Source organism: Anomaloglossus baeobatrachus, chromosome 3 (assembly GCF_048569485.1).
Source record: "Anomaloglossus baeobatrachus isolate aAnoBae1 chromosome 3, aAnoBae1.hap1, whole genome shotgun sequence".
NCBI lineage: Eukaryota > Metazoa > Chordata > Amphibia > Anura > Aromobatidae > Anomaloglossus > Anomaloglossus baeobatrachus.
The window spans coordinates 661,543,054-661,615,142 of NC_134355.1; the positions used below are offsets into that span (position 1 = coordinate 661,543,054).

The window sequence follows — 72,089 nt, forward strand, 5'->3', positions numbered from 1 at the left end:
ACTGGGAGCCTCTACTTGACGATATCTTCCAGTACTTGACTTAATGTAGGCGTTTGAGAAAGCATTACTGTATGTGACACTCAAATAGAATAAAAATAATAATGTTCAAACTATGGACATTAATAACCAGAAGAAACAAATTGGCCAGATATTTAGATTTTCCTAAATGTCTCAGCAGTGGAGTCTTGTAGCCACCGAGGGCAGATGGACAATGCATCATCATGAAGTGCTGTAAACAAGGAGTGATGATGAAAGAAAGATACCAGTCACGTGGCCACAAGAAGGGTCCACCTTCAACTACTTTTCTTTTCCTCAAAGATCCTCTACCCACTTTGATCCAACCTTCTTAGTCATTATGACGAAGAACAGCACATATTTTATGGCTCATGGGAGTGTTGGTGAATCCAAACACAGGCGTAATGTCTACCTCCGTGTTAGGAGGAGCCTGAATTGTAAAGGTTTGAAGCAGTCTTGTAAAGAAAAGAAACAGCTCAGTTTTAGCCAGGATCTCGCCGGTGCACCGTCTTTTACCTAGGAAAAAAATAATTAAAAGAAAATGTCAGACATGACAATTCTGGCCTTCTATTTGTATTCGAGTGAAGATGCCCAACCCTATCCCAGTTTTCCATTATCTTCCAATTTTGTAACACTTTCTGTATCAACATTAAGATTTTAAAGATCTTTGCTTCTATAGAAACATGTCATAATTACGAGATGAACCCACAGGTACACAGCTAGTTACAGTAATACGGTAGTTATGTGGTTCCCATTGAACTACAAGTAGAGATCTATAAACTGAGAGGACGTGATGTAAAAAGTAGGATAAACAATTACAAAATAAGCCTTCATAGTGTGTCCTGACATGACTGTAATTATTCCCCTATTCTCTGTCTTGGTCAGACCCCACCTGGAATACTGTGTACAGTTCTGGGCCCCTCAATTCAAGAAAGATCGATATATTGGAGCAAGTCCAGAGAAGAGCAACCAAGATGGTAGAATGTCTGCAAACCATGTCATATGAAGACCGGCTAAAGGAACTGGGAATGTTTAGTTTGCAAAAAAAGGCTGAGAGGAGACTTAATAGTAGTCTACAGATATCTGAAAGGTAGTCACAGTGCAGAGGGAACCCCCCTATTCTCATTAGCACAAGGAAGTGCAAGAAGCAATGGGATGAAACTAAAAGGAAGGAGATTCAGTTTAGACATTAGGAAAAACTTTCTGGCAGTGAGGGCAGTCAGAGAGTGGAACAGGCGACCACGGGAGGTAGTGAGGGCAGTCAGAGAGTGGAACAGGTGGGAGGCAGTGAGGGCAGTCAGAGAGTGGAACAGGCTACCATGGGAGGTAGTGAGGAATCTTCAAGTGGAAACTTGATAATCATATAGCTGGGATGATTTAAGAAAACCTGAACTTACAGGGGGTTGGAACTTATGGCCCTTGAGGTCCCTTCCAACTCTATCATTCTATGATTCTATGGTTTGTTTTTTTTCATTCCTGCAGTTTTTTTTCATTCTCAGGTGGCTCCACAGAAAACACCCAGAAATAAAGATGAATGCAAGCTGCAGGAAGAAGAAATTATGAAAATGCGCTGAGTCTTGGTAGGGGTCTATACAGGGTCTATACAGTTTAAGTTTGAAAGACACATAGTCTGTGGTCTGATGGGGTTTGTGGTTGTTTAAAGAATTTGGTCTCGGGTCTATACGAGTTTAGGTGGTCTGGTCTTGGGTTTTTCTGGTGAGTCTACAGTCATTATTTAAAAGGTGCCATCTAGGATCTGTATTAGTTTACTTCGTCGGGGTTTGTGTATATTTAGAATTAGTTTAGGGGGACTGGTGAAAGAGTCTCTATTAGTTTGGATGGTCTGGTCTAGGGTCTGTATTAGTTTAGAAAAACTGGTATAAAAGCATTTATTAGTTTGGTGGTCTGGTCTAGGCCCTGAATTAGTTTAGGAGGACTGGTGTAAGAGTTTATATTAGTTTGGATGGTCTGTCTAGGGTCTGTATGAGTTAAGTTACTATGATCTGAATTCTTGATTACACTAAAGGGTCCCTCCAAATACTGCAAATTAACATCCATCAGCCTCCGCTTGAATAAAGAGGAGATGTGTACGCTCAGTCTTCCCTCCATGTATTGTCTGTTGTTGAAATGATGAAAGCAGAGTACTCTACAGTTTCCTTCAGCAACTCGATGGACAAATAAAGGAAGGAAGTTTGAGCATGCGCACCTCCACTGGATTAAGGATGAGGGTCTTGTTCTCAAGTTCCATTCTTGGCATTGCTGGGGGTCTCACTGGTTGTAAACTTAGCAATCTGTATGTTAACCCCTATCCACAGGGGATAATTAAATAATTTGGGAATATGCTCTAAGGGTCTGGTCTGTGTTTAGAAGGTTTGGTCTTGGGTCATTAATTATAGTTACTGTGTATTAGGTAGTCTTAATTAGCTAAGGGGGTGCGGTCTAGGGTATATATTCGGCTTAATGTGTGATTAAGGTGTTCACTGCTTTTAATATAAATTAATTTGATAGGGTGCTTGTGCAATATATAAACTATTATCTTAATAGTTAAGAATTCTTCAGAATTTTGCATGCACGACTTTGCTACAGTACATCTGTACCATTTATTATATGTCATCCAGTACAGTGACCCAACCAATGGCCCCAACCACTGAATATGGAAACATGTTCCCTCCTCATTCAAGTTAAACAACCAAGTAACCTGGAATCAGATCTGTAATATCGGCCCACGCACTACAGTACCTGCAGAAAATGGCAAAAATGCTTCATTTTTCACAAAGTGTCCTTGGGAATTGAGAAAATGTTCTGGATAAAACTCATCAGGTTTCTCAAAGTATTTTTTATCCCTCAGTACGGAACCCAATAATGGAATGACATGGGTGCCCTGAAAATACAGAGAAATGAGGAGGATAAGTGGTAGGAGAGAAAATATGTTGCAGTCAGAGCCGTTGACTCCGCTGGGTGCGTCCATACACCCGGTGAGTAGAGAGGAGTAAATATATTCAAATAGAATTTAATTCTACTTGAATAATACAATAATCCACATTTGATAATTTGCAGATAGTTTAAAATTCACTTCCGCTCTGATCCAGCAAAATAAAAGCCATTGTCTGCCATTTTTCTGGACAGGGCTATCAAAAGATTAAAAAGTTAAAAAAAATCATTCTATGCACCTTACCACTCACCTTTTGGTACCAGTAATACATTTTTTCTCTGCAATCCTTGTAATATGACGGATGCTGTATAAATATATTTACTATTAAACAATTATACATCATTTACCATTGCCAGGAGTCACAATTTTTTTAACTGATATTTTTTCTTTTCTTTTACTAATGCCTTACATTCTATAATATTGATTCTATATTCTTTATGTATTATCTGATGAAGGTCCAGGCTTTGGAACCGAACCATTATCTGATTTTCTGGATTGCCAATAATTAATTTCTGTACTTAATTTCTTTTTGAGTGCCAAGTGCTTGGATTTAATTGTTTTAGTATTAACATATATCATTCATTTTAACTAATTTTAATTAAACCTTCCTTAAAGTGGGGAGAAACAAAAGGATTGGTTTAAAAAAATGAAGTGCAAATACATTATAATTACAAAAACTTACTTAAACGAGGGTCTTCGATGCTCATGTGAGAATGCAAAGGGTTTATATGTGGGAAAATCGTAAAAATAAGAGTTTCACATCTTTGTGCACCTGCGTTTTTGTTTTTTTTACCAAAAATGCAGTTTTTGCACTTAAAAATATGCAGTGGTAAATATGAACTAAATACTCTCTCTTTTTAAAGTCTTGTTTATTAAGCTATAACAGATTATAATAACAAAAACAACTCATATGTAGACATGCGGCCCCCCCAATTTTGATACCCAGCCAAGATAAAGCCAGCTGGGGGCTAGTATTCTCAGCCCGCAGCTGCGTGGATCCGGACTTTTACAGTCCGGATCCGCTCAGCTCTACTCATATGGTGTCATGTGATAAGTAGGACAAAAAACATACTGTAGGTGAGATGCAAACTTGAGCATACAATACACAGGTGGCAGTCACTTCGAGAATATAAATGAGTGATGTCAGGAAAGCAGCATAATGTATACCCTTGATTGGCATAGCTAGACAGTGAAGCAAAAATCAAATACATGTATGCTGGAAGATAGTGTCGCGGGCGGGGAGGGCGCTGCGCTCACCACGCTCGGGTCTGGCGCTGCTGCTGCTGCTCGGTAGCTCGAGCGGTGGGCCGGATCCGGGGACTCGAGCAGCGCTCCGTCCTCACCCGTGAGTGAAGGGGGAGAAGTTTGGTTTGGGGATTTGGTCCGTGACGCCACCCACGGGTTGTTGTGAGGTTGGGCACCACCGCTGCTGTTGACGGGGATCCCGGGAGCGTTGTTAGGGAGCAGCTAAGATGTTTTCCCCCCCTCCGTGGGTAGGGGGTTGGTGGTCCCGGGGCCCGGTTGAGGTGACGGGAAAGCAGGGCTGGGCAAGGTGCAGGGGGCGCTGGAACTGCGCAGCGCGGTGCCAGACGGTACGGTAGTACTCACTCGGCCACAAACGGATGCAAGTCTCTGGTAAAACAAACGGCTGGATGGACGGGTCCCGCAGCCGGCTGCTGTGGTTTCTCCCGGACGGTTGGTGGTGGCTGCCTTTCCTTGCACCTTTTGTGTGTGTTCGGTCTCGATGGCTTCCCACTGGTAACCCGCTCCCCAGCGTGTATATGGGCTGGAGGAGACCTTTTGCCCGCAGGCTCTGGCACTGGGAACTCTAGCTGTGGCGGTAGCTGTATTTCCCTTGTGCTGTTTGGACGGTTGCCTTCAATTGGGTCTTGGCTGTTTGGAAACCCCTGGGGTTCCGGTCACTAACGGATTTGACCTATTTAACGGTGACTCCAAGCCTGGTCGGGGTCCGCAGGCCCTGCCGGTTTGTGCTGGCTTCACTTCGCTCCCCGGTTTGGTACCGGCGGACCACCGCCCGTCCCCGGTCCTACGGTTCCGCGTCGATCTGCTTCTCCTGCAGACGGCCACCACCGTCTGCCAACCTTGCTCTTGGTGCCCGGGCCACGTACCTGGACATGGTCAGTTTGCTCCTCTACTACCACTGCACTCCTCTCCTGACTCCTACTCAGATCTCAACTCTCACTGCACTCTAACTCTGGCTGAGCTTAACTAACTTCCTTTCCTGCCTCCAGGACTGTGAACTCCTCAGTTGGTGGGGCCAACCGCCTGGCTCCACCCAACCTGGTGTGGACATCAGCCCCTGGAGGGAGGCAACAAGGATTTGTGTCTGACTGATGTGCCTATCTCGGGGTGGGGGGTGTTGTGTTGTAGCACCTGTGACGACCTGGCTAGTCCAGGGCGCCACATTCCCCCTTGGTAAAAATGCAGACCGTCCGCGGGCTGCCCGTCCATTACCAAACTGAAAAAGTAGAAAAACATATGGAAAACATTCAACAAAGTATTGTTACGGATCTTCCCTTAACGGGAGGCACGGTACTTTAACTTTATAAACGGTAGACATTTTTATTAATAAAAACGGTCGGCTTTCGCTCTCCCACCCAAACAACCTGGCCCTGATGCTGCCCCTAAGAAGTGGGCAGCACCCCTTGACCCCAGTCCAGATCCAGGCTGCCCAAGTGGGAACGGGTACGGTGTTTCGCACCCTACGTTCACTTCAGGGGACCCCACGTCCATGGGGGACCCCTGACCCCCTGAGGATCGCCACCGGTTACGGTAGTGGCGGGCCTGGGCCATCTCTTTCCTCCAGGCCCATCCTCCAAATCAGCCTCTCCGGAGGCGGCAACGGAAACATGCCAACATATTTACATTTCCACTAGTTTGTGGGTGCCCTGCTAGTTCTCAGGCGTGTCCATAAGTAGTTTCTTATGCACGGTAACAAAGAGTCCCTACGGGGACAACTTGCCGGCAACGACCGGGTCAATCACAATCAACAATCAGGTGACATCTTCGGTTGATTACTTTCCATTTAACAGGTTAACGGTACTGGTGGTCCCAACGGGGACAACGGTGCAACGGAGGGACCGCTGCCTTACTTTAGATCCACAACGCAGACCGGAGGAGGGGGCTGGGCCAGTTCTTGGGCCTCCTGGCCTCCTCTCAACTTGGCATCCAGGGCAAACCAGCCCCTCTCTCCACAGTGCCGCGTGTACTTGACTAAGTCACCTGGGAGCAGGTTGCGGCCCGGGTGGCCTTCTGGCAGATGAGCATTAACGTCCCGTCAGGCCACAAACACCTCGGCCTCCAGGCCCGGCTCAAAAATAAATCCATATTCCCGACTGATATCAAACCTTCTTACTTGCCCCTCATGGATCGGGCCCCGTACCCGGAAGGTGGCTCTGCGGAGGCTCTTTTTTTTTCCTGTATGGTGTGGGCTATCAGCTCAGCCCTCCGTTTTTCCCTCTCCGCAATTTCTCGGCCCAGCGGGGTCGGTTCCCTGTCCCAGTAAGGGGATGCTGCTTGCCCCTGCGTGCGGGTCGGGCCCCACGGGCCTTCCACTATACTGCCCACAACTGGCGCCCTCTGTGGAAGGTCCCGCGGTGACATGGCCTGGGGCGCTGCCTTGCAGCAACGACCCGGCGCAGCCTCAGTCGAGGCGTGGGGATGGGTACAGGGGTCCTCTCCCGCTTGACCTCCGCCTCCTCCTGCACGGGGACGGATCTCCGGAGCCGGAATGGGACTGGGCACGGTCACTTCTGGTGCCACCAGTAAGTCTTCGCAGACGGATGATGCCTTCGGGCACTTCCAGGGAAGCGGCTCGGGGCGTCTGCGGGCTTCGGCTGCAGGTTGGTCCGCTTGGGCGGACGGGCAGGGTTCCGCTACCGATAGAGCGGGTAGCGAGCCTAGTGGCGGGGCGGCAGCAGCCAACACGGGTAGCGGGGGAGGCAGCAGGGCGAGCGGGCGCAGACCAGGTCCCTCAGCCGCAGTGACCGATCCCGTAGGAACACTGGAGTGGGTCGCTTACCCGCTCTTCCAATTCTTCCTCCACCTCGCGTCTCCGTATGGCCGCCACCACGTCCGCCATGTCGGCCTCCCACTCCTCCAGGAGGAGCTGCATTTGGACCTGCAGGCGGCTGCTCAGCTGAACAGTCCGGATCTCCACCCACGCCGCGGTACCAGGCGCGGGCGCGGGGACTTCGATGTTACCGCTGCCAGTATGCACTGTCCATCCAGTATCTCCCAGGAACCAAATATGGCTGCAGGGTCCTGGCGTCCTTGCTTTTATAGCCGTGGTTTACATGCGGCCGGACGCCATCCGTCCCCCCTTGGTCTTTTTTCAGCACCTCCCTTTCAGGGGCGGAGTTTCAGATTTGGCGCCTCCACAGCTTGAGAAGACGCTCGAGCGGGAAAATCTTCGTGCCCAAGATGGCGGCTTCTGAAGTTTTTTGGCCAGATACCGCTGGCGGGACACAAGGCGCACCTCTACCAGCTGGTAGAATGGTAAGATCCTGTTCGTGACGCCAAGTTGTCGCAAGTGGGGAGGGCGCTGCGCTCACCACGCTCGGGTCCGGCGCTGCTGCTGCTGCTCGGTGGCTCGAGCGGTGGGCCGGATCCGGGGACTCGAGCAGCGCTCCTCGCCCGTGAGTGAAAGGGGAGAAGTTTGGTTTGGGGATTTGGTCCGTGATGCCACCCATGGGTTGTGGTGAGGTTGGGCACCACCGCTGCTGTTGACGGGGATCCCGGGAGCGTTGTTAGAGAGCAAGCTGAGATGTTTTCCCCCCTCCGTGGGTAGGGGGTTGGTGGTCCCGGGGTCCGGTTGAGGTGAAGGGGAAGAAGGGCTGGGCAAGGTGCAGGGGGCACTGGAACTGCGCAACGGGGTGCCGGACGGCACGGTAGTAATCACTCAGCCACAAACGGATGCAAGTCTCTGGTAAAACAAACGGCTGGATGGACGGGTCCCGCAGCCGGCTGCTGTGGTTTCTCCCAGACGGTTGGTGGTGGCTGCCTTTCCCTGCACCATTTTTGTGTGTTCGGTCCCGATGGCTTCCCACCAGTAACCCGCTCCCCAGCGTGTATATATGGGTTGGAGGAGCCCTTTTGCCCGCAGGCTCTGGCCCTGGGAACTCTAGCTGTGACGGTAGCTGTATTTCCCTTGTGCTGTATGGACGGTTGCCTTCAATCGGGTCTTGGCTGTTTGGAAACCCCCTGGGGTTCCGGTCACTAACGGATTTGACCTATTTAACGGCAACTCCAAGCCTGGTCGGGGTCCGCAGGCCCTGCCGGTTTGTGCTGGCTTTACTTCGTTCCCCGGTTCGGTACCAGCGGGCCACCGCCCGTCCCCGGTGCTACGGTTCTGCGTCCATCTGCCTCTCCTGCAGACGGCCACCACCATCTGTCAACCTTGCTCTTGGTGCCCGGGCCACGTACCCGGACACGGTCAGTTTGCTCCTCTACTACCACTTCACTCCTCTCCTGACTCCTACTCAGATCTCAACTCTCACTGCACTCTAGCTCTGCCCGAGCTTAACTAACTTCCTTTCCCGCCTCCAGGACTGTGAACTCAGTGGGTGGGGCCAACTGCCTGGCTCCACCCCACCTGGTGTGGACATAAGCCCCTAGAGGGAGGCAACAAGGATTTGTGTCTGACTGATGTGCCTATCTCGGGGTGGGGGGTGTTGTGTTGTAGTACCTGTGACGACCTGGCTAGTCCAGGGTGCCACAATAGCAGAGGAAATATTGATTCAGTTATGAGGTGGCAATTTAAGGGACAGAGAAGACAAAGGAAAGTGTAGGGGAGAGTAGGGAGGGAGTGGGATGGGGAGAGAGAATTTGGCTCAGTCAGCGTAAAAGAAAAGAAAATTGTTAAGGTAATTCTATAGGGATACAACTGGCTCTAGATATGTCACAGAGTCTACCAGTCAAAGGGGGTTAGCATCGACTGCAGAGATTTCAGCCAAGTATTCTGTGGATTTTATGTAAGCCACCAAGGGTCCCAGATCTTCTAGAAGGATCCAAGGTTATGGTGTGCAAAAGAGGCTAGGTCCTCAGTATGATACAAAAGGTTGATTTTACTTAGCAATTGTTTCTTAGGGTACTTTCACACTTGCGTTATTTTCCTTCCGTTACAATCCGCCCTTTTGGGAAACAGCGGAATCCGTTAACGGATTCCGCTGTTTCCCATAGACTTGTATGGTTGACGGATTGTACCAAAAGGAGCTGCGTTGCTTCCGCTGGGCGACGCTCCGTTGCTTCCGCCCAGCGGGAGGAACGCAGCATGTAACGTTATTTTGAGCAGCGGAATCCTCTGGATTTCACTGCGCATGCTCTTTTTTTTTTTTTTTTTTTTTTTTTTTTTTAAATCAAACTTTATTTTGGCTCGCGGTGGCCGAACGTTCAGCTGAGCGCCCGGCCGTCGGCAAGCGACAGCGCTCAGCTGAATGACCGGCCACCAGCATGCCCGGCCGCCGGCAAGTCACAGCGCTCAGCTGAGCGCCCGCCCGCCGGCATGCCCGGGCGCCGGCAAGTGACAGCGATCAGCTGATCACCCGGCGGCCGGCTGTAGGGAGCGATCAGCTGATCACCCGGCGGCCGGGAGCGATCAGCTGATCACCCGGCAGCCGGCTGCAGGGAGCGATCAGCTGATCACCCGGCGGCCGGCTGCAGGGAGCGATCAGCTGATCACCCGGCGGCCGGCTGCAGGGAGCGATCAGCTGATCACCCGGCGGCCGGGAGCGATCAGCTGATCACCCGGCAGCCGGCTGCAGGGAGCGATCAGCTGATCACCCGGCGGCCGGCTGCAGGGAGCGATCAGCTGATCACCCGGCGGCCGGCTGCAGGGAGCGATCAGCTGATCACCCGGCGGCCGGCTGCAGGGAGCGATCAGCTGATCACCCGGCGGCCGGCTGCAGGGAGCGATCAGCTGATCACCCGGCGGCCGGGAGCGATCAGCTGATCACCCGGCGGCCGGGAGCGATCAGCTGATCACCCGGCAGCCGGCTGCAGGGAGCGATCAGCTGATCACCCGGCAGCCGGGAGCGATCAGCTGATCACCCGGCGGGCGGGAGCGATCAGCTGATCACCCGGCGGCCGGCTACTGGGAGCAATCAGCTGATCACCCAGCGGCCGGCTGCAGGGAACGATCAGCTGATCGTTCACTATAGTCTGCCGCTGGTAAAACCGGGAAAAAAAAAAAAAAAAAATCAAAACGAATTGCGTTGTTTTGCAGCATCCGTTGCATCCGTTGTGTCACTATATGCAACACATCCGTTGCATCCGTTACACAACGCAATGCAACGGATACCGTTCAACGCAAGTGTGAAAGTAGCCTTAGACGGCATAAAAGGGGTGAGCCAATGAGTAGGGATCAGACGTTTAACAGCCAGCTTAGACAGACATTTATTCATTGACGAAATAGAGAAGTTGAGTAAGGCCACTTCTGGGGTAAGTTGAACTTTAGAGCGTGAAAGGCTTGAAATGAGTTTTGAAACATTGCACCAAATAAAGTGGAATGCACTAAATACTCATCATGGAAACTTTGCCTGATCTAGTTTACAAGTTGCATACTATTAATTTAAAAATACCCTGACAATGGAGAATATTTTTCAAAGAAAGAACATTGCAGATTTGGTAATTTTTGCAAGCACTTCACAATTTTACCTCTGGACGCAGTGGCAGGGTATGGAGGCCTAAGCTTCCCGGTAACATTCCTAGGGGATGAGGTAAAAAAAAAGCTGTGGTGCCCTCCACTTGACTATGGAGAATGGCAGATTTTGATAAGATTTATGAAGAGGAAAAAGAAGATAAGGAGCGAGTGCTACTGAAATACCCCTCCCGGATCCTGTGGTTGTGCGCGAATGTGGGCACAACACAATGTCTGGGTTTAGCAACAAGTCTGAGGCAAAATTCCCATCATCTGTAACTGGAAAAGTAGCACTGGAGGAATTGAAATCTAGTATTAACTGAATCAATCGTTGCCTTAAAAAAATCCTTCCAAGAAATGTTAAATGGCTGCTATGTGGGCATCTGTTTTGCTGCTGCACACTGGTATGTAGTATGAGGCCAGTAATATGTCTCAAAACAACATGAAGATCAATTGAAAAATTATTGGACTGGGAAAATAATAGATTATATCTCAAGCTATGCTTGCACTGCAGACTGAGTAAAAGGAAATGTGAAACCAATAAAATGTTGGAATATGTCATCGTCATAGCATTTTTGCCAAAGACACCAATTTTACACCCAGATTAGCAGATTCTTTTTTTTCCCTCATTTTTTTTCTTTCCCTTATTTAGTGCTTGTCCTCGTTCGACAAGGATTTCTTCGCCTTAACTTGTAGTTATGATGGTGCCTTGCTTGTTTGTTTTTTTTGTTTTTTTTCCCCAATGGTGACATAGCAAAGGTTCCACTGAATCTTGTGGTTTGTTCCTCATTACTGATGGGTGACGACTAAAATGCTTGGGTGCTCGGTTCTCAAGCCAAGCAGGTCAGATGGTCTGAAAGGGCTTAACTCGAGTAATGAGCATAATGGAAGTCAATGATTAGGCTCTCAGCCCACATACAGCCATATACATAGCATTTCCCGGGAAGGGAGGGAAGTTTTTTACATTTTTTTTGCACACTAAATACAAAAACGTTAACTGTAAGTGGTTCTCATTGGGGTGCCTGCACACATCATACAGTGAACTGAGCCTGTGCTTTGTGTTCATTGTTTCATGGATGACACATTTGAGCACCCATGAGACTAGGCCAAGTAAAAGAGCACCCTGAAGCTCAATCCAGTATTGGGCATGCTTGGACAATTGAAGAAAAGCTGAACTATTCCTATTCCTTCCTCATTGAGCATGGTTGCCCAAGTTTATGCCTCTTTAGCAAAAACACTACTTCACTCAGTTTTTCATTTCAGTGCGTTAGAGCTTCACCTAAAAAGAAAAAGCCTCAGTGACCATCATCTCACATAATATATAGACTTCATTACTTGAAGATATTTTATAGTTTTTGTATTATTTGTTTAAATGTAGGTTTCAGAGTGTTAATGTTGGTGGTTTTTTTTCCCGATACCCTTAAGACACTTTTCAACTCCTACTTCCCATGTTACACTTTTGGGAATCTATATTTCACCGAAATGTCTGCTCATGATGATTCTGTCTGCTTACTCAGATGAGGATACCCTGAAAAAAAATTGTAGCTGATCCGTTCTTGACTGATCTACGATGTGGAAAATGTGAGTGAGCCATATTGCTGGACCTCAGGAGCACCACGCGGTTCTGATAGTGTCGCACTCTTATCTAAGAGGAGTTGTCCAGGGGTTTTAAATCTAGATGGCATTAGATGTGATAAAATAACAAAACCTTCATTTACATGGTAAATCCACCAATTCAAGTTCAGTTGTCCTGCCGACCTTTAACCGTCCTGCAGTGCTGATGATATCCTTGCCACATGTAACCACTGTAGACTCTCACTAGTTTCTGCAGTATGGGGTACCATGGTTGGCCCGTAACCAATCAAATCAGTGATTGTCAGTTGCGGTCACTTGCAGGAAATTGGAACATTTTCACTGCAGGACATGCATGAGCGTTTTCTTAGGCAGAACAAGATATTTTGTTGTTTTATCACGTCTCCTATAATAATCTAGACATTTTTATTAAATTCTTGGACAAATCCTTAAATTTTAGGAAACTTTTCCACTTACTGTTTTGATTGCCTGTACAAAGAATCTTGAAATGGACTCTGTTAGCAGACATTCAATGTTTAGGCCACACGTGTTAAGGTGCACATTGCACCTTTGATTTGGGTGAGAAGTTAAGTACTGGTTTTCTAAGTATCACAATCTTCCTCTTCCTACATGGACAGCTCAGGACAGGAGCCAACAGCGAGAGGCTGAAGACATATGGGTTGGAAAGTGTACGAAGTTAATCAGTCAAACCGGGCGTTTGGTGAGTGCCTGTGCTTGGTTTGAGCACTTATTTTCTGTGGACAGATTCTCTTTAATTACCTTTCATTATCATCCTGCATCACCCAGTAGTTGGCTGTGTCTCACATACATTGTTTTTTTAATTACATGTTATCCTTTTGGTTTACAATGTTTTGGAAGCACCAAGAAAATCCAGGAAAATAGTATACTGTATTACACGTCCCCCCCCCCAAAACTTGGGGTAAAAGGGAGGTGCGTCTTACAATGCGGGCAGTGGTGGTGGAGCGGGGTCATAGGAGGCAGGGTCGGCGATACGGAGGGTGTAACTGCAGTGTCATGGCGGCAGCGGGCGCCTGATCTGATTGCGGGATCTATTGAATCGCCCGCGGATGACATGATTAACTTCAAGCAAATGGCTGCGCAGGCGGCTCATGCGCATACTGACGTGTTTGACTTCAAGAAAATTGCCATGGTAATTTTCTTAAAGTCCGTCTCGTCAACCGCGCGTGATTTAATGGAGCCAGCAGTCAGATGAAGTGCCCACCACTGCAGCGACACCCCGTCCTGTGACCCTCCGGCGTCACTCCACTGCAGTGACACCCCCGCAGCATGCCAGCAGATCAATAGCGCCTGCCACCGCAACACCTCTGAGGCCGCAGTATCACTGACCCTCCATCCACTGACCATCCTGAGATGCAACACCACCCCGTCCTCTGAGCCCACAGAATCGCTGACCCTGCCTCCTGTGACCTTCGTGAGCCACTCCACCACCGCCACCCCTTCCCCTGGTTAGCATTAGGATTAAGACAAAATAGGATTATAAAATGGACCCTCATTATAACATTAAAAAATGTTTTTTCTTATTTTCCTCCTCTAAATTTGGGGTACGTCTTATAATCCAGTGAGTCTTATAAACTGAAAAATAAGGTACCTCTTTTTTTCTAACGTAATAATATTACATAATCTCTTTTAAAAAAAAATGTGGCATCTCATAAGAGCTCATGCAAATATCCGTAAAAATTGCTTTATGCATAAATAGCACATGGATACTCCATACGGCCTCATATACATATGAACCTGCTGAGTGTGGGTCAAGAGAATAGCAGCCAGGCCGTACATGGAGCGATTTTCATGGATTTCTGCATGAGCCCTAAAACTTTGTGTTGGCACCCATGCAGCACATTAATGCTGAAGATGTATCCAATTCCAATATTAATTTTTTGTAACTTTTGCTAAAGTGGTTTTCGTATTTTAAAAAAAATTGCACCAAACTTGCATATATAAGAAACACAGCTAATATTTATCTCCCGAGCTTAGCTACTTCTTTGGTCTTTGTATATTGGCTGCAGTGGTGACTTCACATCTCATTGCACATCAACACTATCAGTCACTGAGCTCAGGATCTTGTGTGATCTACATTTTATCTCTGGAGAAACCTGGTGTCAATCATTCAATTTCCCTTCAGCTCCCCAACAGCTGAAATTAGGAATTGCACTGCTCATGTTAAAATTATTATATTGGCTCCACCAAGTGAGAAAAAGTATTTGTAGATGCTTCTGTGGCACCTCAGTGGCCTTGGGAGCCACAGTGGCGTTGTTCTCATCACTGGGAGCAATACCATGCTTGGAAACAGTGGGGAAATCTCTGCCAGGTGCACTAACATGCAACACCACTTCCTTCTCCAGACCAGCAGGGGGAGCTCATAACATGCATTGAAGGGAGCCTCTCTGGACATACCGACTTGGAGGAGGGATTAGGGAGCAACAGGAAGCCAGACTTCAGAACAGGAGTACAAAGCAAAGAGAATGGTCGCTGTCTGAGAGCTGCTGCCCAGCTCTAGAGGACCGAGCGCATCGAGTGGGACACCGGCGTTCCAGGCTATTGGGTACTAACGGTCCAGTAGTAACGCCAGAGGGCAGAAGAGTTCACCTCCTCTGGCCCACCTAAAATCCGGAGGTGAAGTGGCAAGAAAGACCCCAGAGTCACTGCTACAGAGTGCGCTCCAGCACTGGCTCACGCTATCCATCAGACGGAAGACTTAACACACTTAGAGAGAGGGATGCTGTGCAACATCAGGCCACAATGACCTACAACTGCACATACAAGGAGGCTTATAACCACTGGACAGAGAGAAATCCCCCTGCTGCTTCCAGGCTGACCAGGCCACCAACTCCTGGACTTCACCTGATACCAGTAAAAGGTAAAAGGAGATTTCAACCTGTGTCGTCCAGTTCTTGCCGTCGCCCTGAGCCGTGCACCCCCAACATATCACTCTGTTCCACTGTCGTCCTATCCCTGGGGCCTAACTTCACCTGCGGGAAGCAAATCTACCATAGCTGCAGAGACATCCGCCCCAGAAGACAGCGACAGCAGCGGCGGCTGTTACCTGGCCGCATACCGCAGGTGGCATCACAATCATCTAAAGAATTTCCTTCCCTTCCAGTATGCATCAGGCAACGCAACCGGGCCAAGCCACCTCGTGATGACGCAGAGGATCTGCACCCCTGGCCCGGTAATGCAGAGGATCTGCATCCCCGGCCCGGTAAAGAGTAGGTTAAAACAACGCTACACTTCTCTATAGGGAAAGTTTTCAAAAATAGATATCTTTATTAATTTACAAATTTTAAACATTTTTCTTACTTTTGGAAGGAAGTAGCCCCTGACCTTCACGCCTTGAGTTGTAGCGTGTGGTGCAATTGCCGGTATAATATTTCCAAACCGCTGAATCTCATGTATGACGGCGTCCGTGTAGGGCATTTGCTTGCGATCTTCTATCTGGGGCTGGCGTTGTCCAATTATTTGATCAATTTCTCTTTGGACATTTTCTTAAAACAATAAGAATAGATCTCATATGCTACATATTAATACAATTGTTAATGATAAGATAGTCTATTTTACAAAAAATATGAAGTCATAGGTCAAAGATTCATGTGAGAGCTTATTGAATAGCAATTTACAAAATCAAGGACTTTTATAGTACATTGGTGAGTGCTTAAATGTTACTTACTTTGGATGTCTGGATATTTCATCATTAGCAAGAGGGCCCATCTTAATACTGTAGTTGTTGTTTCCAGCCCAGAAACAATCAGATTGGACACAAGCGTGATTAAATTGTCATTGTGAAAGTACCGGCGTGATTCAGGATTTTTCTGTGACATTGACAAAGATATAAGTGAGTGAAGGCTATGTATATATTATACAGTGCATTGTAAATAACATTTTGGCGACTTTTAACCCCTACCTCTAACTTCACTTTAGCCCTTCATGGAAATACCCTAACCCTCCTGCTAATGCTACTAATTTTCCCTAGAAAACTCACGAGTTTACATAAATCCAATGTCCTTTTAGCCCATTAGTCTTGAAATATCTGCGACAGGTGACAGAACTCAATATACCAAGATTTTAGAAACATAGCCCCAAAATATGGCATCTGATAGATCATGGCACAATTTGTTTTCTGTTGAACTCCAACGGTAAAAAAAAAATCTGTAAAATTAGATGCATATGAATGAACCACTCATGGAGAAACATAGAAGTCTAAGAATGATGTTTTCATGATGTGACTGCAGGATAGCAAGGGACAGGGGGCTCCTATACTGTCCCTCACCCTAGGAGACCCTAGGCTTTCCCTGAACGGCAGATTACCCCTGAAGGTGGAGATGCTGAAGTCCCTTGCCTTACTATTTTCCTCACAATATCTAATCTGTTACCCAACCCCCGATGGAAAGAAGGGGCAGGAGAGTGATTGAAACACAGATTAAGACAGACAGGGGTATCACGCTGCACTAGAAGAAGCTGAAGTTACAAACAATGTAACTTCTAAATGCAGTTGGCAGGTAAACCACCAGAGGGCAATAGAGTAGTCAGAATACCGAGTCAGCAGCAAGAGATCTTGTCAATAGCACAGGGATAGACAAATCGTGGTCAGGTGATAGCTGACAGTCAGAAGCCGAGAAGTCACAGATACAGCCGAAGGGAGAGACTGAGGTCGGGGTCAGGAATGTGGATACAGGTCAGATCCTGGGAAGTCCAAGGATAAACAAGAGAGGAGGACAAACAGGTCAGGACTGGGATAAGACAGACTGGAAAGGATACACAGTAGACAGGAGCGGGTAGTCAGGGGACCGCAACAGATGGATGAACAGAGGAGAGTATGGGTGAGAACCAGGTAGCAGGGAAGCAGGACTGATCGGGTAACTCCCCAGAGCCAGTAATATACGCTGCAGAGCATAAACTATCACTGGCACTGAACCGGAGGTGCAGCACCAGGATATAGTGTTCCCTTCCCATTGCTAAAACAAAAATCGGCAACATGGCAGGCAGCCACAACGTTGTTGCATTTGAGTGAAGCAAATCACAAAAAAATTTAGTTTTAGCAATCTTGATACTCTCATTTCTCTTTTTTTATGTCTTTCTATCTTATATCTGTCTAATTTTTCTCTCTCAAATCACTCTCATATCTCTCTATAGGCAGTCTCGGTCTTGCAAACATTACGTATATATCATAGTTATGAATATCAGATGTTAAAAAAATAAATAATAAAAAATACCTCACCATTGACCTCTCCAGCCACCCATCTGTCATTTTCTGTGGAAGTCCACGCCTATTGTGAAAAAGCCAGCTATGTGGCATTCCCCTTGACGGAAAGAAAAGGACTGGAGAGAGTGCCTGCAATGGTGAGTATTGGTTGTAAAAATAATTAACTTAATACTCCACCGGCCACCCCACTGCTCAACGTCCATTCCTCTTCTTTCCATCATCATGTGCCTCATCTCCAAAACTACCATCCACATCCTTATATACACAGTAACCTCTGAGTCTAAGTGGTACTTTGCACACTACGACATCACTAGCCGATTGTAGTGATGCCGAGCACGATAGTCCCCGCCCCCGTCGCAGCTGCGATATCTTGTGATAGCTGCCGTAGTGAAAATTATCGCTATGGCAGCTTCACATGCACTTACCTGCCCTGCGAAGTCGCTCTGGCCGGCGAACCGCCTGCTTCCTAAGGGGGCGGGTCGTGCGGCGTCACAGCGATGTCACACTGCAGGCGGCCAATAGAAGCAGGGGGGCGGAGATGAGCGGGACGTAAACATCCCGTCCACCTCCTTTACATCCTGCTCATCTCCGCCCCTCCGCTCCTATTGGCCGCCTGCCGTGTGACGTCGCATTGACTCCGCACGACCCGCCCCCTTAATAAGGAGGCGGTTCGCCGGCCAGAGCGACGTCACACGGCAGGTGAGTGCATGTGAAGCTGCCGTAGCGATAATATTCGCTATGGCAGCTATCACAATGATATCGCAGCTGCGACAGGGGTGGGGACTATCGCGCTCGGCATCGCAGCATCGGCTTGCGATGTCGTAGTGTGCAAAGTACCCTTAAGGGGCAGAACAAATTGAGGTGTCATTGATGGAATTTAAACTTTGTAATGTAAAAGATCACAACAGCAGTGGAGGACTGTATGGAGCACCAACTCAAACGATGGCATCACTGTCAGAGGGAACATCATCCTGCTATTACTTAATTGAGTGATATGTCATAGTCGTAAAGCCTCCCGCTTCCTACCCACCACGTACAAGAGTCAAATTGAACTAAAAGAGAAGGCTGAGAGGAGATTTAATAGCGGTCTACAAATATCTGAAAGGTAGTCACAGTGCAGAGGGAACCACCCTATTCTCATTAGCACAAGGAAGTACAAGAAGCAATTAGATGAAACTAAAAAAAAGGAGATTCAGATTAGACATTAGGAAAAACTTTCTGGCAGTGAGGGCAGTCAGAGAGAGGAACAGGCGACCACGGGAGGTAGTGAGGGCAGTCAGGGAGTGGAACAGGCTACCACGGGAAGTAGTGAGGACAGTCAGGGAGTGGAACAGGCTACTGCGAGAGGTAGTGAGTTTTCCATCAATGGAAATCTTCAAGCAGAAACTGGATAAACATATAGCTGGGATGATTTAGGAAAGCCTGCACTCGCAAGGGGTTGGACCCGATGGCCCTTGAGGTCCCTTGCAACACTACATTTTATGATTATATGATTCTAGCAAAACAAGTGCCCAAATAAGACCTGCACATTTAAATGTCTGTTTCATAGTATCATAGTATCATAGTTTTTAAGGTTGAAGGGAGACTCTAAGTCCATCTAGTTCAACCCGTAGCCTAACATGTTGATCCAGAGGAAGGCAAAAAAACCCCAATGTGGCAAACAAGTTCCAATGGGGAAAAAATTTCCTTCCTGACTCCACATCCGGCAATCAGACTAGTTCCCTGGATCAATACCCTGTCATAAAATCTAATATACATAACTGATAATATTAAATTTTTCAAGAAAGGCATCCAGGCTCTGCTTAAATGTTAGTAGTGAATCACTCATTACAACATCATGCGGCAGAGAGTTCCATAGTCTCACTGCTCGTACAGTAAAGAATCCTCGTCTGTGATTATGATTAAACCTTCTTTCCTCAAGACGTAGCGGATGCCCCCGTGTTCCAGTCGCAGGCCTAGGTGTAAAAAGATCTTTGGAAAGGTCTCTGTACTGTCCCCTCATATATTTATACATTGTGATTAGATCCCCCCTAAGCCTTCATTTTTCCAAACTAAATAACCCCAAGTGTAATAACCTGTCTTGGTATTGCAGCCCACCCATTCCTCTAATAATCTTGGTGGCTCTTCTCTGCACCCTCTCCAGTTCAGCTATGTCCTTCTTATATATCGGTGACCAGAATTGTACACAGTATTCTAAGTGCGGTCGCACTAGTGACTTGTACAGAGGTAGAACTATATTTTTTTCATGAACACTTATACCTCTTTTAATACATCCCATTATTTTATTGGCCCTGGCAGCAGCTGCCTGACACTGTCCACTAAAGTGAAGTTTACCATCCACCCATACACCCAAGTCTTTTTCTGTGTCTGTTTTACCCAGTGTTCTACAATTAAGTACATAATCATAAATGTTATTTCCTCTACCCAAGTGCATGACCTTACATTTATCTACATTAAACTTCAATTGCCACTTCTCAGCCCAATCCTCCAATTTACATAAATCTCCATGTAATATAAAATTATCCTCCTCCGTATTGATTACCCTGCAGAGTTTAGTATCATCTGCAAATATTGAAATTCTACTCCGCATGCCCCCAACAAGGTAATTTATAAATATGTTGAAAAGAAGCGGGCCCAATACTGACCCCTGTGGTACCCCACTATGAACTGAGACCCAGTCCGAGTACGTACCATTAATAACCACCCTTTGTTTCCTATCACTGAGCCAGTTTTTAACCCAGTTACACATATTTTCCCCTATCCCCATTATTCTCATTTTATGTACCAACCTTTTGTGTGGCACCGTATCAAAAGCTTTTGAAAAGTCCATAAACACAACATCCACTGCATTTCCCTGGTCCAGGCTTGAACTTACCTCTTCATAGAAGCTGATCAAATTAGTTTGACAGGATCGATCCCTCATAAACCCATGTTGATACTCTGTCATAAGGTTATTTTTCTTGAGATACTCCAGTATAGCATCTTTCAAGAAACGCTCAAGGATTTTACCAACCGGAGAGGTTAAACTTACCGGCCTATAATTTCCCGGCTCAGTTTTTGTCCCCTTCTTAAACAAAATCTTCCCAAATATGATGCAAAAAGAAATGCTAGGTAGGTTTATAGCGAGGATGACGATCGATCCTTCAATTGGATGACATCTTGGTGTGGCATGTGCAAATATAAAATTTGACTACTAAAGCAACTGTGAAAAACAAAATCTTTAGCTGATATACTGTAGTTCAGATGCTAACACATTTTCTATTTTTCTGCCTATATCAATTCAATCTCAGTATTATATCTAAACTACTACTCTCATCTTCTTCAGTTCTGCAGTTGTACAATGCAAATTCTATAGAGTATTTGTCCATTGTTTGAGGGGATTCTCTCCCTATATTTATTGTTGTGAGCTTTGACATCCCTCACTATAAAAAAAAACCCTAAAGTGGCTGCTGCCTTCCCTGCCTTGGCTTTTATACTATTTAATAGCACATCTTGAATTACTGTTCTATATCATGAGATGCAACAGTTGTATGGCATTTTTGGGATGTAGCCAAGCCTTAGGTCTTGCAAGCCTTTCATGGCTGATGGAATTTTCTTCAATGTATTAAAAGGCAGAAGCTTGTTTTTTTTAATTCCCACATATTAAATAGCAAATTGTTTGAAGTTTATGAGACATCTGCACTGCCCCGGGGCTCGGACGGCTGCCGAGTCGCTCGGATCCGTGCTCGTTGGTTGGTGGCTCGAGCTCCTCACGGACATCACTCACATCGCTCTGAAAGGGGGTTGGCGCTACACATAGGGACTTCGGTGGGGAGGTCCACGGCCGGAGCCGCGGTTGTTTGTTGGGGATTTGAGTTTGTGACGCCATCCATGGATTGTGGTGAATGGATGGATACCACCGCTGCCGTTGACTAGGCTCCCGGGGACGGTGTTGCGCAGCTTGGTGTTGACCCCTCCGTGGGTAGGGGGATGATGGTCCTGGGGGCCCGAGGGAGGTGCTGAGGCGGGGGAATGGATGCGTGCTGGGGTGTCGGTGCGGTGCGGTGCACAGCCCGAAGACACTGTTGTACTCACTATTACAAACACGCTGGAGTCTCTGGTAAACCAAACAAGATGCTGAACAGTGCCCGCAGCCGGCTGCAGTTTTCCCCCTTAAGAGGTTGGTGGTTTCTGTCTTTCTCCTGCACCTCGCTTATGTAGAAACTGTCGACTCCTATGTCTGAGCAACGGTAGTCCACTCCCCGGCTTGGTATGTGCCAGGAGAGCCCTTTTTGCCCGCAGACACTGGCCCCTCGGGTCTCTATGCCTGGGCGGTGGCGTTACCCTAATAGTTGCGCTGTTTTCTTCAGTCGGGTCCTAGGTGGGATAGGTCCTATAGTCCAGTCCTCAATCAATTGATTTGACTCAGCCCGGTTGTTTCTGGGCCTCGTACTGGGTCTCAGTACCCCTCCTGGTGCTCCGGTTTCTAATCGGTTCCCCGGTTCGGTACCGGCGGGCCACCGCCCGTCCCCGGTCCCTACGGTTCCACCGGCTGTAATCCCAGCTCATGCAGGCGGCCACCACCGTCTGCCTCCTTGCCAGAGGTGACTTCGCTCCAACCCAGACACCTGGTGTAGACTATGGCAGACCTAGACACAGGTCTGCCCTTGAACTTTGCTCCACTCCACTCCACTGTCAAAGCTCAACTCGACTACTCCTCTCTGCTACCCACGGGGAGCTGAACACTGTTTTTCCCGCCTCAGGGCCTGTGAACTCATCAGTGGGCGGAGCCAACCACCTGGCTCCGCCCCCCTGGTGTGAAAATCAAACCCGGAGGGTGACAAGGGTTTTGTAGTTTGGCTGCTGTCACCTTACTAAGGGTGTGTGTGTGTGTGTGTGACCACCTGTGACAACCTGGCTAGTCCAGGGCGTCACATTCCCCCTTAGTTTAATGCAGACCGTCCGCGGGCTGCCCGTCCACCATCGGTTTATTTTTGTTGCTTTAACTGTAAAAGAGTAAAACAGGTTACAAGTATAATAAACTTTTGTACAAACTTCAAGCATATTTTTGAATCTCCCCATACGGGAGGCATATTCTTAAACGTTGCAATAATCAAACATTTTTATTAATGCGGGAACGGGACTGGGTCCTTCAGTCACCCACCCAAACAAACCTAGCCTTGATGCTGCCCCTAAGAAACGGGCAGCACCCCTTTTCCCCAGTCCAGGAACAGGCCCAGGTTTTGTTTTACGGAACGGGGACAGGGTTTCACACCTGTCTCTCAGAGGCCCCACGTCCAGGGGACCCCAGATCCGGAGGATCGCCCCTGTTGCATTGGTGACGGGGCCTCGGCCATCACCTTCCTCTAGGCCCATCCTCCAGTCTGCCTCTCCGGAGGTCGTGAATCGCTCATTCAGCTATTTACACAATCAACATATTGCACCCCTAGATGGCAGTCTTTCTGTACCTAAGCGGGGGCCTACCTAGGTTGGGGCGTGTGGACCTCCTGGACCCAGTGTTGTCAGGGGGAGGCAGCGGGATAGAGGGGACAACCGGTCCCTCTTCCCGTATGTCAGGTATAGCTGGTAGAGACCTACGGGGGCGTGGTATAGGTGCATCCCATGGCGCTCGTTCAGGTAGCTCGCTGGCGGGCGTCTCCTTCTCTATTTCTTCCACGGGTTGTGGGAACATTATCACGGGAACAATTACCGCGCCATTCTGCATAGGCCAGTCTGCTGGGAATTCACCCATCACGGTATGAATCGCCTCTTTCTTCTGCTCCCCGCTCGGCACGGGAACCGGAGCCTCATCTACCAGTCTCAAGGGATCCAGGCATCTCTTCAGGTGGTCCCTGGAAACAGTAGGCGTGGTCTTCCCCTGGTCGCGACTGATCAAATAGGTCTTCTCGTTTTCCCATTCAGTAGGCAGTATAACGTATGGGGTCCTTTCCCATTGGTCGTCGAGCTTATGCGTCCTTCTCTTGCGTTTCAGCACCACATCCCTGGGTTCAAAGGGGGTAGCCGGGGCCCACTTGTTGAAGCACTGCTCCTGTTTTTCTCGGCTCTGACGCAGATTCCTCTCCACATACTCCTGGATCCGTCGGTGTTGCGCTTGTCGCTTGGTATCCCAGTTGATGGTAGAGGGAAGAGCTTCGGGTGCCTCTATGCTCATTTCTAGGTCCACTGGCAGTCGTCCCGGTCGAGCTCGCATCAGGTATGCGGGGGTACACTTGGTGGAACTGCAAGGGATGTTGTTGTACATGTCCACCAAATCAGGCAGCTTCTCCGGCCACAGGTTCCTTTCCTCCAACGGTAGTGTCTTGAGGAGGTTCAGGACCAGGTGGTTCATTTTCTCGCACATTCCATTAGTTTTGGCATGTTACGACATGGTCCGAATCTTCTTGCACCCGTACAAGTGGCAGAACTCCTGGAACACCTCTGCTTCAAAGGCCGAGCCCTGGTCCGCGAGCACCCTTTCCGGGTAGCCATGCGGTCAGCAAAAGTAGGCCTGGATGGCTCTAGCTGCAGTACGGCCCGTCAAATCTTTAACGGGGACAACCACCATGAACCTTGAGTAGTGGTCCACAATGGTCAGGGCATAGGTATACCCGCTTCAGCTGGGCGTGAGATTGACATGGTCCAGGGTGACCAACTCCAGTGGCTGGTGAGTGACAATCGGCTGCAGGGGGGCCTGCTGGCTGGCCTCGTCCCGCCTTCTCAGTGTACATGGGCCGCATTCTCGACACCAGGCCTCCACAGACTCTCGCATGCCACTCCAATAAAACCGCTCTCTCAGCAACATTTCCAGCTTTTTCCAACCGAAGTGCCCTGCGCCATCATGGTAGGCCTGCAGGACCCTGGGTACGCTGGCCTGGGGGACCACCAGCTGGCGAACCTTCTCATGGGTCTTTGAGTTGATCAGCTCCCTATACAGCTTCCCTTGATGTAAGTACAGCCGATTTCTCTCCTTCCACAACCGCTGAGCTTCTGATGGGGCTGCGGGATCCATCCTGGAAGAGCCCTGTGCAATCATGGTTTTGACCAGTTGGACTGGAGGTTCTTGGTCCTGAGCTTCTTGCCATTCTTGGCTGGGCAGCGGATCAAGGTTCACCCGCTGCTGGTTAACGCAGGGCTTCTCATCTCGTGGCCGATGGAACGTGGGTAGCTCAATTTCCTCAAGGTCGTCGTCCTCCACCCCTTAATAGGGTAGGTGTGGCATCCGAGACAGCGCATCTGCATTGGTGTTCTTGTGGCCAGCCCTGTACTTGATAGTGAAATTGTAATTGGACAGTCAAGCCATCCACCGCTGCTCCAGGGCACCCAGCTTGGCTGTATCCAGATGTGTCAACGGATTGTTATCTGTGTAGGCAGTTAACTTCGCCACCGCGAGGTAATGCTTAAACCTTTCCACACACGAGGGCTAAGAACTCAAGCTTGAAGGAGCTGTAATTTTTGGGGTTCCTTTCCATTGGCCGGAGGTTTCTGCTAGCGTAAGCGATCACTTTCTCCTTCCCGTCCTGTACCTGGGACAGAACTGCACCCAGGCCCACATTGCTGGCGTCGGTGTAGAGGACGAACGGGAGGCTGTAATCGGGGTAGGCCAAGATCTCTTCCCCTGTCAGGGGTGACTTCATCTGGTGAAAAGACTCCTCGTGCTTCTCACCTCAGACAAACGGGGGCCCAGAGGCTCTCCGGTTCTTGGTCTGTCCCACGAGGAGGTCTTGCATGGGCGCGGCCATCTTCGTGTACCCCTTGATGAAACGGCAGTAGTAGCCCACCAGGCCCAGGAACTGCCTTTCCTTCCTTACCGTGGTCGGTCGTGGCCAGCTCTGGATAGCGGCAACCTTTTCATGATCCGGGGCTACACCTTCTGCGCTCACTACGTGTCCGACGTACTGCACCTTGGGTTTCAGCAGATGGCACTTGGAGGGCTTCAGCTTCATCCCATACTTGGAGAGGGCCGCGAACACTTCTGCCAGGTGCTCCAGGTGGGCCTCGTATGTCTTGGAATATACGGTCACGTCATCCAAATACAGTAGAACAGTCTTGAAGTTGAGATGCCCCAAGCAGCACTTCATGAGCCGTTGGAAGGTCCCGGGGGCATTGCACAGCCCAAACGGCATGCTGTTGAACTCGCAGAGTACCATGGGGGTAGCAAATGCGGTCTTCTCATGATCTTCCTGTGCAACCGCCACCTGCCAGTATCCACTGGTAAGGTCAAGGGTAGAGAAATAATTAGCAGTTTTTAATGCAGCCAGTGACTCTTCGATGCGGGGGAGAGGGTAGTCATCTTTATGAGTGATCTGATTGATCTTCCGGTAATCCACACACATTCTCATGGTACCATCCTTCTTCTTTACCAGCACCAATGGAGCTGCCCAGGGACTACAACTATCCCGGATGACCCCTGCCTCCTTCATGTTCCTCAACATGTCTTTGGCGCATTGATAGTGTGCTGGTGGGATCGGCCTATACCTTTCTTTAATGGGTGGATGTATGCCTGTGGGGACATGATATTGAACCCCCTTAATCCTCCCGAAGTCTAGCGGGTGCTTGCTGAAAACCTGCCCATACTCCTGTACCACCCTGTATACCCCATCCTTGTAGTGTATTAGGGTAAACTCTGCCGACATGTAACTCCCGGCACCACTCCTCTATCTGCATGGATGGGGTGTCACTGCTCATGTTGGGTGCAGGGGTAGTGGGGGTGGTTTCATGGATGGAGTGGGTGTCTATGGTGAACATCTTAGCTATGGTGGCGTAGCGGGGGAGCCTAACCTCTTCCTCCCCGCAATTCAGCAATCTCAGAGGCACTCTCCCCTTCTTGACGTCAATCACCCCCCTGGCTGCCATTACTGTGAGCCAGTGCTCTGAAGGCGAGGGTTCCACCAACGCCAGGTAATCCCATCCCTGGGGGCCTACTGCTGCCCTGCACCAAATCATCATCTCGCTCCTTGGCGGGACCACCAAAGGGGCTGCGTCCATCACCCGCACTCCACCAATCTCTCCACCCGTCAGGTTCACTTGCTGCCGATGCAGGAGGGCCCGGATCTCACGCTGTAGTGCCCTCTGCCGACCCCCTCCTGCAGTGGCAGACAGCTGCTGCAACAGGCTCAACACTTCTCCCATACAGTGCTCAATCACGTTGGTCCCTAGAACCACTTTTGGGTTACGGTCACTGGACTCATTCAGCACCACAATCATCCCTTGGCATTTCAGCTGGGTCCGTCCCACAGTCAGGGTCACCTCTTTGAATCCCACCTGGGTCATAGGGAGCTCATTGGCTGCAATAATGGTCATGCTATCATCGGGAGGGGCAAGTTCACTATCGGCCTAGTATCGCTGGTACAATGAATAAGGCATAGTCGTTACCTGCGATCCGGTGTCCAACAGGGCCATGGTCGGAACGCCATCCACTGCCAGGGAGATGATGGGGCGACCTCCAACGTACTGGTCTCGCCAATCAGTCGGGCCGTGAGGGTCTACTCCTGAGGATTTGCCCTTGGCCTCAGGGGTTTCTTGTTTAACGGGCATCGCCTAGAGTAATGGCCAGGCTTGTTGCACTTGTAGCAAACAGGTGGCCCATACTGCGGGTCGTTGTTCTTCCTCCGCTGCATCCAAGGGACATCCTCCGGACTGTCGGCGAGCTGGATCTTCTCCTGGGGCTTGGCTCTCGTCGGTAGCTGGAGTGCGGCAAGGATCCGGGTGAGGTCTTCATTCATGCGTCGGACCTGCGAGGCCAGCTCTTCCATTGTGCCGAGTGTAGCAGGGGCCGGTAGAGCTAAGCGAGGGGGCGCTATTGAGATGGGAGCGGTCTCGACCGGCCAAGGGGTCGCATCACGAATGCCGGTGGTTGGTGCTTGCAGGGCCTTGATGGTCCGCTCCTTTAGTACTGCAAAGTCTAGTTCGGCGTGCTCCAAAGTCCATAGCCGCAGCTCTTTGCGGTCCTCAGCGGACCCCAGTCTCTGTAAGAACTGCTCCACTAGAATCTTGTTGCTGTCGGCCTCACTGATGGTGTCCACCCGCCTCAGCGTCTGGAGGGCTGTCTGTAGACGCAAGGCCTAGTCTCTTATACTGTCCGCGGGTCGTTGCCGACATTGGTAGAACTGCATCCGCAACTCAGCCTCAGTTCGGGTTTCGAAGGCGGTCTGGAGTTTCTTAAAGATAGTGGTCACCGAGGCCTGGTCCGCGTCTGCCCAGGTCTCCATCTCCTGCTCGGCCGCGCCGGTCAGATGCCCTAGCACTACCGTCGCACGCTGTCTGCCGGTCATGGCATACAAGTCAAGGATCATGCTTTTCTTTTTCCGGAACACCTGCAAGGCATCAGGTTTCCCATCGTACTGGGGTTGCCAGGTAGCACTGGGCACGTAGGGCAAAGAGATTGGCATTACCTGGGTGACCACTGGACCCGCGACCTCCCCCACTTCTGTGACTGGAGCGAGGGCCGCTACTTTCCCGTCTTCGGGCGCTGCTACTCCCGAGGCTGGCGCCCCGCCGCCATCCCCGTTAGGCACGGAGATCTTCCCTCCGTCCCCCCTTGGTCTTTTCGGGGCACTCTGCTTTCTTTTTGCACTGCTCTGCTCTCAGGGGGCGGGGCTCTACTTTCGCGCCCTTTTTGCTTGGAGAAGACGGCTTGGGCGGGAAACTTCGTGCCACAGGATGGTGACAAGATGGCAGATTCTGCAATTTTTCAACGGGGACTCCGCTGACGATAACTTCAAGGCGCACTTCCACAGGTAAGTGGATGGGTTCAATCCTGTTCGTGACGCCAGAAGAGTCGATGTGTACCGCCCCGGGGCTCAGCCGGCTGCCGAGCCGCTCGGATCCGTGCTCTTCGGTGAGTGGCTCGAGCTCCTCACGGACCCGGGGGTCACGGTGATCTGAAAGGGGGTTGGCGCTACACGTAGGGACTTCGGTGGGGAGGTCCACGACCGGAGCCGCAGTTTTTTGTTGGGGATTTGAGTTTGTGACGCCACCCACGGATTGTGGTGAATGGATGAACACCACCGCTGCTGATGACTAGGCTTACGGGGATGGTGTTGCGCAGCTTGGTGTTGACCCCTCCGTGGGTAGGGGGATGATGGTCCCGAGGGAGGTGCTGACGCGGGGGAATGGATGCGTGCTGGGGTGTCAGTGTGGTGCGGCGCGGTGCGCGGCCCGAAGGCACTGTTGTACTCACTATTACAAACACGCTGGAGTCTCTGGTAAACCAAACAAGATGGTGAACGGTGCCCGCAGCCGGCTGCAGTTTTCCCCCTTAACAGGTTGGTGGTTTCCGTCTTTCTCCTGCACCTCGCTTATGTAGAAACTGTCGACTCCTATGCCTGAGCAACGGCAGTCTGCTCCCCGGCTTTGTATGTGCCGGGAGAGCCCTTTTTGGCTCGCAGACGCTGGCCCTTCGGGTCTGTATGCTTGGGCGGTGGCGTTACCCTAATGTGTGGGCTGTTGTCTTCAGTCGGGTCTTAGGTGGGATAGGTCCTAAAGTCCAGTCCTCAATCAGTTGATTTGACTCAGTCTGGTTGTTTCTGGGCCTCGTACTGGGGCTGAGTACCCCTCCTGGTTCTCCGGTTTCCAATCGGTTCCCCGCTTTGGTACTGGCGGGCCACCGCCCGTCTCCGGTCCCTAAGGTTCCACCGGCTGTAATCCCAGCTCCTGCAGGCGGCCACCACCTTCTGACTCCTTGCCAGAGGTGACTGGGCTCCAACCCAGACACCTGGTGTAGACTATGGCAGACCTGGACACAGGTCTGCCCTTGAACTTCGCTCCAATCCACTCCACTGTCAAAGCTCAACTCGACTACTCCTCTCTGCTCCCCACGGGGAGCTGAACACTGTTTTTCCCGCCTCAGGGCCTGTGAACTCCTCGGTGGGCAGAGCCAACCTCTTGGCTCTGCCCCCCTTGTGTGAACATCAAACCCGGAGGGTGATAACAAGGGTTTTGTAGTTTGGCTGCTGTCACCTTATTAAGGGGGGTGGGTGTGTGTGTGTGTGTGTGTGTGTGTGTGTGTGTGTGTGTGAGGGACCACCTGTGACAACCTGGCTAGTCCAGGTCATCACAAATGCAAATACTTAAGGTCCAGTCACACTAAACAACTTACCAGCGATCCCAACAACGATAGGGATCGCTGGTAAGTTGCTAGGAGGTTGCTGGTGAGATGTCACACTGCGACGCTCCAGCGATCCCACCAGCAACCTGACCTGGCAGGGATCGCTGGAGCTTCGCTACACTAGTTGCTGGTGAGCTCACCAGCAACCAGTGACCAGCCCCCAGCGCCGCGTGGAAGATGCTGCGCTTGGTAACTAAGGTAAATATCGGGTAACCAACCCGATATTTACCTTGGTTACCAGCTCACGCAGCTACACGTGCAGAGAGCAGGGAGCAGCGCACACTGAGCGCTGGCTCCCTGCTCTCCTAGTACAGCACACATCGGGTTAATTACCCGATGTGTGCTGCAGCTACACGTGCACAGAGCAGGGAGCAGCGCACAATGCTTAGCGCTGGCTCCTTGCTCTCCTAGCTACAGCACACATGGGGTTAATTACCCGATGTGTGCTGCAGCTAAATGTACACAGAGCAGGGAGCAGCGCACACTGAGCGCTGGCTCCTTGCTCTCCTAGTTACAGCACACATCGGGTTAATTAACCCGATGTGTCCTGCAGCTACATGTGCACAGAGCAGGAGCCGGCACTGACAGTGAGAGCGGCGGAGGCTGGTATCAAAGGTAAATATCGGGTAACCAAGGACAGGGCTTCTTGGTTACCCGATGTTTACATTGGTTACCAGCCTCTGCAGAAGCCGGCTCCTGCTGCCTGCACATTTAGTTGTTGCTGTCTCGCTGTCACACACAGCGATCTGTGCTTCACAGCAGGACAGCAACAACTAAAAAATGGCCCAGGACATTCAGCAACAACCAACGACCTCACAGCAGGGGCCAGGTTGTTGCTGGATGTCACACACAGCAACATCGCTAGCAACGTCACAAAAGTTGTTCGTTAGCAGCGATGTTGCTAGCGATGTTGCTTAGTGTGACGGGGCCTTTATACTTTGACATAAATTCAGTTTGCATCAATTTTCTCATCTCTAATTGGGACAAAGGAAGGAGGGTTCACTTCTCATATGGGAATGACAGGTTACCTCCAGCTGCTTTATCAGAAAGGCGTCGATGAAGTTCTCCTGGTGATTGACGTCCAGCCGATTCTTCAGTTTGGTGAAAGCTTCCATTATAAAATTGTTTATGTCTGAATTGTTCTTTAAAATTTTCCTATGACTTCCCGGTAACCAGCCAATTAACTTTGGATACATGTTGTACAACTGCAAAAACAAAAACACACTTGAGATGAATCACAATGGCCAAACCAACTAACATGGAGGGTTGTGATTAAAGGTGAGCGACCCTTTTGAATTCAATTTAGGCAGATTCTCTTGAACCCTGCATAACGATTTGGTCTGGTCCCAATAATTATAGTTCAAATGAAAATTAATGCAATGAAAAAAAAAATTAAAATAATAGTAAAAAAAAAAAACCTTTATATTGCTTACCTGCTTTTAAAAGGACTGTCAGAACAGAAAGACTGTTCAAACCAAGCACAGGTGCTCGGTGCACCCTTAAGGCCCCGTTACACACAACAACAACGCTAAAGAGATATCGCTGGGGTGACAGAATTCGTGACGCATATCCAGCGTCTTTAGCGACGTTGTTGCATGTAACACCTACGAGCGATCGTTAACGATCCAAAAAGCGGCAAAAATCGTTGATTGTTGACGCGTCGGTCCTTTCCAAAAAATCGTTGATCTTTTAGGACGCAGGTTGTTCGTCGTTCCTGAGGCAGCACACATCGCTACGTGTGACACCCCAGGAACGACGAATAACAGCGCTCCTGTGTCCTCCGGCAACGAGGTGGGAGTGATGTTAATGTGGCTGCTCTCCGCCTCTCTGTTTAAATTGGTGGCCCGCTGTGTAACATTGCTGTGACGCCGCACGAACTGCCCCCTTAAAAAAGAGTTTGTTCGGTGGCCACAGCGACGTCGTTAGGAAGGTATGTGCGTGTGACGCGTACTAGCGATATGGTTCGTCATGGACAGTGATTTGCGGGGCGGGTGCGATCTCAGTATTGTACTACAATATATGTATGTATAGTACTGCAATATTGAGCAGCGTGTAAAGCAAAACAAGGAAGCCGCGGAGACACCATCACATGTTTCTCAACGCTGGCAGGTAACTAGCCAGGTCTTTCACCGAGGTATTTGCCTCTCATCAGTGTGGAGTAGGAACCTGGCTAGTGGGAGCAATGCCTAGTAAAAGACTACTCCACACTGATGAGGGGCAAATACCCCGAAACAGCTGTCTGTGGATGGATACCATGTTTTGGCATAGGTGGTTTCCTTGACCGGAGACTGCCCTTCCTGTGGTTTTTCCTTCCCGGTGAAAGACCTGGCTAGTTACCTGCCAGCGTTGAGAAACATGTGATGGTGTCTCCGCGGCTTCTTGTTTTGCATATTTTCCAGGGGGCATTGCTCTAGAATCACTGCGTTGAGAAAACACGTGATGGTGCTCCCCGGTGCTGGATGTTAATCTCCCTAAGGTCAATTCTTACCTATGCAGCGTGTAAAGCGGCCTTTAGTGTACCCAAGCATGCGCAAAGTGATGAAGGAAAGGGCGCAACACATAACACGTCCCATTGGGCATCACTAACAATAACAAGCTTTACATTCACCACACATTCCATAATGGAAATAAAATGTAAAGCGGGCTTTACTCGCTACGACATCGCTACAGCGATCTCGTTGGGGTCACGGATTTTGTGACGCACATCCGGTCGCATTAGCGATGCCGTTGCGTGTGACACCTTTGAGAGATTTTGCATCGTTGCAAAAACGTGCAAAATTGCTCATCGGTGACATGGGGGTCCATTCTCAAATATCATTGCTGCAGCAGTGACGAAGTTATTCCTTGTTCCTGTGGCAGCACACATCGGTACGTGTGACACTGCAGGAACGAGGAACCTCTCCTTACCTGCCTCCCGGCCGCAATGCGGAAGGATGTAGGTGGGCGGGATGTTCAACCCGCTCATCTCCGCCCCTCCGCTTCTATTTGGCGGTGGTTCAGTGACGCAGCTGTGACGTCGCTGTAACGCTGAACGAACCGTTCCCTTAGAAAGGAGGCGGTCCGCCGGTCACGGCGACGTCGCATGGCAGGTAAGTAGTGTGACAGGTCTGGGCAATGTTGTGCGCCACGGGCAACGATTTGCCCATGTCGCACAACCAATGGGGCGGGTACCCATGCTAGCGATATCGGTACCGATATCGCAGCATGTGAAACGGCCTTAAGGCTGGACAAACAACTTTGAAAAATTTGTAAATTTTGCTGTTGATCCACAAGAAGCAAATTCTTGAGCAAAACCTGTAAATTTGGATGGTTATCTGCATCCTTCAAATGGTAAAACATTTTGGTATTAAATACTCAGCTATTTTGTCTGCAGAGCAAATCTCCAGATATTCGAAATCAGGAGACTCGCTCAATGTTGACCGTGAAATAAGATTTGCATCGAAGTTATCGATACCAAAACTTCAATAGTTGGAGGCCTGGGATGGAATTTTTAAAAAAAAATAAAACATTACTCACCCCACACCCCTCACTTGTCTTGCCTCTCTATGTATGTGAAGCGTGTCGGAGGCTTAAGGGTATATACAGACATCTTTCTCAGGAGGGAAAACCTGCTGAGTTTTTGAAGCAGGAGACGCTTCAGGAAACGCTTTTTTATTTTCGTATTTATTATTTTTTTTAATTTTTTTAATATTTTCACTTTTAAAGATTGAACATAACAACAACCAGTGATTATTATATAGAAATTAATTTGTTCATTCTTTTGAGCATTTAGGTAGTGCTTTTTCATTTGGGTTTCATAGCAAAATCTGCCTGAAAAAGACATTATGTGCACACACCCGGAACCAGAATCACGGACATACGCAGACCCATTAAAATCAGTGGGTCTGCGCACACATTAGTAATTTATCACAGACCGTGTGTCCATGCGGCGCATATGCGTATCAATGTGTTTCGCACGGAGACAAGTGCATTTTTCTCAGGCATCACTGATTTCACACGGACCACACAGTGATGTGATCCGTGTGACACGTACCAGAGAAAACCCGTGTCTGTGAAATAAAATTAATTTCTATACTCACCTGTCTCCAGTGATGCTGTCTTCGGGGGGTGATGTCAGTTGCTTCCAGGCCCGCTAATTATGCTCATGAATATTCACAGCACTGTGGACCCAGAAGCAGCAGCGCTGGAGACATCAGCACCAGGGTCAACAGCAGCATGAACAGGTGAGTATAAAGGTTCTGCTCTCCGTGTTTTATCATGGATAGCACATGGAGAACACGTGTGTCAAAATCACAGCACACGGAAGGTCATACACACCTTCTACACATCAGTGTGTGTTTTTCACTGACTTGTGAAAGAGACCTAAGCATAAACAACAGAATAAAAGGAGACTCCGCCCACAGCCCAGTGACTCACGGAGACTGGGGCTGGCCACGGTGATGTCAGATGAACAGGAAGTTGACGTGACATCATCGGATTCCTGAGGTCACGGATTCCTGGGGGTCAGGCGATGGGGAAGAGCGGTCTACAATAGCACCTCTCACAGGTAACACAACATTGTTGGCAACACAAGGTATTTGAGAGAAACCTTGTTTCTCAACATAATTTTGTTGTGGCCAATAATGGATATCAATGAACCACCCTTTTAAATGTAAGTCCCCTGACATAAAGCCAACCGAGGGTGAATACATCATTTTTCAGCCTCATTCTGGTCATCTTCAGCGATTTGTAACTAGAGATGAGCGAACCGGTCCCGGTTCAGCTCGAGGTCGGTTCGCCGAACGGAGGTCCCGTTCGAGTTCGGCTCGTCGAACGTTCGACGAACCGAACTCGAACTGCATAGGAAACAATGGCAGGCAATCACAAACACAGAAAAACACCTAGAAAACACCCTCAAAGGTGTCCAAAAGGTGACAAACAACTCACAACACATGGGAAAGTGACAAGGACATATACTCATGTGAAAACAAAAGAGCTGGACAAGGAAAAAGAGGAGGACACACAGATATATGAGTACATGCAAGGAAACATCGATTCCATTATTGTGCAACTTGAGCCCTGCTCATTTTAGGCTTCCAATCTGGATAAATTGCCTGAACTCGCCACGTACGCCTTGGGGATCTTGTCGTGTCCTGCAGCCAGCGTTCTCTCGGAACCTGTCTTCAGTGCTGCTGGGGGTCTGCTGGCAGATAAGCACACGTGTCTGTCCACTGACAACTTTTCTTCCCCTGGGTCAGCCAGGGGAGGCGAAAGGCACGCGTATTTTTGAGAGTGCTTCATGCAAAGCATCTTTTTCATTTTGAAAAGGGGCATCAACTGATGTCAGTCAAGAGGGGTGTGTGTGGCCCAATTAGTGGCAACGAGGGAGACTGTGGTTGGAGTCCCCTCGCTGTGTTTCTAAAAGAACCAAAATGAACAAATCATGGCTCTCAGAGGACTTTTCTTCCCCTGGGTCAGCCAGGGGACGGGAAAGGCACGCGTATTTTTGAGAGTGCTTCATGCAAAGCATCTTTTTCTTTTTCAAAAGGGGGGTCAACCGATGCCAGTCAAGTGGGGTGTGTGTGGCCCAGTTAGTGGAAACGAGGGAGACTGTGGTTGGAGTCCCCTCGCTGTGTTTCTAAAAGAACCAAGATGAACAAGTCATGGCTCTCAGAGGACTTTTCTTCCCCTGGGTCAGCCAGGGGACGGAAAAGGCACGCGTATTTTTGAGTGCTTCATGCAAAGCATCTTTTTCATTTTGAAAAGGGGCATCAACTGATGTCAGTCAAGTGGGGTGTGTGTGGCCCAATTAGTGGCAACGAGGGAGACTGTGGTTGGAGTACCCTCGCTGTGTTTCTAAAAGAACCAAGATGAACAAGTCATGGCTCTCAGAGGACTTTTCTTCCCCTGGGTCAGCCAGGGGAGGTGAAAGGCATGCGTATTTTTGAGAGTGCTTCATGCAAAGCATCTTTTTCTTTTTCAAAAGGGGGGTCAACCGATGCCAGTCAAGTGGGGTGTGTGTGGCCCAGTTAGTAAAAACGAGGGAGACTGTGGTTGGAGTCCCCTCGCTGTGTTTTACATGCTTTTAGAAGGGCATGACATGGCTTGGAGGTTGACTTTCAGCATCTGCAAACTGTTGGCTACCAAAATGCTGCCTTTCCAACACCTGTGGTTATAGACAATGAGGAACATACAGATGAAGATGAGACGCAGATACCCGATCGGGATGACAACTTAAATATTCGGTCAGGGCAAGAAGAGGCTCGGTCTGAGGGGGAGGGGAGTGCAAACACAACAATTGATGATGAAGTTCTAGATCCAACCTACTGTCAACCCACAGTCAGACACTCGAGGAGGTCAACAGAGGCGGTGGAGGAGGATGCAACCGATGACGAAGTTACCTTGCGCCTTCCTGGACAGAGTCGGAGCACTGGTAGCACGTCTACAACTGCATCCTCAGCCACCACTCTGCCTCTGAGCATTATTCGGGGTGGATCGACAGGTCGCATGGCCTCTAAGCCTTGCCTAGCCTGGTCCTTTTTTGACATAGAAAAAGATCGCCCAAATTATGTGATCTGTAAAATTTGTCATGGTTCTCTTAGTAGAGGTCAAAACCTCAGCAGTTTGACAACTTCTTCCATGAATCGTCACATGAATAAATATCATATGGCCCGGTGGGAAGCTCACCGTGCTGCTATGCGGCCTAGCGGAGCGAACCATCCACCGCCTGCCCCTTCCAGTCCATCCGCGCGCTCGTCATCTTCTAGGACTGTGGGGACAGCTGTCACACCTGTTTTTCCACCCATAACTTCCACCACTGTAACCGCAACAGGCAGTTTGCTTGGTAGGTCGTCAGTTGGTTTGGAAGGGGAAACAAGTGAGTGTGTACAGCTCTCTCACACATCGATAGCACCAACGTTGGATGAAGGCAACATCATGTCTCCGCCTGCACTTTCTTCACAAACCTGCATTTTTCCAGAGACACCCTACTCAACACCGTCTACACACAGCAGCCAGATCTCTGTCCCTCAGATGTGGTCAAATAAAAGGCCACTTCCTGCGACCCATGACAAAGCTAAGAGGTTGACTCTATCCCTCTGTAAGCTGTTGGCTACCGAAATGCTGCCTTTCCGCCTAGTGGACACACAGGATTTTAGAGACCTTATGTCTGTCGCTGTGCCCCAGTACCAGATGCCCAATCACCACTGCTTCTCCAAGAAAAGCATGCCCGCGCTACACCAGCATGTCGCACACAACATCACCACTTCCTTGAGAAACTCTGTGTGCGACAGGGTGCATTTCAACACAGATACTTGGACCAGTAAGCATAGACAGGGTCATTACATGTCACTGACTGGGCACTGGAAAACTATGGTGAGAGATGGAGAAGGGTCTGCTGTACAAGTCTTGCCGTCCCCACGAGTTGTTTCAATCCTTCTTCTGTATGTAGAAGTTAATACACTGCTTCTGCCTCTTCAACCTCGTGTGGGTCCTCCACCTTGGCGCAAACCCTGTGTGGTCAGGCCACCCTTCCTTTTAACTGCGCACAAGCACTACCACACACCTCCTTACTATGCTGGCAGCAGAGCTCAATGCCATCAGGCGGTCAAAGGTTTACTTCGAAATGTATGGGAAATGTGAGTCACACCGCTGAGAAGTTGTGGACGGTTAGCTCTGGATACCGAGTTTCATCAATGGTTGTCTCCACTCAACCAGCAGCCAGGGAAGGCCGGGTGCGACAATGATGCAAACATGGGTGCGGCCCTTCGCTGTGACAATGTGACACACATGGCTTGTGTGGTTCACGTGTTGAACCTGGTTGTCCAGCAATTTTTAAAGCACTATCCTGGCCCACATGGCCTTCTGCAGAGAGCACGGTGTAACGCCTTCCTTGATCCACACACTCAGATGGGCTGTTAATGATAGGCTAGAGGGAAGCCACTCACCAAGCAGGACCCCTAGAACCCTGAAACCCTTTAACCCCTATACAGGGATTAGGAATTGCACAGGGCCCAAGGTGATTAATACCTGTGGAAGGCTGCAGTTCCAGAGAATAGTAGTCAGGCAGGGTCAAAACATTAATTGAGGAACAGGAACAGAATGGGACGGCCAGGACTTAATCAGAAAACAAGCAGAGGTGAAATGCGGATCGGCCAACAAGGTACATAAACAGCAAGCAGGAAAAGTAGTCAGGTAACAAGCACACAAAATCATAAAACAGAACTGGGGGTAAAAGTAACCAGAGGTCACAGCTATGTCTGGCAGTGGTCTGCAGACAGGATGTGCATAAAAAAGGGTGTGGTGTCTTCCCATTGGTTGTAGCTGTATGATGGTATTTCATCTGTGAGATACCCACCAGCTACATTCAGCCAGAGATTCTGCATCTGTCAAGGTAATGCAGCCCAGTGGGCGAGCATAACCTGCGTCCACCTGCGCCGCTGGCATCGACTTCTCTCCCATCATCAGCACTATTCATGAAAGGAACACGTTGTCACCTGGCGACCGGAGTACAAATTGACGGAGCGGACTCCGTTGGTGACTTAACAGCCGTGTGCGGCAATGATGCAAACCTGGCTGCGGGCCATCGTCAGGGCAATGTGACACACGTGCCTTGTATGGCTCACGTGTTGAACCTAATTCTCCAGCAATTTTTAAAACACCATCACGGCCTACATGGCCTTGTGCAGCATGCACGCTCGCTATGTGCTCACTTCCATCGTGCGCACACAGCAGCTCAACAACTTTCGTCGCTACAGAAGTCTTTAGGTCTGGTGGTTAAACGCCTGAAATGCGATGTGCCCACACGCAGGAATTTGAATCTGCACATGTTGCAGCGTGTGTGGCAGCACCGCCGAACCCTGCTGCAATACGTTATGACATATAGCTTGGGATAACTTGATCCAGAGGTGGTGCAGATCACGCTGCTGGAGTGGTGTCAGATCAAGGACCTATGCACCCTGCTACACAGTTTACAAATGTCGACGAAGATGTTTAGCACTGGCAATGTCATTCTCAGCGTGACAATTCTGGTCATCTACATGATGGAGCGCACTGTAATTATTATTCGGAGTCAGGTGTTGGGACAAGAGGAAGGGGAGGAAGTACAGGAGGAGTCATATGCGGAAGGGATAACAAGATCTACGAGGTCCAGATGGTCAGTGGCACCTATGCGGCAGTCATGGTGAGGGAGAGGGATTAACAAGGGCGCATAGTATCAGCAAAAAGTGTTGAGGAAGGTGCAGGAGCCCATGAAGAAATGGAGGACGAACTGGCGATGGGCATGGAAGACTCAGCAGATGAGTGAGAGCTTGCTCACATTTCGGTTGTGCGAGGTTGTGGGGAGAGGGCAGAGGAAGGAGGCACGATTCTCACCTCTCTGCCACCAACACACCAAGGACTTGGTCCTCCTGGATGCACAAGACACATGAGCGCCTTCTTGCTGCACTACCTACAACATGACCCTCGGATTGTACGAATTCAAAGTAATCCAGAATACTGGGTTGCCACACTGTTACATCCCCGGTACAAGACAAAATTTAGCAAAATAATTCCTGCCATAGAAATGGACGCACGTATACAGGAGTATCTGCAGAATGTGGTACGCAATCTTAGATCTGCTTTTCCACTAAACACCAGTGCTGCACAGAGTGAATCTCAACGCTTTGTCATGGATAGGAGGAAATGGTCTTTTACTTGTCCACATCGGAGGGACCGAGGGATGGCTGCTGTGCTGAGATGGCGTTGAGTACGGTGTCCCTGCAGAGTTGCACTTTTGGTCATATACCAAAATGAGTTGAAAAAGGACAGATGCTGGTGGAAAGGGGAACAGGTGTGTTGGAAAGGGGAAAAAAGTTTTGGTCCGTGGATTTGGTGGTTAAGCAACAGTAACATTTGCTGAAGAAACACCATCTGTTACAGTGGGACTGGCAGATTTGGATAAGGTGGTATATACTATGTTACCGCTATATAACGAAAATTAATAAGAAAAGAAAGAGAAAGGTATATATCCCCATCAGCAGTCAGTGTGCACCGTGCTCCCAGTTGGAAAAGGAGAGGTTGGCAACTGGAAGGTTTGGTGGAGGATACAGAGCTGTGTGGCTATGAAACTAATAGTAGCCTGAACCGAGTTAGACGCCATTCGGATCTGGAGACTGTGAGCCCTGTTAGCGTCACAGGGTCCACATGCCCACCCTGCCCAGGAACTCCCTGTTAACAACACAGGGGCCATTGAGTACGCTGACCGTGTGCGTAGGGGCACACCTGCGGACAGCAGGCGCATCAGCAGCAGCAGGCCTGTTAATGCCACTGGGCTGCACAAGCAGGACTGGTAAGACAGTAGCTGGTCTTAACCGTTCTGCGTTACCAACTGTGGTGGTGGCCTGCATCGACACCCTATCCCTGCCTACCTCTGGCCTAAAGCCGCAATGGGTTCAACACATGGAGGTGTGCTCTTTCGGAGCATAATAGAAGAATGCGCACCTCCTTGTTGGCTCCAGCCCCTTTTATAACCTGGGTCCGCCCCAAACCAGGGTGAACCACAATGCACCTCCTGGAGACAAAAGTAGAGTGACACGTCATGAGTGGCATAACTAGCGTCCTATTTGGAACCGCAACTTCAATGATGACCTCATGGCTGCCATGACCCAAACACCTCACCAGTCATCGTCTGACCATCAATAATGCGGTGAAAAGTCATAGGGGTGGGCCTCTGCAAGCCATTTGGGAGGACACCTGATGCCCTGTGGTCTATATGTGCCCCCCCACATCAGGGGCAGGGCCAAAGAGTTCATTACCGGACCTAGTCTCTGATGCAGTAAGTGCCTGAGCATGCTCAGTAGCATGAAATACAGTCTCTGAAAAAAGACTATCAGCTTTAGCATGGTGTCTAGGCACAAAACAGGACTTAGACCCGGCACGGAATGCAAGCACCTGTGCAAAGAGGCTTTTCACACTTAGTGTGGGAGCATGCGCTGTATCCCGAAAAGAAGACTTAGCGTCAGGAATAACACAGTCAGGCTGAGCATACTCACTAGGCGAAACACTGTAGTTAGGCTGCGGCTGGGGTACATCGGCACACGCATGCGCACTAGCTGCCTCTCCACACTTAGACGTGGAGGGGAAATTGCTCTTGGAGATGCTGTCTATGAACAGAAGGAAAAGCTAAAGGAAGCCTGACTTTCTATCCCTCCGAATTATCAAATGCAGCAATGAATTCCATGAGTTTGCTATAACATTAGCGTAGCAAAATGTGCATGAGGGTGTCATGTAGAGGTGCTAGAAATAGCTTGTCACCAGTGGGGCACTAATGGAATACAACAGCCAGTTCTATGATGCCACTAAATGGCAGTATTTTTTGCTATCATTAAATCTTATTAAAAACAGAGCAGGAGGTTGTCATGCAGAGGTGCTGCACATAGATTTGCACTAGTGTGACTAGACAAAAGTCCAATAGCCACGTTTAGGATGCCACTAGTTACACTGACTGTTTGCTAGCATAATGGCTTAGTTAAAAAAAGTTTGAGTGTGCAATGCAGGCAGACGTGCTGCAAATATCTTTACAATAGTGTGAATAGACAAAAGTACAATAGCCACGTTTAGGATGCCACTAGGTACACTGACTGTTTGCTAGTATAATGGCTTAGTTAAAAAGAGTTGGAGTGTGCAATGCAGGGAGAGGTGCTGCAAATATCTTTACAATAGTGTGAATAGACAGAAGTACAATAGCCACGTTTATGATGCCACTAGGTACACTGACTGTTTGCTAGTATAATGGCTTAGTTATAATGAGTTTGAGTGTGCAATGCAGGCAGAGGTGCTGCAAATATCTTTGCACTACTGTGACTACACAAAAGTCCAATAGCCACGTTTAGGATGCCACTAGGTACACTGAGTGTTTGCTAGTATAATGGCTTAGTTATAATGAGTTGGAGTGTGCAATGCAGGCAGACGTGATGCAAATATCTTTGCAATAGTGTGACTAGACAAAAGTACAATAGCCACGTTTAGGATGCCACTAGGTACACTGAGTGTTTGCTAGTATAATGGCTTAGTTATAATGAGTTGGAGTGTGCAATGCAGGCAGACGTGATGCAAATATCTTTGCAATAGTGTGACTAGACAAAAGTACAATAGCCACGTTTAGGATGCCACTAGGTACACTGACTGTTTGCTAGTATAATGGCTTAGTTATAATGAGTTGGAGTGTGCAATGCAGGCAGAGGTGCTCTGCAAATGTCTTTGCACTAGTGGGACTATAGCAAAGTCCAATAGCCACGTTTAGGATGCTACTAGGTACACTGAGTGTTTGCTAGTATAATGGCTTACTTAGAATGAGTTGGAGTGTGCAGAGGACAGGAGGGTACAGTGCCAGGATTGTGGGGCTCTGGGTAGAGGAATGGAAGCCTGCCTTTCTATTCCCTCCTAATGGTGAAATGTAGCTACGAAATCCCTGACCTTGGCTACACAGACGCTGTCTCTGTTTTCAGGACCTGTCACCTATGGCTCTCTGACCCTGCCGGTTTGAGCCCTTAAAAGGACTGATAGAAAGTGCTCTCCCTAAGCTGTCTAACGCTGTGTATGGAGCGCATACAGCAGTATCGGCGATAGGACTCAGGAGGACGGAGCTGCGACAGTGATGTCTGACACCAAAGACGCAGAAGAGATAATGGCGTCCTGGAGGAAAATGTCCGGTTTTATAATGCAGGGACATGTGACATGGACATCCTATCACACATGCCGTTGCTTCTCTGGCTAAAAGTCCACTTAGCTGTGTGTGTGTCTGGGATTGGCTGACATGCTGGCCTGCCCCACTACACGCGCGCGCTTTGGGAAGGAAGACAAGGAAAAAAAAAAAATGGCGATCGCCATTATAGAAACAGCAGTGATCTGAAGGCGCTGTTCACGCACACTATACACTGAAATGTCATAATAGTGTGATTCACAGAGTGACTTACACTATTACAGCGGAAACCAAGCTAGGAATTAGCTGGTTTTTTGCTGCTAGAACCATTCTCGAACGTTTCTAGAACTATCGAGCTTTTACAAAAAGCTCGAGTTCTAGTTCGATCTAGAACAGGCCCCAAAATCACTCGAGCCTAGAACTGGAGAACCTCGAACCACGAACCGCGCTCAACTCTATTTGTAACCTGCTGATAGTTCCAGTGTTTCATGGAGCGAGCCGGAGGTCACATATCAGTACAAAACAAGAAAGCCTGCGGAGATACCATCACATGTTTCTCAACGCTGGCAGGAAACTAGCCAGGTCTTTCACCGGGAAGGAACAACCACGGGAAGGGCAGTCTCCAGTCAAGGAGACCACCTATGCCAAACATGGTATCCATCCACAGTCAGCTGTTTCGGGGTATTTGCCCCTCATCAGTGTGGAGTAGGAAACTGGCTGGTGGGAGCAATGCCTAGTAGAAGACTAGGGGGCATTGCTCTAGAATCACTGCGTTGAGAAACACGTGATGGTGTCTCCACGGTGTTGGTTGTTGATCTCCCGAAGGTCAACCATCCTTGCTTATGTAGTCTTCTACTAGGCATTGCTCCCACTAGCCAGTTTCCTACTCCACACTGATGAGGGGCAAATACCCCGAAACAGCTGTCTGTGGATGGATACCATGTTTGGCATAGGTGGTCTCCTTGACTGGAGACTGCCCTTCCCATGGTTGTTCCTTCCCGGTGAAAGACCTGGCTAGTTTCCTGCCAGCGTTGAGAAACATGTGATGGTGTCTCTGCAGGCTTTCTTGTTTTGAATATTTCCCAGGGGGCATTGCTCTAGAATTACTGCATTGAGAAATACGTGATGGTGTCTCCGCGGTGTTGGATGTTGATCTCCCTAAGGTCAACCATCCTTGCTTACATATCAATACAAGTCTATGAGACCCACGTCCTTTGCTCATTCTGGCTCTCATAGACTTGTACTAAGTGCTTGTGATGTATCTTTTTACTTCCGGTCTATCAGAAGTTACGAGCACAAGATTGTGGTGCAGGACCAGAGCGGCGGTGAAAAATGATGAAGCCACCAGATTGTGAGTATAAGACTGAAGTCAGGAGACTTACATTTCATTTTAAGTGCCACTCCAATGCTGGAAAAAAGATGCTGGAGTGGTGCTTTAACCTGACCATGTGCATGAAAATCACCAAACAGATAAAAACACTTTTCAAACAGTGCAATACATTACATAATACCACAGTTTGTTCAAGTGGATATGGGTACCACTTTTCCTTATAGTCTGTGGCTAAAGGCCTTGTACACATGACTCTGGTGCTGAGGCCCAATATCACCAAAGTTGGTTTATTTTCACTTTTGATGACTATCATGGTAATTCATAGTGTGAATTTCATCTTGCTAATTAAGAACTTACCATGACCATTGGACTTCCCAAGAGTTTGAAGTTTTCATCGATTAAACTCATAAGCTTAAGGATGGTAGGATCTCCGTAATCATATCGGTGGCCAAGTAATATGTAGATTATGACATTGGCCACAGCTGTGTTAAGTATGGTAGTATTTTCAAATGGTTTTCCTGGAAGAAATAATGGGTTGTAAAATCATACATTACCTTCAACAACAAAAAATGTCAGCTTTCATGCCAACAAATGGAGCACCTTTTACCGAAATCTCTTATTTTTAATACCGCCAAAATTCACAACTTTGGCCTTGTTTTTGCTAAAACCACCTCTTCTAGGTCCAGTTTAAAAAAAAAATCAGGACAGTTGGCATGTATGTTTTATGAGAAGATACTATTGGTTTTCCTTTTGCTCGACAAAACACCATTTGGTGGAAACTCTGTTTGTCCAAGTGAGTTAGAAGAATAGAACAAATAAGGTCTCTGTGTCTGCAAAGTCAGGTATAATAACATCCACTGGATGAAGGGGAGGAGGACGCCAAACTTTTAATTCCACCTGTGAGGAGCTAGAGCACTGCAGGCCATTGGGCTAATGAGTGAATGGAGTAGATTCATTCTTGCAATAGACATGTAAGTGTGGTTTTACTGGTGGATTTCCTGATGAAGTGGAGTTACACTTTGAAACACGTTGAATTAAACCACCTCGTATTTCACTTCTCCTGAATGTGTGTCGTATCTCCAGCAGTGCAGTAACGGTTTCACATTTACAGTGTTCCCGAGCGATATTTGGGGTTATCGCTCACACACTCTCATATACTGGTCACTGGAATGTCAACATGGCTCCTCATGGCAAATAATTCTCTGAGAATCTGGAAAAATAATTGTTGATCTACATAAAGATGGCCGAGACTATAAGAAGATTGTCAACAACCTAAAAATGAGCTTCAGCATGGTGGCCAAGACCATACAGCGGTTTAAAAAGATAATAGGACCCACTTAGAACAGGTCTTACCATGGTCGACCAAAGAAGTACCAGAAGGAAGTGTGACGCCCTGGCCAGCCAGGTAGTCACAGATAGGGAACGGTGTAATGCGGGGCCCTAACAAGGTGACAGCAGTGTGTCGCCCTGGGCAAGCCAGGGGACACAGGTCACACACCACCACACCCTACATCCCAGCTAGGAACACCTAAGCTAACCAAAAATCCTTTTTGCCTTCCTCCAGAGGCTGATGATTCACACCAGGGGGTGGGCCAGGCGGTTGGCTCCGCCCACCGAGGAGTTCACAGCTCTGGAAGCGGGAGAAACCAGGCAGATTAGCCCAGGCAGGGCTCAAGTGCAGATAGCTCAGGGAGGAGCAGGAGTGAGGAGCTAAGTGGAGGAGTAAACAAGTAGTGAAAGTAGAAGTGAAGTGAAGTTGTAAAGGAGGACAGCAAGAGTGGTGAAAGAAAGAAAGCCTGAAGGGTCCAGCTGTGTGTAGGACCAGGTCAGCAAGGTCAGCAACGGCGGTGACTGTCTGGAGGGGGACCATTTGGAAGTTCCTGGAAGGACCCCGGAGGCTGTGTGCCCGGCGGTCTGGAGCAGTGTTCCGAAGGACAGTCAGCACCAGGGCAGGGGCCTCTCGGACCCCGGCAAGGCTAGGAGTCGCCATAATTTGCCAAATCCGTCAGTGACGGGGACGTAGATCCCCCAACAACCAAGTCCCGATTGACGGCAACAGCCCAACTAGAGTAGAAGAGACACCGCCACCGCCAAGGCACCAGTTTCTTAGGGCCAGCGCCTGCGGGCAAAGAGTAGAGCTCCCCCGGTCCAGCTTGAAGCCGGGGAGCGGGTTACCGGTGGGGACCCATCGCAACCAACAAGTACACAAAGGTGCAAGGAAGAGGGACATCACCGTCACCTACTGGGAGAGCAAGTGCAGCCGTCCGTGGGACCGTCTATCCAGCCGTTTGGTTTACCGTAAAAACTGTGTCAACGTCTCAGGCTGAGTGAGTACCACAGTGCCGCAAGGCACAGCGCTGCCCCCGCGTCCCTGCGCCCACTAGGCCCTGCACCTCCCTCACCATCACCGGGCCCCCGGGATCACCAACCCCTACCCACGGAGGGGCAACGCAACACCTGGCTGCTCCGCATCACCATCCCCGGGATCCCCATACTGAGCAGCGGTGGTGAAATCACCACAACCGTGGGTGGCGTCACGGACAATAAATACTTCCCACACCCAACAAACCCCTTTCACTCATGGGCGAGGAGTGCCGCTCGAGAAGCCCCCGGGATCCGGCCCACCGCTCGAGCCACCACTGAGCAGAAGCCGCCGGACCCGAGCAGAAGGGGTGAGCGTAGTGTGCTGACACCCTCCTCCCCGCCCGCAACAACTTGGCGTCACGAACAGGATCTTACCGCTCTGCCGTCTGGTAGAGGTGCGCCTTGTTACCGCCGGAGGTATCCGGCAGAAAAATTTCAGAAGCCGCCATCTTTGGCGCGAAAAGTTCCCGCTCGAGCGTCTTCTCGAGTAGTAGAGGCGCGAAGGCCAAAACCCCGCCCCGAGAGAGGAGGGGCCGGAAAGAGCTAAGGGGGACGCGATGGTGGCTGGACGCATGTAGCTGCAGCTATAAAAGCAGGGACGCCAGGACTCTGCAAACATACCGTTCCTGGAAGTAAAGAAGAAGCCATCATGTGGATGCCGTCCCGCGACACCGTACCCCCCGCGCCTGGAACCGGGCGTGGGTGGAAATCCGAACCGCGCAGCTCTACCAAAGGCTGCAGGTCAGGATGCAGCTCCTCATGGAGGAGTGGGAGGCCGACATGGCGGACGTTATAGCCACCGTGCGGAGACGCGAGGAGGAAGCGGAGAAAGGGAGGGTGAGTGACCCACGTCCCGATGCCCTTGAAGGGCCGGTCATCGCGGCTGTGGGGCCCGGTCCAAGCCCTCTCCCCCCGCTGCCTCCCTCGCCACCCGTCCCGGAAGCCGTGACCCTGCCACTAGGCCTGCTACCACCGCAACCGGTAGCAGTACCCAGCGTCTCCGCCCAGGCGGGCCGACCTGTAGCCGGAGCCCGCGGCACCCCGGAGGTGTTACCGTGGAAGAGTCCGAAAGCTGAATCGGATGCATCCCCTGAAAAATCCCCTGAGCCGGAGCCGATGACCCGCTCCGAGCCGAAGGCCCAGCAGCGGAAAGCCCCTATGCCCATCCCCCACACCTCGGCTGAGGTAGCGCCGGGTTGTTGCTGCAAACCAGCGCCCAAGGCCAAGACACAGCGGGACATGCCGCCCAGATTCCTGACAGTGGGCAACGTCCAGGATGTCCCGCGGGGCCCGACCCGTGCGCCGGCGCTGGCGGCAGCGCCGTACTGGGATAGGGAGCCGGTACCGCTGGGCCTGGAGATCGCCGAGAGGGAGCGGAAGAAGGCCGAGCTGGTGGCCCGAGCTATCCGAGAGAAGGAGAATCTCCGCCAGGCCACGTTCCGTGTCCGGGGCCCGTTGTACGAGGGGCAGGTGAGGCGGTTTGATGTCCGCCGGGGCTACGGGTTCATCTACGAGCCGGGACTGGAGGCCGAAGTGTTTGTAGCCCGGCGGGATGTGAATGCCCACCTGCCTGAAGAGCATCCCGGCCGCAACCTAATGCCGGGTGACATTGTGCAATACACCCGGCACTGTGGGGAGCGGGGGTGGTTTGCGCTGGACGCTAAGCTAAGGGGCAGCCAAGAGTCCCGAGTGAGCGCCGCGCCCCCTCCCTTGGAAGGAGCCCTGGAGCCTGAAGGCCTGGAGTAGGGCAGCGGATGCCCGTTGCACCGTCCCCGTTGGGACCACCACTTTGTTTGTTTGTTGAAAAGTTTGAAAAGTTCTGAAAATGATGAAAAATGATTACCGAAGTTTAACCTGATTATCTGTGTGATTTGCAACCGGCTGGAGCCGGCACCGTTGTCCCCGTGGGGACCGTTAAAAAGTTGTTTTGCATGGAGGACTATCCATGGACAAGCCCGTGAACTTGCAGGGCAACCACAAACTTTAGTGGCTTGTAAATAAGTTGTTTACCGTTACCGTTTTCCGCAATGCCGCCTCCGGAGAGGCAGGTTGGAGGGAGGGCCCTGAGCAGAGCAGGCTGGGGCCCGGCCACCAAAGGAACCGGTGGCTACCCTCTGGAGGGAAGGACAGATCCCGCTCGGGTACCGTGTGCTGGACTGTGGGTCAAGGGGTGCTGCCTGGGCTTTAGGGGCAGCATCAGGGCCAGGTTGCTTGGGTGGAAGAGAGCGGAAACCGTAACCGTAAACCGTTATGCAACCTTTAAGGAATGTGCCTCCCGTAAGGGAAGAGTTATTAAAAATGTACATATGTTATTACTTTACCATGTTATCTTTTACAGAAAAATAAAACCGGTGTTGGACGGCAGCCCGTGGACGGTCTGCATTTTGCTAAGGGGGAATGTGTCGCCCTGGGCAAGCCAGGGGACACAGGTCACACACCACCACACCCTACATCCCAGCTAGGAACACCTAAGCTAACCAAAAATCCTTGTTGCCTTCCTCCAGAGGCTGATGATTCACACCAGGGGGTGGGCCAGGCGGTTGGCTCTGCCCACCGAGGAGTTCACAGCTCTGGAGGCGGGAGAAACCAGGCAGATTAGCCCAGGCAGGGCTCAAGTGCAGATAGCTCAGGGAGGAGCAGGAGTGAGGAGCTAAGTGGAGGAGTAAACAAGTAGTGAAAGTAGAAGTGAAGTGAAGTTGTAAAGGAGGACAGCAAGAGTGGTGAAAGAAAGAAAGCCTGAAGGGTCCAGCTGTGTGTAGGACCAGGTCAGCAAGGTCAGCAACGGCGGTGACTGTCTGGAGGGGGACCGTTTGGAAGTTCCTGGAAGGACCCCGGAGGCTGTGTGCCCGGCGGTCTGGAGCAGTGTTCCGAAGGACAGTCAGCACCAGGGCAGGGGCCTCTCGGACCCCGGCAAGGCTAGGAGTCGCCATAATTTGCCAAATCCGTCAGTGACGTGGACGTAGATCCCCCAACAACCAAGTCCCGATTGAAGGCAACAGCCCAACCAGAGTAGAAGAGACACCGCCACCGCCAAGGCACCAGTTTCTTAGGGCCAGCGCCTGCGGGCAAAGAGTAGAGCTCCCGCGGTCCAGCTTGAAGCCGGGGAGCGGGTTACCGGTGGGGACCCATCGCAACCAACAAGTACACAAAGGTGCAAGGAGGAGGGACATCACCGTCACCTACTGGGAGAGCAAGTGCAGCCGTCCGTGGGACCGTCTATCCAGCCGTTTGGTTTACCGTAAAAACTGTGTCAACGTCTCAGGCTGAGTGAGTACCACAGTGCCGCAAGGCACAGCGCTGCCCCCGCGTCCCTGCGCCCACCAGGCCCTGCACCTCCCTCACCATCACCGGGCCCCGGGATCACCAACCCCTACCCACGGAGGGGCAACGCAACACCTGGCTGCTCCGCATCACCATCCCCGGGATCCCCATACTGAGCAGCGGTGGTGAAATCACCACAACCGTGGGTGGCGTCACGGACAATAAATACTTCCCACACCCAACAAACCCCTTTCACTCACGGGCGAGGAGTGCCGCTCGAGAAGCCCCCGGGATCCGGCCCACCGCTCGAGCCACCACTGAGCAGAAGCCGCCGGACCCGAGCAGAAGGGGTGAGCGTAGTGGGCTGACACCCTCCTCCCCGCCCGCGACAGCAGCCAACCATATAAAACCCTAGTCACCCCCTTAGAGCTTGATGGACACACCAGGGGCGGAACCAGGAGGTTAGAAGACACCCACCAAGGAGTCTAGACAGCCTGAGGTGGAAAAGTAAACAGTTCAGTAGATGATTTTCCAAGTTCAAGTTGGAGAGTTGTGTGGGCTGAATCTGTGTGCAGCTCCAGCGGAGGAGGAGAGAACCCAATTTGACAGGTGCCAGGGTAGGAGCCCTGGTACCTCTGGCTAAGAGGCATATGGAGGCCTCTGTCTGCAGGAGCCTGGAAGACGGCTCGGTGGAACCGTGGTGGACCGGGACAGGGTAGTGGCCAGCCGGTACCGACCCGGGGAACCGACTCGGAAACCAGAGCACAAAGGGGGGTACTCAGACCTTGAAGCTAGGTCCAGAAGCTACTGGGGGCTAGCTAATTAACTGATTGCGGCCAGGACTTGAGGTCTTGTCCCACCCAAAGTCACGACTGAAGACAACAGCCCAACGAGGATGATAGAATGCCACTGCACGGCTCAGAGATCCCACAGGCCAGCGTCTGCGGGCAACGAGCTCCTTAGGCGACCACTAGCCAGGAGCGGACTTCTAAAGTTGCAAGCGAAGGTAGTCCAACATCACAAACAGATGCAGGAGAAAGGCAGAGACCACCAACCGGGTGGGGGACCAGACTGCAGCCGGCTGTGGGCACAGACCACCATCACCTTTGTTTACCAGAGACTTGTGTGTTTACTAATCATGAGTACATCAGTGCCCTCCAGCCGCCCATCTCCCTGCACCGCCAAACAACCCCCAACGGGTCCCGTGGCCACCATCCCTGCCCGCTGAGGGGTTAACAACTTACTGCATACCATCTCCCCTGGGTGCCCTGTAACTGCAGCGGTGGTGTCCACCTTCAACACATCCTGTGGGTGGCGTCACGAACTTAACACGGCTCCGGCCGTACAACTACGTCCCCAAACCACAAACCCCCTTTTTGATTGGAGTGACCGCAGGACCCCCGGGTCCGGAGACCCTCGAGCCACCCACTGAAGGTCTAGATCTGAGCGGCTCGGCTGCCGCCGAGCACGGGGTGGTACAGAAGCCTCTTCTAAAGGTGAGGCATAAACAAGAAAGCTCTCAAGACAGTTTACTGAAGTCAAGCAGACTGAGGGCAGAGATTTCTGAAACCATTTTCTGTAGTCTGATGAGACCAAAATAAACTTATTTGGTTCAGATGGTGTCAAGCGTGTGTGGCGGCAACCAGGTGAGGAGTACAAAGACAAGTGTGTGCTGCCTACAGTGAGGCATGGTGGTAGGAGTGTCATGGTTTGGGGCTGCCGGAGTGCTGCTGGCTGTAGACTGCTACAGTTCATTGAGGGAACCATGAATGCCAAAATATAGTGTGACATACTGAAGCAGGGCATGATCCCCTCCTTTTAGGCCACAGGGCAGTAGTCCATCATTATAACGACCTCAAACACACCTCCAATATGACTGCTGCCTTGCTAAAGGAACTGAGGGTAAAGGTGTTGGACTGGCCAAGCATGTCTGTGCACCTAAACCCTATTGAGAGGCTCTGGGGCATCCTCAAGCGGAAGGTGGAGGAGCACAAGGTCTCTAAAATCCACCAGCTCCGTGATGTCCTCATGGAGGATGGAAAAGAATTTTGGGCACAATTTGGACATTTTCACTTAGAAGTGTACTCACTTTTGTTGCCAGCAGTTTAGACATTAATGGCTGTGTTACTAGCGGCATATTAACTACTGTACATTATATCACAGGGTCATATAGTCAGTGTGGTCTCATGAAAATATATAATTAAATATTTACAAAAAAGTGAGGGGTGTTCTCACTTTTGTGACAAACCGTAGGTGATAACCTATGGATCTTGAGGTTCCAATAGCTGGTATCACTTCTGATCCTCAAAACAGAGTTTTTAGAATAGTGTGGAGGCCACAAATGGATGGTGGTCTCTATTTAACTCTGACATCTAGCAGTGGACATATAGTCTAGACATCCCTTTCAGAGGATTACACAGGTGCTGCATCATTCCAGTTAGCCAATATGCAACAACTGTAGAAAGAGATGAATCGCACATCCCAAAGTCACACTTTGATGTAAAGCCGCTAGGCAAAAATAATATACCTGAACATGAGGTTCTTGATTTAACATTCTGATCAGACTGTGTGAAGCCACTGCCATGTCACGGCAAACCTCTAAGTGGGTTCCTAATCTATGCCTTGAAGGTGCGGCGCCATGAGCCAACCCCCGTCGCGGTGGCAATGCACTAGAAGGGAAAGTGACCTGGTGCCTCACAACACCCATGCTGCAAGGCAGAGTCCCCATGGCTCCAGGCCTCACTGACACAAAAACACCACAACAATGGCCACCTTACAGCACCAGCACACTGATTCAAGTAAAAAACCAGCACTCCTCCCATTTCCCATTTGGCACAGGCATTTTTAATTAGCAGGAGACTGCAAAGAGAGGTTCTGTCTTTTCTGCTCTTAGTTCACACACTGAGAGCTTGAGGAAAGGGAGTGTGCAGCTCCTTCCACAGTGTGCTGGTGCTGTGTGGTGGCCAATGTTGTGGTGGTTTTATGTCAGTGGGGCCTGGAGCCATGGGGGCTCTGCCTTGCAGCATGGTGTTGTGAAGCACCAGGTCACCAGCCCTGCTGGTGCATTGCCACGTGGGAGATGGTTGGCGCACGGCGCCGCACCTCTAACGCGCCAGAGTAGGGACCCACTCATAGGTTCGCCGTGACGTGGCAGTAGCTTCATAAGGTCTGATCAGAATGTTACACCAAGAACCTCATGTTGAGGTATTTAATTTGTGCTTAACGGCTTTAGGACAAAGTATGATTTTGGGATGTGTGGCCATATCTTTTTCTACAGTTGTTGCATATTCCAGTCAGCCAATCTCAGTATAAAACAAATCTGCTCCCTGTCCATGCATCGCCTTACCTCCATATGATTCAATTATTTGTACTAGAGAGTCGCATTCTTCATTTATCCGATCTTCGATGGATTTCTTCCCCATCCCAAAGTCTCTCAAAGTTGATATAGTAAATCGTCTCATTACTTTCCAGTTTTCACCATTAGAAAAAACGATACCTTGAAAAAGAATATGTAAATAGCGTTATTGTGGATTATTGGTTTAAAGGAAATTATTGTTCTACATTTTATAGCATGACTAGCTGCACTACCTGACTTCGCCCGGGTTAATTACTGTTAACAAAAAAGAATGTATTAACGAAAATTTATTCTGCACACAAAAACCACAAAACAAATAGACAGAAATGTAGTTATTAAAAGGCAAAAACTAAGCTAATAGAAGCATTTCACAACATATATTTCAACACCTCAGATATTCCACACAGATTTTACTAAATTGGCCAAGTAATGTGCTCCGTCTGTCTCTTTCCAGGTCTGTCTCTTTCCCAGTCTGTCTCTTTCCCCGTTTGCCTGTCTCTGCCTGTCTTTTTTTTTTTGTCTGTCTGTGTCTCTGTTTCTTTCCCCATCTGTCTCTTTCTAGGTCTGTCTCTTTCCCAGGTCTGTCTCTTTCCCCGTTTGTCTGCCCGTCTCTTTGTGTCTTTTCCTATCTGTCTTTTTCCCTGTCTGCCTGTCTCTGTCTATCTCTTTCCCCATCTGTCTCTATCAAGGTCTGTGTCTTTCCCCATCTATCTTTGTCTCTCTGGCTGTCTCCTCCTTTCCTGTCTGCCTGTATGTCAGTCTCTTTCCAGGTCAGTCTCTTTCCAGGTCAGTCTCTTTCTAGGTCAGTCTCTTTCCAGGTCTGTCTCTTTCCCTGTCTGTCTCTTTCCCTGTCTGTCTCTTTCCCTGTCTGTCTCTTTCCCTGTCTGTCTCTTTCCCTGTCTGTCTCTTTCCCTGTCTGTCTCTTTCCCTGTCTGTCTCTATCTCTCGGTCTGTATCTTTCCCTGTCTGTCTCTGTCTCTGTCTCTCTCTGTCTCTCTGTCTGTCTCTGTCTCTCTCTATCTGTCTCCCCACCGACATTTTATTACCTCACATATAAGCTTCTTATACTAACAATGTCTTTTGTTCCTATAGCAACCAATCACAGCTCCTACTAATAACCTGTAGTTCGGGGCTCCATTTACTTTAATGGAGGCATGTTTTTTGGAGAGTAACTGTAAAGCGCAGGGTTAAATTTTCCTGTCAAAACATAATCTACGACGTCCCCTGGGTCACATGAGGTGTCTGTGCAAAATTTCGTGATTGTAAATGTGACGGTGCGGATACACTTTTCGCTTCACTTTTTCCCCATTATGTAGATAGGGGCATAATTGATTGGTAAATTGGAACGCGCGGGGTTAAAATTTCACCTCACAACATAGCCTATGACGCTCTCGGGGTCCAGACGTGTGAGTGTGCAAAATTTTGTGGCTGTAACTGCGACGGTGCAGATGCCAATCCCGGACACACACACACACACACACACACACACACACTCACATACAGCTTTATATATTAGAAAAACCCAACAAATTTTATAAAAAAGGAGCAGAATTGGAGAAAAAATAAAAACAATGCCTCAAGCATGCAGCAAAATTTGCATCTTGGGGGAGCATCTGTCAATCATAGGTACTGTCCAGTGGCTGATCACACGGGCACTGCTGTGTACATGCACGTTTGGGTTGTTTGCCTGTTTTTACCATATCCCTTTGATGTTTCTGTAAATATTGGTATGTCGGCTCTTTCAGACAATTCTTCAGCGTGGTTCATGTAAGCGTCTTTCACGGCATCATATCCATACAAAAGCACCATCTTTTGCGTCCCCAATTGGACACTGAACACTGGGCCAAACTTCTTGCTCAGCTGTAAGATAAAATGCAGGATTATACAGTGCCAGGTTATATCATAGTATTTTATAATCTTAATATATTAATTATCATTTACACTGGTTCTGATGATGTATTTTTCTCTATGTTTGCCCCCCTTCATATATCCGTGTCTCCGGTATGTGTGACGTCCATTTTTATAAGTACCAGCGACATGAACACACGTACACCCATTAAAATCAATGGGTTTGCGCACATCTGCGTGTTTTCCTATGGACCGTGTGTCCATGTAGAGCATACGTGTGTCCGTGTGCTCCACATGAAGGTATGTCCGGTTTTTCTCCGGCAGCACAGGTGTCACACTGACCGCACAGATGTGATCCGTGTGACACATACCGGAGAAAACAACGGTTCTTTGAAATAAAATTAATTTCTGTACTCACCTTCTCCAGCTCTGCTGTCTCTGCTGCTGCTGTCACTGGCTTCCGACCTCCACTCATTATGCTCATCGCACATTCATTGCACCGAGGACCGAAAGCAGCAGCAGCAGCGGGGAGTTGGCAGGACCCGAAACGGCATCAGCGGGGAGTCTGCAGGACTGAAAGTGTCGCGGGCGGAGGGGACGTGCTCGCCACACTCGTGTCCGGGGCTTCTGCTGCTGCTCGGTGGCTAGAGCGGTGGGCCGGACCCGGGGACTCGAGCAGCGCTCCTCGTCCACGAGTGAAAAAGGGGGTGGTTTATTTAGGGAGACAGTTCGTGACGCCACCCATGGGTCGTGGTGATAATGGGCACCACCGATGCTGGTGACGGGGATCCTAGGAGCGATGGTAGGGAGCAGCTAGGATGTTGTCCCCTCCATGGGTAGGGGTTGGTGATACCGGGGCCCAGTGTTGAGACGGGGAGGCTGGATGGCTGGGGTGCAGGGTTGCAGGGGCAGCGTGGCGCGGTGCCGGATGGCACTGGTGTACTCACTCAGGCAGTCAATGACAGAGTCTCTGGTAAACCAAACAGCTGGATGGACGAGTCCCGCAGCCAGCTGCAGTGTCTTTGCTCTCCCCGGACAGTGTGATGGTGGCTGTCTTTCCCTGCACCTGGTTAGAATGTTCTGACTCCTGTGGTTGCCCACTGGCAGTCCGCTCCCCGGCGCATAGGTACCGCAGGAGCCCGTTTTTCCCGCAGGCGCAGGCCTTTGGATCTCTAGCCTATGGCGGTGGCTGTATATCCTCACGGTGTGGACTGTTGCCTTCTGTCGGGTCTTGGTTGTTGGGAAACCCCTGGGGTTACGGTCACACTCGGCTTTGACCATTGTCGGCGGCTCCAAGCCTGGTCGGGGTCCGATGGCCCTGTCTGTATGCTTAGCTCACTCCACTCCCCGGTTCGGTACCGGCGGGCCACCGGCCGACCTTGGTCCTACGGTTCTGCAGAGATTCACTAACTCCTGTAGATGGCCACCACCGTCTGCCAACCCTGCTGTATGTGTTTGGGCTCCTACCCAGACACCGACAGTTTCTACTCCTCAGACTTTCACCTCCAAACTCAATCTGTCACTTTTCCCGCCTCCAGACCTGTGAACTCCTTGGTGGGTGGAGCCAACTGCCTGACCCCGCTCCACCTGGTGTGGACATCAAGACTGGAGGGTGGCAACAAGGGTTTTTGCCTGACAGGTGTGACTATCCAGGGGAGGGGGTGTGTAAGGTGTTATGTCTGTGACTACCTGGCTAGTCCAGGGAATCACAGAAGCAGCAGCAGCAGAGCGGAAGATATCAGTACTACAGACAGCAGCTCCAGGAACAGGTGAGCATGATCAGAAAGTTCCTGTTCTCTGTGTGTTATCACGGATAGCACACGGAGAACACTCAGGTGCCAAAACCACGGCACACGGAGGGCCATATGCACCTTTCACACATACGTGCAAAACGTGTGTGGTTTTTCACGGACGTATGAAAAAGGACTTAAATGGAGAAGGGGAATAGCGAGGGGCTCAGTATAGAGGGGCCAAAACACATCTAAATAGGCCCCTAAGTGAGGTAACTGTGTATAACCATTCTCATCATACTGGTTAAATGGACCCTCAGCAGATGAAGATGCTGCTCCTGAAAAGAAAAAAGTTACTGTACAAAATATGACCCATATACAGTGACCATATAATTGAATATAAGTCTTGCTGATTAACAAACAAAAAAATTCCTGGAACTTACAAATTTATTGAAAATTGAAAACACAATGAGTGAAGATATCATTGAAATATCCATTTAAAATGGTAAAACAGAAAACCAGTAGACCTAAAGGCCGCTTTACACGCTGCTATATCATGACCGATATCGCTAGCGTGGGTACCGGCCCCATCGGTTGTGCGACATGGGAAAATCGTTGCCCGTGGCGCACAACATCGCCCAGACCCGTCACACTACTTACCTGCCCTGCGACGTCGCTGTGATCGGCGAAACGCCTCCTTTCTAAGGGGCTGGTTCGTTCAGCGTTACAGCGACGTCACAGCTGCGTCACTGATCCGCCGGCCAATAGAAGCGGAGGGGCGGAGATGAGCGGGACGTAACATCCCGCCCACCTCCTTCCTTCTGCATTGCGTGAGGGAAGCAGATAAGGAGAGGTTCCTTGTTCCTGCGGTGTCACACGGAGCGATGTGTGCTGCCGCAGGAACGAGGAACAACTTCGTTACTGCTGCAGTAACGATATTAGTCGATATTAGATATTAGAATCGACCCCCATGTCACCGATGAGCGATTTTGCACGTTTTTGCAACGATGTAAAATCGCTCAAAGGTGTCACATGCAACGGCATCACTAAAGCAACCAGATGTGCGTCACAAATTCCGTGACCCCAACAAATTCGCTTGAGAGATATCACAGCGTGAAAAGCGGTCTTAAGGGAGTAAAAGTAGGTGTATACGGTATACCCATGCTCCAGGGCCCTATGAAGGTTCCTAAGAGATGACCCTACCTTGCCGCGGAGGTCGGCACCCCTAAATAGCGCCCTCGCTCACCTGGGATTCCCTACAGGAATCCCTAAACTAGAACCTGCTAGAACCAAAAGTTATCCACAAATCAAAGATTTGATCGTAAGGAATTAAATAGCCAAAATTGCCAAGGCAAACACACCAATGAGTGTAACCACTGCAAATGGCCAAATAGACTTACAAAAATTGCAATAGCATAGGTCCATAGGTCCGGTGCGCACCACAGAACCCAGCCAAAAGATTAAATGGAACCTCAAAAAGGTGAACAATACAATCACAAGTCAAACCAGTGAAAAAAAAACAAACAACTTTCCTTATTGATGCATTTAGTCAAAAAAGACGACCTCAAAGCTCTTCTCCTGTGCTTCAGGTTCATCAGGAGGCCATGAGTAGGTTGCGGCTGTCCCAGGATGAGGTGGATACACAGTATATGAAGTGAATATAAGTCTTCAGAACATGTTAAGATGAGATGGCAGATAGTGACTTACAGCTGACGTTCTTTCTGATGGAATTGTTCATTTTTCCTGCCTTTTCCATTTAGCCAAGAACACCAAGATGACTTCTCCAGCCTCAACTCATCTGCAGAGTTTACAACAGCGATACATTTGACTTTTGACATTTCCAGCACCGTCCCCATCTATTCCCTACCTGCAGAAACTCCTCCTCCTGCTGATACCCCAATAATGAGCCGCTATGTGTCCCTATTACTGCACCTACTGTGTGACATAACAGTGCTCCTGTCAGTGTCCACATAATAATGCCCACCACTGTTAACCCTACAAAGTAAAATACCCCCATCTGTGTCTTCTCGATGATAAAATTGTGCCCTAGAAAATATTAATGATCTATGTTAGTTTCTTAAAAGAAAGTTGCCCGGGGCGCTGCGCACGTCACGACCATGCTGATCTGCGATGATTGGCGGACGCCCTGTTTTTAAGCCACGCTTCCCCTCACTGCACCACACCCCCTGACGAAGGCTCTTCAGCCGAAACCGCCGTCGGGTAGGACACGGGCATTGCGCTGATCACCGCTCCTCTCCAGGTAATATGATATTTTTATTATTCAATTGTTTTCATAGCATCTGGGGTGCCAGGGTCCCCCTTCCATTCTACACCCCACATAGTGTGCAAATTTTGTTCACAACCATAGTGCCGATTTTTCAGCATGCACTGTTGCCATGATTTCTATGGGAGGTAATTTATTTAAGATTGGGACCCTTGTTTCATGATGCCCATTATTACTTTCTTTGCCTGGAGGACTGCTGAGACTGTGACCACATATATGTAAATTGTAGTTTCATGTGTAACCGTTATATACCATATATATGGACGTGGCAATGGTTTGTCAGCAGTTTGGTATTATCCCTAATTTTCAGTGATCACCTGCTGGTGTCCACACTTGTTCTGTGCCGCTCCGCACCTATCCTCTTCAATAAAGTTTATCACCTCAATACCTTCGACTTTGGTCGTATTTTTCTCCTGGTTATTACATAAGTATAATGACTTGTCCTAGTCCCCATCCAGTTTTTGTGAACACTATGGTTGCACTATACTGTCACATGTTTTTCCCTGAAAATGAAACGGTTTGTCTTTTTACTCACTGACTGAGCAGCCTCCACCATCTGGAATGACTCAGCAGTGCTGGAGGATTTCCCAGCCTGGTTTCCTGTGTGTGGTGCCTGGCTCACTATCTGGGTGTTTTATGTAAGTTATGAGCTCAGGATTTGTGGAAGTAAAACAAACCAGTGATTAACCTCTTCTCACCCGGGAGAGAATTACAACTTAAACCAGATGCAATTCCCTGTGGCGACTGAGCCTCAGGGGTGCCACAGGTACGCTTGATGGTAGCAAGGTCTGAGCCCCCACCATGACCCGGACTCCTGTCCAAGCCCTGATCTTAACTCCCCCTGTCCCCCACCCTTGGGGCGGGCTGGAAACACAGTAGCAAAACCCCACAGAAACAACACAGACTAGGGATAAGAGAGCTTGTATACACTGCACTCAGACACAAAGGAGAAACAAAACGTGTACAGGGGAAAAAAGAAAAAGGCAAATTCACGACAGGGAAGTTTCCCCACCACTCAAAATAGCAAATTACAGATTACCAAAGAATGAATCATCACAAAGGACTGGAATCACTGGAGCTATGCTGAAGCTATTATCGGCTCAGAAACACAGGCTTCCATACCTTAAATAGGAAAGAGACGACTGTGGGTGGTAATTAGCAACCTGCTCCTAGGAGCCACACACAAATCCACAATAATTAACTCCAGCAGTGCTGGGGAGCAGTGGAAAATAATATGCCATTGCTCGGCTCAGGCTGAGCAAGTAGGAGACCTCAGGTTGCCTGTCAGACACTATAATGTGAACAGAGTCCAACACAGTAGTGGCACCCCGCGAGTGTGGAACCAAAAAACGCATGACATCATCATAATCATGAAATTGTGGTCTTCACATTATCAGTTTCAAATCTCTCTAAATGTCTATATCTTCAAAAGCGTTAATTTAAATATTATTTTCCCATGGGGCATCATCAACAAGACGTCATACACAGCTTCTCTTTAAGAGCCAGTCCCACCCCTAATGTTACCAACAGGAACAAAAAATTGGCTATTTTTGCCATATCATTCCAAGTCACATGAGATGATTTTCTTGGCTCTATGGAACCCAAGGTAACAGCAAGAGGCAAAAATGATCAGGTGAGGCTCTTACCTGAGTGAATGTTTTGGAAGGGTTCTTTACATCAAATATGTGCAGATTTCCAATGATGGGTAAACACTTTGGTCCTGGAGGAAAATTCTTGTTTTTCATCCGATTATAAAATGTTTTGCTCAAAAGAAAGAAAATAATAAGGAAGAGGGCAAGCGTGACTATGGCGGGACCGGGCATTATGTTGTTTGAATCTACATGGGGGGAGAGAAGACATCCATGAAAAATGTAGCAAAAAATATTACATTTTTCATATGTAGATGTTGAATAATAATAATAGTTTTTATCTCTACAGGGTCAACAACATACTACATAGCACTTTATAATTCAGAAGATACTTGTACAAACAACATAAGACTTACAGAGTAAAGCCCTTATTAGTCAGGGCAAAAATTGCCCGGAAAACCGCAATATCATTCAAAACAAAGAGATATTCACAGTGTATAATAGCTGCTAGCAATCAAATATCGTTCAACCCTCGCAAAACCAGATCTTTCAACTTGCTTAAAAATTATCGATTGTCATAAAAAAAATTCACCTTTTAATAAGTTGTTACCACCTGCAAGAAAGCGACCGGCTACATTGTTAATGGCCAGTATGTACCACATAAGTGGTGAAATCCTAGAAGTTTGTGCTGGGATTTGTAGTGCCCACTAATGTTTGCTTTAGTATTCATTGGGTCCAGGATCACGGATGGCTGGAGAGAAGGGTTGGAACTGCTCATCCACATACCCCACTCATGGGTGTGTTTGACATGTGTCTGACAGGTCACATGAGGTAAAATGGAGTCTGTGTGTTTGGCACATGGAGTGATGGTGTTCAGTGTTTGAGGGGCATTGTGTAAGAAGCAGCCTTTGAGAGAGTGTGTGCACTGGCAGGACCAGTGTGGTGAGACTGCTAAGCTCGTATTGAAGCCTCTGGAAGGAACCCAGCTGAGAAAGGTGAGGGTTTGCTTCCACTGACTGCAGTGAGTGGAGGTTGTGAGCTCCACTAGGCTACTGGTGGTGTATCTGAACCTGTGCGTTTGCTAACTCGAGTCAGTAGTGGATTGACACACAGGATACGGACTGTATTACCGTGAGTGCATTCCTGAGTGGAGGTGAGATAGCGTCATTAGCATACTTCAAGTGCATTATATTAGTGGAGAAGTGTATTTGAACAGTGCGGAAGTACCGCGAATATACCGGACCTGAAATCCGTCTATGTTTATGTTTCCGGAGAGATTTATGCTGAATGAATAAACCAATTGGACTTCTAAATGGAAATATTTCCTGAGTCTACTTCGCAAAGTAAGCAAAGTGAGTAAACCACCCATTATACAGTGTGTGAACAGTGTGCAATGTCACACACTTCATCATACATGCTTTCATGAACTACTAGCAACGTTCGATTGATCACAACTGCAAATTATTGAGTGAAAATTTGCTTGTGTAATAATGAACTTATACGTAAGATAGAGACATGATAACAAATGCTATTAATATTTTTTCCTGTCTAATAGGACTGTAACATATAGTTCATCAAATGCCAAGAGCAGTAAGGTTCCTTCTCACAAGCTTCAATGTGTGAGGAATGCCAAAGGAAGGAAGGAAGGTTTGTAGACTCAGCGCGTGTGTTGGCTTGTTCATCACTTGCACACTGTGTGGGAGCCACTTCATTCTGGGCTGCAGTAAGGATAAAAAAACTCAAGGAAAAGGATTTGGCATGTCCAGAAGAAATATAAAAACTGGATTTTCATTATTGAATTCTTCATTAAAAAAAAAATCACATGTTAACCGACTGACGCGTTTCTGACGTATCATATGCCCTTAGTCATAGAGATGAAAATGCGTCAGAGGGTGAATATAGAACTGTGCATCTAATTTCTTTTAAATTATGAAATCAATAAAAAAAATCCAGTTTAAAATCTCTTTTGGGAATGCCAATTCGTTTCCCTTGTAGATTCTTAATTTGTGAGGAAATAGAGGTATCACAGAAGGTAAAAATAAAGTGTGTGTCGTGTAAGGTCAAACCATCAGTATAATAAATAAGGGCATTCAAATAAAGCAGTATAAACCAGTTACCAGCCAATATTTGTATAAGTACAGATACACAGAAATATTGAGTGCATGGAAGAGAGAATACAGGATAGTTAGTTTAGGAAGATGATAGGCCAGTGTAAAGAAATACTTTTTTAGTGCACACTTGAAACTGTAGATAATGTAAATTAACCGGATTGTCTGGGTTAGCGCATTCCAGAAAACCGGTGCAACACAAGAGAAGTCCTAGAGATGGAAGTGAGGGGTTCACATCATTGGGGAAGTTAATCTATTGTATGTTCATTAGCGGAACAGAGAGGAAGGGTAGGATAGTAAACAGAGATGAGTGAGGAGATGTAGCGCGATGCAAAACTGTGGAACACTTTATATGCAAAAGTGATACATTTATATTGCATTCTGTTGCCAATTCGGCAGTACAAAACTGCAACCAGTCCAAAAATTGGTACATTGAGGCGGTTTCAACATAGCAGTTGTAGAGGAATATGATCCTGGCTGCTGCATTCACAATAGATTGCAGAGGGGAGAATTTTGTGAGAGGAAGACCGATCTGTAGAGAGTTGCAGTAGAATAGACGAGAATGAACCAGAACACCAGTAAAGAGTTTTGCAAAGTCAAAGCTAAGAAAAGTTGAGTTTTAGAGAGGATTTTGAGATGCAGGTGACGAGAGAGTGAGTGATTGCATGTAGGGAATGAAGGAAAGATCATGGTGTGTCTGTTTGGCAAGCTACATCCATACCTCTATCACTACCTTTAGTCACCACCTTTCAATATTCCCTCAGTCTATCTCAATGGCTAATACACATTCATCCTTACATCAAAATCTGCAAAATGCCTTTAGTACTATCACATATGTCCTGGTCAACATCAAAGTCATATGTCGCGGGCGGAGGAGGGGACGCTGCGCTCTCCCACTGCTCGGGTCCGGCTGCCGCTGCTCTGCGGCTGCTGCTGCTTGGTGGCTCGAGCGATGGGCCGGATCCCGGGGACTCGAGCGGCGCTCCTCGCCCGTGAGTGAAAAGGGGTGGTTTGGTTTTGGGGATATTGTCCGTGACGCCACCCACGGTTGTGGTGATTGTGTGGACACCACCGCTGCTCTGGACGGGGATCCCGGGAGCGGTGACAGGGAGCAGCTTTGTTGTTATTTCTCCCCTCTGTGGGTAGGGGGTTGGTTGTCCCGGGGCCCGGTGATGGGGTAGGAGTGGATGGCAGGCGGGTTGTGGGTTCTGGTGAGGTGCAGGGTCGCAGGGGCAGCGCTGTGCCGCACGGCATGGAGGTACTCACTCAGCCCAATGATGATGACACAGTTCACGGTAAAACAAGCGGCTGGATGGACGGGTCCCTCGGACGGCTGCGGTGTTGTTGTTCCCTGCAGGTTAGTGATGACTGTCTCTCCCTGCACCTATGTTCTATGTTGATTCCGATGGGTTCCTACCGGTAACCCGCTCCCCAACCTGGATGTGGGCCGGAGGAGCCCCTTTTGCCCGCAGGCGCTGGCCCTGGGAAACGATTGCCCTTGGCGGTGGCGGTGTCTCCCCTTCACGGTTGGACGGTTGCCTTCTGTCGGGACTTGACTGTTTGGAAACCCAGGAGGTCCCCTTCACTAACGGATTCGGCAAATTCACGGTGACTCCTAGCCTTGCCGGGGTCCGAAAAGCCCCTGCCAATGGTGCTGGCTTCTCCTTGTGTACCGGTCTGGTACCGCCGGGCCAGCACCCGTCCACGGTCTTTACGGCAGACTCCGATAGGCCACTCCTGCAGACGGTCACCACCGTCTGCCAACCTTGCTGCTCCGTCCGGGCCACACACCCGAACTCACTTCAGTCTGCTCTCTTGCCACTTCACTACTGCTCACTTTTCCTCCTTACACTTTCACTGTCAAAACTCAACTGCTCATTTTTCTTCCTCCAGGACTGTGAACTCCTTGGTGGGTGGAGACCAACCGCCTGGCTCCACCCCCTGGTGTGGACATCAGCTTCTGGAAGAAGGCAACAAGGGTTTTGTGTCTGACCTTGATGTGCCTGCAGGGAGTGTGGGGTGTGTAGGTGTTGTGCTCTGTGGCCCCTGGCTTGTCCAGGGCGACACATTCCCCCTTAGCAAAATGCAGACCGTCCTCGGGCTGCCTGTCCATCACCGGTTTTATTTTCACCAACTGAAAAAGACATAAATAACGGTACAGACATACAATTAAAATAACATCTTCCCACATCGGGAGGTACTCTTACTTAAACGTTGCAACGGTAAACGGTTACGGCTTCCGCTCTCTCCCACCCAAGCAACCTGGCCCTGATGCTGCCCCTAAGCAACAGGCAGCACCCCTTGACCCCAGTCCTGCACAAATTGCCCGAGCGGGTTCTGTCCTTTCCAGGGGACCCACGTCCGTGGGGAACCCCTGAAACCCCCAGAGGATTGCCACCGGTTCCGGTGGTGGCTGGGCCCCAGCCTACTTCACAGCAGGCCCTTCCTCCAATCTGCCTCTCTGGAGGCGGCAACGGTGGAAGCTGTAACAACATAATTATTTACAGGCCACAAGTTTGTGGTTGCCTTGCAAGTTCTCAGGCATGTTCATAGAAGTTTCTATGTGAATTTGTAAAGGGGGTCCCAACGGGGACCAGTTGCCGGCTACGACCGGTTCCAAATCAAGGCTTGTCAATCAGGTAACTTTCCAGCAATTATTCATTTTCATTTTCAAACTTCAAAACTTTTAACACACACACAGGTGATCCCAACGGGGACGGTGCAACGGCATTCCGCTGCCCTTACTCTGACTCTTCTGTGTCTGCTGGGGGAGAGGGTGCGGCGGACACCCGGGCTTCCTGACTGCCCCTCAGCTTGGCATCCAGCGCAAACCACCCCCTCTCCCCACAGTGCCGGGTGTACTGCACCAGGTCGCCCGGCATCAGATTACGGCCTGGGTGCTCCTCCGGCAGGTGGGCATTAACATCCCGCCGGGCTATGAACACTTCGGCCTCCAGGCCCGGTTCATAAATGAATCCATAGCCCCGGCGGACATCAAACCGCCTCACCTGCCCCTCATACAGTGGGCCCCGGACATGGAAGGTTGCTTGCCTCAGGCTTTCCTTCTCCCAGATTGTACGAGCCACCATCTCTGCCTTCCTCCTTTCCCTCTCTTCGATTTCCGGGCCCAACGGTACTGGCTCCCTATCCCAATATGGCGCTACTGTGAACTCCGGCGCACGGGTCGGGCCCCGCGAGACCTTCTGGACACTGCCCACCGCTGGTGATCTGGGCGGAAGGTCCCGCGGTGACTGGGCCTTGGATGCCGCCTTGCAGCGGCAACCCGGCGCAACCTCAGCCGAGGTGTGGGGGATGGGCACAGGGGCTTTCTTCCTCTGGGCCTTCGGCACAGAGCGGCCTGTCAGCTCCGGCTCGGGGGAAGTCTCTGTAGAGGCCTCCGGTTCAGGCTTTGGGGCTTTCCACGGTAGCACCTCCGGTCGGCTACGGGCTCCAGCTACAGGTCGGCCCGCCTGGGCGGACATGCTGGGTATCGCTACCGGTTTCAGTGGTAGCGGGCCTAGTGGCGGGGTCACGGCAGCCGGGACGGGTGGCGAGGGAGGCAGTAGGGCGAGGGGGTTCAGACCGGGCCCCGCAGCCACGATGACCGGCCCGCTAGGGGCACTGGGGCGTGGGTCACTCACCCTCCCTTCCGCAACTTCCTCCTCGTGTCTCCGCACAGTCGCTATGACCTCCGTCATGTCGGTCTCCCACTCCTCCAAGAGGAGCTGCATCTTGACCTGCAGCCTCTGATAGAGCTGCGCGGTCCGGATCTCCACCCATGCTGCTGTTCCAGGCGCGGGGGCTACGGTGCTTCGGGACGGCATGTACATCTTGCTGGCGGCCTCTCCCAGGAACAAGATGGCCGCAGGGTCCTGGCATCCCTGCTTTTATAGCCGCGGCTACATGCGACCAGTCGCTATTTCGTCCCTCTTAGCCTCTTTTCGGCTCCTCCTCTATCGGGGCGGGGTTTTGGCCTTCGCGCCTCCACTACTCGAGGAGACACTCGAGCGGGAACTTTTCGCGCCAAAGATAGCGGCTTCTGAAATTTTCTGGCCGGACACCTCCGGCGGTAACAAGGCGCACCTCTACCAGACGGCAGAGCGGTAAGATCCTGTTCGTGACGCCAAGTTTTCCCGGGCGGAGGAGGGGACGCTGCGCTCTCCCACTGCTCGGGTCCGGCTGCCGCTGCTCTGCGGCTGCTGCTGCTCGGTGGCTCGAGCGATGGGCCGGATCCCGGGGACTTGAGCGGCGCTCCTCGCCCTTGAGTGAAAAGGGGTGGTTTGGTTTTGGGGATATTGTCCGTGACGCCACCCACGGTTGTGGTGATTGTGTGGACACCACCGCTGCTCTGGACGGGGATCCCGGGAGCGGTGACAGGGAGCAGCTTTGTTGTTATTTCTCCCCTCCGTGGGTAGGGGGTTGGTTGTCCCGGGGCCCGGTGATGGGGTAGGAGTGGATGGCAGGCGGGTTGCAGGGCCTGGTGAGGTGCAGGGTCGCAGGGGCAGCGCTGTGCCGCACGGCACGGAGGTACTTACTCAGCCCAATGATGATGACACAGTTCACGGTAAAACAAGCGGCTGGATGGACGGGTCCCTCGGACGGCTGCGGTGTTGTTGTTCCCTGCAGGTTAGTGATGACTGTCTCTCCCTGCACCTACGTTCTATGTTGATTCTGATGGGTTCCCACCGGTAACCCGCTCCCCGACCTGGATGTGGGCCGGAGGAGCCCCTTTTGCCCGCAGGCGCTGGCCCTGGGAAACGGTTGCCCTTGTCTCCCCTTCACGGTTGGACGGTTGCCTTCTGTCGGGACTTGGCTGTTTGGAAAACCAGGAGGTCCCCTTCACTAATGGATTCGGCAAATTCACGGCGACTCCTAGCCTTGCCGGGGTCCGAAAAGCCCCTGCCAATGGTGCTGGCTTCTCCTTGTGTACCGGTCCGGTACCGCCGGGCCACCGCCCGTCCACGGTCCTTACAGCAAACACCGATAGGCCACTCCTGCAGATGGTCACCACCGTCTTCCAACCTTGTTGCTCCGTCCGGGCCACACTCCCGGACTCACTTCAGTCTGCTCTCTTGCCACTTCACTACTGCTCACTTTTCCTCCTTCCACTTTCACTGTCAAAACTCAACTGCTCCTTTTTCCTCCTCCAGGACTGTGAACTCCTTGGTGTGTGGAGACCAACTGCCTGGCTCCACCCCCTGGTGTGGACATCAGCCCCTGGAAGAAGGCAACAAGGGTTTTGTGTCTGACCTTGATGTGCCTGCAGGGAGTGTGGGGTGTGTAGGTGTTGTGCTCTGTCACCCCTGGCTTGTCCAGGGCGACACACATATTTCTTGGCCTCAGTCTACCATCAACCCTAAAGGCCGCTTTACACGCTGCGACAACGCTAGCGATCTTATTAGCGATGTGACACACCCAGATCGTTGCTACGATTTGCCGAGATCGCTCATAGGTCATTTTGTAGCGGTCACACGTACCCATCTCACAAACGACGCTACATCGTTCAGCAATATATTGTTTGACCAAGGCGGTCGAGTGGACACAGTCACACAGCATTCCTCCCAACGACTCCGCCAACGTCAGAGGCGTATAATTGTCCATAGCACCAATCAGAGCGGAGGAGGCGTGGAGCATTGCTCGTAACGACACGCTCGCGTCACTGGTGATGGACGCACTAACGATGTTGTTCGTTGTTGGCAGGATGTCAAACGTATCAATATGTCTGCTGCGTGCCAAATGACGAACGATGTTTTGAAAATGAACGACGTGTCAACAATCAACGATTTTCGCTAGTTTTACGATCGTTTGGAGTCGCTCGTAGGTGTCACATGCAACGACGTCGCTAACGACGACGGAAGTGCGTCACGAAAACTGTGACTCCGACGACATATCGTCAGATAAATTGTAGCGTGTAATGGGGCCTTAAGACTGAGACTACATTGTGACTTCAGCCATCACTAGGGATGAGCGACTATCTCAAAGATTAGATTTGGTCAAAGTTGCTTAAATTCAGCTGGCAGATTCAATGCAATGTGAGTTGAAACTACTACATCCAAAATAAATTTGGTGCAAATTAAATCTGCTTCACATGCCAGAAGGAGAATAAATGGTTAAAATTTGAGATGCGTTTATCTGATGGACAAATTTTCCTGGGAAATTTGATTTGCAGCAAACTTATTCTTTATAAAGTCAATATCTCTTCTTATCCTCAGGGGGTCTCTTCAGACCCCAGAGCATAATATACATAAGATATAAAAAAAACCCCAAAAGAATACTTAGTCATATGAAAAAGTTAGGGCACCCCTATTAATGTTAACCTTTTTTCTTTATAACAATTTGGGTTTTTGCAACAGCTATTTCAGTTTCATATATCTAATAACTGATGGACTGAGTAATATTTCAGGATTGAAATGAGGATTATTGTACTACCAGAAAATGTGCAATCCGCATTTAAAGGGAACCTGTCAGCAGAAATGTCCCCTAAAACCTAACAGATTCCCCCTCTGCAGCTCCTGGGCTGCATTCTATAAAGGTCCCTGTTATGATTGTGCCCACTTTCTGACCGAAAAAAAGTGTTTATAAAGTTGTACCTTTTTGGCTTCTGATTCTGTAAATCCGTCACGGGGGCGGGCTGCCTGATGGCCGTTATTCTGCCCCCTGGTCCTGTATGCCGCCCCCATCGCTGATTTCAATACTTCTGGACGCCGCCCACTGCTCCAGCCATCCCCGCGCATGCCCAGTGCCCATCTCTCGGGGATGAGCACTGTGCCCAGCGTCACCGCTGGTGATGTGCACGCAGGGTTAAGATTATGGGCGGTGCTGTGATGTTTATTCCTAAGCAACCGCCCATAATCGCGGGACCGCGCTTTCCCCCTCGGCCTGCTTCTTTCTGCGCAAGCGCGCTGCTGCTGACCTCACTTCGCCTCCTTCCCATCTTGCCCCGAGGCAGGAAATAGATGGGAAGAGCGCGGAGCAGTGACTACACCGAAAGCGCGGTCCCGCGATTATGGGCGGTTGCTTAGGAATAAACATCACAGCACCGCCCATAATCTTAACCCTGCGTGCACGTGACACTGGGCACAGTGCTCATCCCCGAGAGATGGGCACTGGGCATGCGCGGGGATGGCTGGAGCAGTGGGCGGCGTCCAGAAGTATTGAAATCAGCGATGGGGGCGGCATACAGGACCAGGGGGCAGAATAACGGCCATCAGGCAGCCCGCCCCCGTGACGGATTTACAGAATCAGAAGCCAAAAAGGTACAACTTTATAAACACTTTTTTTCGGTCAGAAAGTGGGCACAATCATAACAGGGACCTTTATAGAATGCAGCCCAGGAGCTGCAGAGGGGGAATCTGTTAGGTTTTAGGGGACATTTCTGCTGACAGGTTCCCTTTAAACAAAATTTGACCGGTGCAAAAGTATGGACACCTCAACATAAGTGACATTAATATTTTGTAGATCCTCCTTTTGCAAAAATCACAGCCTCTAGTCGCTTCCTGTAGCTTTTAATGAGTTCCTGAATCCTGGATGACGGTATATTTGACCATTCCTGTTTACAAAACAATTCCAGTTCAGTTAAATTTGATGGTCGCCAAGCATGGACAGCACACTTCAAATCATTCCACAGATTTTCAATTATATTCAGGTCTGGGGACTGGGATGGCCATTCCAGAACATTGTAATTGTTCCTCGGCATGAATGCCTGAGTAGATTTGGAGTGGTGTTTTGGATCATTGTCTTGCTGAAATATCCATCCCCTGAATAAATTCAACTGCGTCACTGATTCTTGCACATTATTGTCAAGAATCTGCTCATACTGAGTTGAATCCATGCGACCCTCAACTTTAACAAGATTGCCGATGCCGGCATTGGCCACACAGCCCCAAAGCATAATGGAACCTCCACCAAATTTTACTGTGGGTAGCAAGTGCTTTTCTTGGAATGCCGTGTTTTTTTTGCCTCCGTGCATAACGCCTTTTTGTATGACCAAACAACTCAATCTTTGTTTCATCAGTCCACAGGACCCTCTTCCAAAATGTAACTGGCTTGTCCAAATGTGCTTTTGCATACCTCAGGCTACTCTGTTTGCGGCGTGCTTGCAGAAACGGCTTCTTTTCCATCACTCTCCCATTGTAACGCCTGCCTGGATCCACAGACTCAGATGGGCTGTAATGGACAGGCTATATGGAAGCCACTCACCAAGCAGGACCCCCAGAACCCTGAAACCCTTTAACCCCTATAAAGGGATTTGGAATTACACAAGGCCCTGGTGATCACTACCTGTGGAAGGCTGCAGTCCGATGAGAGTAGTAGTCAGGCAGGGTCAAACCAGGAATTGCGGAACAGGGACAGAATCGTCAGGATTTGACGTAGTCAGCAAACGTAGCAGAAGTCAAATCCGGATCGGGCAGCGAGGTACAAAAACAGTAGGCAGGAGGGTAGTCAGAAAACACGCAGAAGTCAGCCCACAGGAATCACCAAACAGAATAGGGCGGATGAGGAGCCAGGAAATCAGAACTATCTCTGGCAGAGGTAAGCAGACAGGAGGGGAACTAAGTAGGGTGTGGTGTCTTCCCATTGGCTGTAGCTGAACACTGGCAACTTCAGCTGGAAGACACACGCCACCCACATTCAGCCAGTGGTACTGCAGATCCCAAGATAATCCAGCCCAGTGGATGATCGGAGCCTGCGCCCACCGATGCCGCTGGCATCGACTCCTCTCCCACCACCAGCACCATCCACGGCAGGAACACGGCGTTGCCTAGCGATCGGAGCAGAAGTCGCTGGAGCGGACTCCGGTGGTGACATAACAATAAGTGACAGAAGGCAAGCAGCCAGAATTACTTAGTCCACGCTGCCCGCAAACGGGCCAGAAAAGGGAGAATGGTGTATGCGACTTCCCTGGGTGATCCCAGCAAGACTTCAAGTCGGGGTCACCTCAAAACAAGAAGGGCTAAGAAGACGAGTCAGCAGTCACCCCTACATTAGCCGAAGGGATAGTTGGTTCCACCTGGTCCACCATAGCATTGTACCGCCCCATGCTCGGCAGCCGAGCCACTCGGATCTGGACCTTTAGTGGGTGGCTCGAGGGTCTCTGGACCCGGGGGGTCCTGCGTTCACTCCAATCAAAAAGGGGTTTGTGGTTTGGGGACGTAGTTGTACGGCCGGAGGCCATGTTAAGTTCGTGACTCCACCCACAGGATGTGGTGAAGATGGACACCACCGCTGCAGTTACGGGGCACCCGGGGGAGATGTTGCACAGCAAGTTGTTAACCCCTCCATAGGCAGGGATGGTGGCCCTGGGACCCGTTGGGGGGATGTTTGGCAGTGCAGGGAGATGGGTGGCCGGAGGGCACTGATGTACTCACTATTAGTAAACACACGAGTCTCTGATAAACCAAGGTGATGGTGGTCGGTGCCCGCAGCCGGCTGCAGTCTGGTTCCCCACCCGGCTGGTGGTCTCTGTCTTTCTCCCTCACCTGTTTGTGATGGTAGACTACCTGCGCTTGCAACTTCAGGAGTCCGCTCCCGGCTTGTGGTTGCCTGAGGAGCCCTTTGCCCGCAGATGCTGGCCCATGGGATCTCTGAGCTGTGGTGGTGGCTTTCTATCCCCCTTGTTGGGCTGTTGTGTGGTGCCCCAGGACCTGGTCGCCACAACAGCATTGCCCCTCCAAAGGGTTAATGCTGAGCCTGGAGGTAATTGGGAGGTCTATTGGCCAGTAAGTTTAACATCCAACGCAGTTCTCCCTCAGGCCAGCAGGGGGAGCTCTGAACCTGGAGTTCCAGGGAGCATTCCTTCAGTCTGGCCTGAGGGAGTAGTTAGTGTTCAGTCTGTAGAGAGAAGTGATAGCAAGCAGACGCAGAGTGTGCTGTCCTGTGGATCTGGGGCCTAGAGCTGGAGCAGCTTGGCCCAGGGAAGCAGGAGTAGCAGAGAGGCAGAGAAGAGACTCGGACATCGGAGTCTGTGGCCACCAGGGCTTAAAATACTCCCTGGTAGCCGAATCCGAAGGGCAGGAGAGCTGCAAGCACCTGGCCCATAAACAGCCCGAAGGTACAGCTGCA

General features: G+C 49.9%; 1 protein-coding gene and 1 pseudogene across 1 annotated transcript; one reads left to right on the top strand and one right to left on the bottom strand.

The window, feature by feature from the left end:
* Positions 1–346: 346 nt before the first annotated feature.
* Positions 347–60,153, bottom strand: LOC142297004 (cytochrome P450 2K4-like). Its single transcript, XM_075341211.1, has 9 exons — positions 59,977–60,153; positions 54,166–54,328; positions 52,460–52,609; positions 43,846–44,006; positions 30,529–30,705; positions 15,883–16,024; positions 15,516–15,700; positions 2,755–2,896; positions 347–531 (listed from the first exon to the last, which is right to left on the bottom strand). Exons 1-9 carry the CDS (start codon positions 60,151–60,153, stop codon positions 347–349), a joined length of 1,482 nt encoding a protein of 493 aa, XP_075197326.1.
* LOC142297005 (cysteine-rich hydrophobic domain-containing protein 2 pseudogene) lies at positions 10,725–11,212 on the top strand (annotated as a pseudogene).
* Positions 60,154–72,089: the final 11,936 nt, after the last annotated feature.

Bases quoted from the DNA above. Each gene is read 5' to 3' on its own strand.
- LOC142297004 (XM_075341211.1), bottom strand. From the start codon at position 60,153: ATGCCCGGTCCCGCCATAGTCACGCTTGCCCTCTTCCTTATTATTTTC. The intron at 15,701-15,882 runs GTAAGTAACATT...TATTGTTTTAAG, and splicing joins GAAATATCCAGACATCCAAA to AAAATGTCCAAAGAGAAATT. The intron at 532-2,754 runs GTACTGTAGTGC...TTTTTTTCCTAG, and splicing joins ATTTTTGCCATTTTCTGCAG to GTAAAAGACGGTGCACCGGC.